This window comes from Silene latifolia, chromosome 7 (assembly GCF_048544455.1).
Source record: "Silene latifolia isolate original U9 population chromosome 7, ASM4854445v1, whole genome shotgun sequence".
Classification (NCBI taxonomy): Eukaryota; Viridiplantae; Streptophyta; class Magnoliopsida; order Caryophyllales; family Caryophyllaceae; genus Silene; species Silene latifolia.
This window is the reverse complement of record NC_133532.1, coordinates 45,426,755-45,495,404: the sequence shown is the minus strand read 5'-3', so window position 1 is coordinate 45,495,404 and position 68,650 is coordinate 45,426,755. Positions and strand designations below refer to the sequence as shown.

General features: G+C 39.0%; 1 long non-coding RNA gene across 6 annotated transcripts; it reads right to left on the bottom strand.

Annotated features, from left to right (window-relative positions):
• Positions 1 to 7,994: 7,994 nt before the first annotated feature.
• On the bottom strand, positions 7,995 to 14,097 carry LOC141592109 (uncharacterized). Of its 6 annotated transcripts, none has more exons than XR_012521052.1 (7): positions 13,766 to 14,097; positions 13,276 to 13,343; positions 12,189 to 12,376; positions 11,479 to 11,614; positions 10,656 to 10,772; positions 10,068 to 10,197; positions 7,995 to 8,309 (listed from the first exon to the last, which is right to left on the bottom strand). It is a non-coding gene; the product is annotated as an uncharacterized LOC141592109 (long non-coding RNA). The 6 variants fall into 6 exon arrangements; XR_012521049.1 differs by having other exon boundaries at positions 12,189 to 12,310; positions 13,276 to 13,374; positions 13,766 to 14,096; XR_012521051.1 differs by having other exon boundaries at positions 10,656 to 10,776; positions 12,189 to 12,310; positions 13,766 to 14,096.
• Positions 14,098 to 68,650: the final 54,553 nt, after the last annotated feature.

Genomic DNA, 68,650 nt, shown 5'->3' with positions numbered 1-68,650 from the left:
TCGGTTTGGTTGATGGACATGGTGGCTCTTTTCGGCTGCGGATTTATTGTTTTATTCTTGGGACAGGGGGCGTGATGTGTGCGTTGACTTGACAGTTCTTCTCCTTTGACTCGGAGGGGGATGACGGATTTTGTGCTGGCCAGGGTTGTCGCTTATCTTTCTCAAGCGAAAGTGTGCTAAGTATGGAGATTTGTGCGTGATGGCAAGTTATGGTTTCCTTCCTTTCTCTTTCTCTTTACTTGGGAGCTGGGTTCGAGGATCTGTTGCCTTGCTCAAGCGGATCCAGAAATTCTCGGTATCTCCGGATGCGGGGGCTCGGGTGGCCGCTTACATTTTTACTAGACTTAGCTTTTCTATTGCTAAGGGTGTGGGAACCCGTTTGTCTCTCGGCTCCCCACCAATTTCATGTAAACTTTTATTTTTCATTTAATGAAAGCTACGCGCATCCTTTTATAATAATAATAATAATAATAATAATAATAATAATAATAATAATAATAATAATAATAATAATAATAATAATAATAATAATAATAATAATAATAATAATAATAATAATAATAATAATAATAATAATAATAATAATAATAATAATAATAATAATAATAATAATAATAATAATAATAATAATAATAATAATAATAATAATAATAATAATAATAATAATAATAATAATAATAATAATAATAATAATAATAATAATAATAATAATAATAATAATAATAATAATAATAATAATAATAATAATAATAATAATAATAATAATAATAATAATAATAATAATAATAATAATAATAATAATAATAATAATAATAATAATAATAATAATAATAATAATAATAATAATAATAATAATAATAATAATAATAATAATAATAATAATAATAATAATAATAATAATAATAATAATAATAATAATAATAATAATAATAATAATAATAATAATAATAATAATAATAATAATAATAATAATAATAATAATAATAATAATAATAATAATAATAATAATAATAATAATAATAATAATAATAATAATAATAATAATAATAATATGTTACTTGGTTGATTTCGAATGCTTTCAACCTTGTTGATCGTCGACCATGCTTGAGGAAGTCCGCCGCGTTGCCTTGTTCTCTCCGTTGGGTGGAGTTTTGTTATTCCACCGCCTCTTTTTTTATGGGGAGCATTGCTTGTGGTCTTGTCGGGAGTCCAAAGAGGGTGATCCTTTGGGACCGTTGCTTTTCGCGTTGGTTTTGCATCCCTTAGTATGCAAAATCCAGGACACTTTTGACCTCTCTATGCAGGCATGGTACTTGGATGATGGCACCATTGTGGGGATACTTTGGAGGTGGGGAAGGTCTTGGATTTGATTATGGCGGATGGCCCCGTTTTGGACTACACCTTAATGTCTCCAAGACGGAGGTCTTTTGGCTGTTGAGGATCCTCGAGTCGGCTCCACAGGGTTTTCCCCCTCTATTGCTCGGCCCGCGAGGGGTGTTACGATTTTGGTGGACTCACAAGATTTTGCCCCGGTTTTAGCAAAGTGAGGTTGTGGCGAGGAGAGTAACTAAGACCATTGAGCTAATGGACTTGGTTGCGAGGATTGAGGACCCGCAATGTGAGTTGCTTCTACTTGAGCTTATCTTGGTATTTCTAAGCTCTATTTCTCCCTTCGTACTTGCTCCCCTAGTGTTTTTGGGTCCGTCCATCTTCCTTTTGATGCTCTTTAGTTCCACTGAACGCATCGTCACCGCGTCTGGCCCGGTTTTGGGATTGCGGTGGCGCCTTGCTACTTTCCCTTTTCATCTTGGGGGTCTTGGTGTCTATGCAGCCGGGAGATGTTTTATTTTATGCTTTTATTGCGTCCGTTTGCGATCTGGCGATTTGCGGGCTAAGCTCCTCGGACCCTCCGGTATTGTAGCCGCCGGCCCCGCTTTTGATGATGCCGCGAGAGGTTTTACTGCGACTACGAGGCTCTCGTATCTTAGGTAACCCTAGTGAAATTGCTGCCCCCAAACTCATGAAGAAATTGCGGACATTTATTTCGCGACGGTTCTTTTCGCCTCGTGTCTGTTTTCTCTTTGACACCTCGCCGCTTTGCTTTGTGGCGATCTCGGCAGGTTCCCACTCCTCCGATTGGTTGCGTGCGGTTCCTATCTCGGGGTTGGGTCAGACTATGAACGGGAGGACTTACCGTAGTGTGCTTGGGTATCGTCCGGGTGTTCCGTTATTCACGGTCTCTAGGCCCTGTTCAGCTTGCTCTCGGGACTTTCTTTGATGATGTTTTTGGGGACCACGCTGTTTCTTATCTTTGTGGGCGTTAAACATCGGCATAACCTCGTCCGTGACACTCTTTTCGACATCCGCTCGGATCCGGTATTTCTGCGAAAGGAGGTTGATGTTGGTTTTGGTTGACGGCATGGAGGTTCTCTTCGTCCTGCGATTTGCTTTGCTTTATTCTTGGGACAGAGGGCGTGATGTGTGCGTTGACTTGACCGGTCCTCTCCTTTGACTCGGTTGGGATGACGAATTTTGTGCCTGGTCGGGTTGTTGCCGATCTTTTGCTCGTGGAAGTGTGCTAAGTATGGGGATTTGTGCGTGGCGGCGGTTATGGTTTCCTTCCTTTCTCTTTCTCATCTCTTGGGGAGTTGGGTTCGGATCTCGTTGCCTTGCTCAAGCGGATCCGAAATTCTCGGTATCTCGGGATCGCGGGGCTCGGGTGGCCGCTTACATTTTTACCAGACTTAGCTTTGCTGTTGCTAAGGGTGTGGGAGCCCAGCTTGTTTCTCGGCTCCCCACCAATTTCATGTAAACTTTTGTTTTTCATTTAATGAAAGCTGCGCGCATCCTTTTATTAAAAAAAAAAAAAGAAAAAAAAAAAAAATAACAAGCACCCCATGGCTGGTGGTGGTGGCCACGGTGGCGGTAGTGGTGACTTGAGTTTGAGTCGGGTTTGGTAGTGTATAAGACGGGTTTGTTTGGTTTATTTCGTCGTACACGTGTTTGTAAAAATATATTAGTATATTTATACGTATTTGTATAAATATATTAGTATATTCATACGTATATGTATATGTATTATAGCAGTATATTTATATGTATTGCAATACGTATTTGTACGATTAGATGAGTATATTTATATGTATTTGTATTATTATCGTATTTTAGGAAATGGGTTTTGTGAGACGGTTTTACGAGACGGACCTAGCTTGTGACACGGATTGCTTATGCGGATTTGCTAAAAGGTAGGTTAATCCTACTCAATTTCAATATGCATTTGAATTGTCATGTGAGTCGTATTTTAATTGTCATTGCATTATAACATGATTTTGGTGAAGACGGTTGGATGAATCGTTAATTGACATATTGTGTGGTATTTTCATTTATTATACTTGTCATGTATATTGGACAATATGCGGTTGTGACTGTTGGTTGTTATTGTTGAGAAGATGGGAGACGGTTGGGAGACCGTCTTCCGCTTGGGTTGCCTCTTGGTTCTTTCCCACTCCAAGAGGGATGTGCACATTAATGAGTTGAGTTTGGAGGGACTCGTGTGGTTGAGACAGGGCAGGGGATCCGGTTGACTTCCGGACCCGGTATGTCTGGGCGTGTCGTGGTACCTGTTTATGGTTGACGGTATGTCTGGGCGTGTCCCGGTACCGTGTGGTTGACGGTATGGATGGGCGTGTCTCGGTACCAGTGTGGTTGTCCGTATATCTAGGCGTGTCCCAGTACCAGTGTGGTTGTCAGAATGTCTAGGCGTGTCCCGGTACCATGGTGGCGGTTGTGTGATATCATGTCATCCATGTCATAGTCATGTTGTATGTTCACACACTCGAGTCATGTTACACTTTATTTGTTTATTGAAACCGATGTTTGTTGTGTCTGTGTATAGTCACCTATCTGTGGGGTGGCCTGTGTCGATCCATATGATATTCATTCGTCACATGGAGAGCAGGTTAAGCACAGGTTGTTTGTATAGTACGCGGGAGACGGGACGAGCTTGATGAGCCGCGAGACGAGTATAGTTTGCTAGAAGAGTATAGTGTCATGAGTTGTACTTTTATTCATTTGTTTACGTTTATGTAATTCATTAAACATTTATATTAATAAAATTTTCTTTGATTGGAGTTTTGAAACACTACCTCAGGAAACTGAGATGGTAAAGCTCCAATTATCTTGGCCAGATAATTGGGGTGTTACAGTTACGACCTCCCAAACGACTTAATTTGAAGTGTATAATACACGGGTTTTCGGGATTCCAATGTCAAGGATAAAAATTCTCCATAAATCACAAATAAAGTTCCTCGGGGCAGATAAAGCGGCCACACAAAATTTGAGTAGAAAGGGATGACATTTGGGGGTGTCGGTATGTGATAAACCAGCATTCGTTGAACCTTGGATAATTGTGAAAAATGGATTAATACTCGTTATTTGACACTGAAATCGAATAAGTTAAACCCTGTAATGACCTCAGACGCCTGATAGAAAAACTAGGAGAAAAAGAAATAGGGTCCGGTACGACCTCCCGAACGGCTCAATTTGAAGTGTACAATACACGGTTTTTTGGGATTCCAGGCTCTTGGAACGAAATTTTTTGTTAAATCACAGAGAAAGTTCCTCGCGTCAGATAAAGCGGCCACACAATGTTTCAGGAGAAACGGTGGATATTTGGGGGTGTCGGTATGCGATAAACCAGCATTCGTGGAGCCTTGGATAATCGTGAAAAAGGGATTCATACTCCTTATTTGAAGCTGAAATCGAACAAGTTATATTCTAAAATGACCTCGGAAACTTGATAGAAAAACCAGGAGAAAAAAAAAAGGTATGGTACGACCTCCTTAACGACTCAATTTGAAGTGTATAATACACAGTTTTTCGGGATTCCAGGATCTCGGAACAAAATTATCCGTAAATCACAGAGAAAGTTTCCCTCTGTCAGATAAAGCAACCACACAAAGTTTGAGGAGAAACTGTGGATATTTGGAGGTGTCAGTGTGCGATAAACCAGCATTCATGGAACTTCGGATAATCGTGAAAAAGGGAGTAATACTCGTTATCCGAGGTCAAATCGAATAAGTTATATTCTTAAATAACCTCGGACACTTGATATAAAAACCACGAGAAAAAGAAAAAGGGTATGGTACGACCTCCTTAACGGCTCAATTTGAAGTGTATAATACACGATTTTTCGAGATTCCGGAGTTTCGAAACGAAATTCTCCGGAAATCACAGATAAAGTTCCTCGCGTCAGGTAAAGTGGCCACATAAAATTTTAGGATAAACAGAGGACATTTGGGAGTGTCGGTATGCGATAAACCAACATTCGTGTAACCTCGGATATTCATGAAAATTTGATTAATTTTCGTTATTTGAGGCTGAAATTAAATAAGTTAAATCCTGAAATGACCTCGGACACCTGATAGAAAACCAAAAGAAAAAGAAACAGGGTCCGGTACGACCTCCAGAATGGCTCAATTTGAAGTGTATATAAGACACGGTTTTTCGGGATTCCAGGGTCTCGAAACGAAATTCTCCGAAAATTTCAAAGAAAGTCTTTCGGGTGAGATAAAGCGGCCACATAGAATTTGCGGATAAACGGAGGACATTTGGGGGTGGCGGTATACGATAAACCAATATTCGTGGAACCTGAGGTAATCGTGAATAATGGATTATTACTCGTTATTTGAGGCTGAAATCGAATAAGTAAAATCCTGAAATGACCTCGGACTCCTGATAGAAAACTAGGAGAAAAAGAAACAGGGTCTGGTACAACCTCCCGAACGGCTCAATCAATTTGAAGGGTATAATGCCCGATTTTTCGGAATTTCAGGGTCTCGAAACGAAATTCTCCGGAAATCACATAGAAAGTTGCTTGGGTCAGATAAAGCGGCAACACCAAATTTTAAGAAAAAACGGAGGACATTTGGGGGTGTCAGTATGGGATAAACCAGCATTTGTAGAACCTCGAATAATTGTGAAAAAGTGATTAATACTCGTTATTTGAGGCTGAAATAGAATAAGTTATATTCTGAAATGACCTTGTACACCTGATAGAAAAACCATGAGAAAAAAAACAGGGTCCGTTACGACCTCCCGAAGGGCTTAACTTGAAGTGTATAATACACGGTTTTTCTGGATTTCAGGGTCTCGGAATGAAATTCTCCATAAATCACAGAGAAAGTTTCTCGGGTCAGATAAAGCGGCCAAACAAAGTTTGAGGAGAAACGGAAGACATTTGGGGGTGTCAGTATGCGATAAACCAGCATTCGTGAAACCACAGGTAGTCAAGAAAAGGGAATTAATGCTCGTTATTTGAGGCTTAAATCGAATAAGTTAAATCCTGAAATGACCTCGGGCACTTGATAGAAAAACCAGGAGAAAAAGAAACAGGGTCCGTTGCGACCTCCCGAATGACTCAATTTGAATTGTATAATACACGGGTTTTGGGATTCCAATGTCGGGAATCAAAATTCTCCATATAACATAACCTAATAGTTGGAGAAGAAGATTAGTCTTAGATGATCATTTTTTGGGACTTTTTCCAATAGTTCATAATACATATACTGATATATCTTGTGTTATTAACTTTACACGAGAGAGAATAAGAGTCAACTCAAGTGGTAAGAGCTCTCTTACCCCCAATTATAAAGTTGGGGGTTTGATTCTCACAACATAATGCACTCATTTCAACTAAAAAAAACTATACCGGAGAGGAATTCCATCATTTTATCATTACTGTTTTTGTTTTGTAGATACTCTTTTCACTCTTTTAATTATACTAGTTGTTTCTCCCCGCGTGTTGCGCGCGGAGATCCAAGACGCGTTTTGTTTTGTTGTCGAAGCTATTCTGTTTACGTCTAATGTTAACTGCGGCCTCCTTAATGTACCATGTTGTTTAGTCTGTTGTAGATTTAGACACACTCTATATATTTCGTCTTGACATATTTGGTAATACAGATACTCACGTGTGTCCCAAAGCAAAGCATCTGCTACACTAAGAAACTACATAACAGAATTATTTTTGTATGATCCATAGCAAAAGCACCGTAATGACCTTTTACAAACAGATGCGTATGTCGTAATTAAATAGTTGTCATATTCGTTGTGAAGTTTTGTAATCATTTTTAGTCGAACGGAACATCTCTTTTTCTCCCGGTTCATTGTTCTATGTTAGTATGTTACTTAAAATCTAAAAATACTGAAGTCTCGTACGGAATTCTCATAATCGAGTGAATGAGTGAGAATTAACATTAATAATACACGGAGATTAACTTTGATGCACTTAACGTCGATCATTGAATAGAGATATGAAATTAAAACAATTGAAAAATTAGTTTTTTCACATTGACCATGGTTCTTCAAAATCTGGAAATTAACACATTGACCATGGTACTATTCGAATTTGGAATTCTCGAACTTTCCAGCAGGTTGATTATCATCTCCATTCTCATATATTGTTATCGCTTTTCCGTTCTCCTCCTTCCTTTTCCCCTAGTCGTTGCCTCACAACCTCCTTATTCTCTTTCCATTGCCACTCCCCACTTCTCATTTTCATCTCTTTCTATCCATCAGGTTGATTATCATCTCCATTCCCATATATTATTATCGGTCTACTAATGATGACTCTGATCTCATCTGGAAAGCCCTAGATGTTTGTAGTATAAGCAGATGTAATAAGCAGTGGTTTAGGCTGAAGCATTTGATGTGACACAAAAGCTCATTGAAGACGGCGATATCCGTCACAAACTTGTGACGGATACCATTTTCTCTCACAAAATATCCATTGAGAGGTGAGTGAGAAGCACATGGGGGGTGCCCCACCTTGTCCCCTCTCCCTTTTTGTGAGAGGTCTTAAGCTTGTGACGGGATTAACCCGTCACAAGCAAGACGCTTTGTTGATCTGATTAGGCTAGCATAAATAAAGCCTTTACTCCGTACCTTAAAGTACTTTCCAATTGCAGATAAAAAAAAAACATTAGATACAAACTTAATAGATTTACACACTGTTGAGCAATATAATTAAGATATCACAAATGTGCAAATATGGGGCGACTTTCCCTACAATATATATAGATAGAAAAAGAGGCTTCTGAAAATAAATGACATCTCGGAGTAACCAGTTCATGTTAAAGGCGGCCATCGTCTAATGCTTTACCTCAACTAACAAAGAAAAAAAACTCTAGCTCTTCATTCCGAATGCGTTTTGTTCCTCTCGATCCTTCATTATTTGCACTCCTGTAGTCTCTAGGTACCCTATAATTATCCTCAGTGAGCCATGTTTGCCAATTGTTCGATGAACCCGATGGCTGTCCTACCATACATACACCAAACCAAAAATGAAGTAGTACTGCATTAATCTAGGAAGGAAAAAAAATCTAAAGAAAAAGTACATCTCACTATAATAAACATTCATATGTTAAAAGTACATAGAATTAGAAACTGTGTAGAGAGATATCAATACATACGTATAATAAACTGGAACAAAAAAAATTTTCCTGGCCAAAGAAGAATTTATTTAAATCCCTTGGAACACAAGTACACAACTGATGATATTTCTTTCCTATAAATGGGAAGTCAACTTGTTTGAACATGACTAATTATATGACCCATCTTAAGCTTAAGAAGGATAGTACCGTCTTAAGAAAGACTTAACTGAAAAACCAACACAAATCTGCCTACACAAAGTAAACGACTACTTCAGCCTAAGACAAGAAAAAATAGGACCTCTAGCCTATTTTCCGACCAAAACTTATCGAAGATTGCTGAATGTTATGTTTTAAGTAGGCATTTAGATCTTTTCTCCGAAGTCAACACTTTGCACTAATCATTTCCATTTAACCAAGTTTTTACTACTCTGTATAAATTTGAGGTCTATTTCCGTCAAAAAAATTAGTATAATCTCGAGATCTGCTATAGTTGGCTCTACTAAAAAATCCAATCAGAGCCACTCGGAGAAAAAACGAAGTTGGATCAAACTGTCAAACTCCTCCAACTACTAATGTGCATGGACAAATAACTTGACCAACACAAAATTAAAACGCACATGGAAACTCCATTTAATCATTAATGTTAATCTTGGCTTCAGTTTGAGGGAGTAGTTTTAAAAGCCAAAGAGAACGACACTCATAGTATAAACTGCCAAGCACAGACGTTTTCATAAAGCTTCAAATCAAATTCAATCAAATTGCTCGTCAATTGAAAATGAAGTAAGCAGTAAAGAAAACAAAAGTATTGGTCCCTAAGAAAAGGAGCATTACATAAACGATCCCTATAGGAAGGTAGAAGTCATAGTCGGCAAAGTGTCAAACACATAAATCTCAGTGAGGTAAAATCAAAATATCATGTACTCCATACTACATTATGTCGTAAAGCCGCACACAACTCGAAGCTAATGTAAGGTAATCTACTTGCCCTTTCAATGTCCTTGACACCACAAATTTGTTCCTCTCCCATAGCTAGCTCAATGCTTAGAATCAGGTATTTCCGATCCGCAACTCGGATCTCCATATCGTGAATTATTCTTCTACTCCCGTCCCAAACAGTAAACACTCACACCAAAAGGGATTAAGTACATCAAAATATGCACAAGTATTCTAGATATACATTCACCATTTAGCACTACTACTTAATTAACTCATTACTCACTCATCTGGGTGGTATCTATTCTTTTTCTGAATTCTAAGCTAATTCTTCTTTAATTCTGCACACCTTTAGCGTTCAACTCAACTGGGTAAAGTATTCCATCTCAGATTTACCATCTATTCACTAAAATGGATCCCGTCTTTTCAAATGAATTCCATACGTTCTCCCAATTTTTATTGAGGTACATCCTATCCTTTTCAAAATCAATTTAGAGTGTTTTGTTTTAATTTTGTTGTAATTTGATTTGATATTGACTAAAATGAATCACATTGTGTGCAACTTAAAAACATGAAAGACCTTCCTACCTTAAAAATGCACGTAACTCTTGGAGGCTAAAGATGTCGACTTTGCCTAATATATTTCACATTATGGCTTTTCATTACATTTTATCGAAACTAAGCACCCAAACTCATTGAAAGTACCTGAAGAACTTTTCATTACTTCTGCAAGCTTCAATTCCGAGTCTTGCTTTTCAGATATAAGAGCAGAAACTCGAGCTTGATGCTGAATGGAATTGACTTATGCTCCTAATGCAGTTGTGTATTCCTCAGCCTATTACAAAACAACAATAAGTCATAAGGCACAAGGCTCAATAAATCAACCAAAAAAACATACACAAGTGAAATTTTGTCGTAAATATTAAGAAGTAAGCAAGGGAGCAAGAAATTATACACTCTCACGATTACAAATAAATAGATTCCTGACCCTCTATGTTATCAGTCGCTCTCTCCAACTTCATCACATATTTTAAAAACGATCAAAGATAACATCAAAACCGAACAATCATCAGTTGGGTGTAGCCCTTCACCTTAGAATTGAAATCCTAAATCAAATAAATTAAAGCCAACGAACAATGACAAAGGAGGGTCTATAAACAAATAATTCACAGATGGTACATAGGTCAAATGAAATTATCCTTTGTCATTGTTCGTTGGCTTTAATCTATTGTTCAACAAACAAATATGTCAACCGTAAAGCAATAGAAAATAAAAAGAGAAAGAAATACTTACTCAGATCATCACCGTCTGTTTATGACTGCTTCCAGCATCGAAGGGCCTTGTTTCCGTCGTCGCTTGCCACTGGTATCCAAATATAAGAAGCATTTGTATCCGGAGGACGCCTGGACTCTATCTTAATCAAACAAATAGGCCGGATTAGTAGGTAACAATCGTAAAAATCAAGTGAAGAATAAAATAAATAACAAAATGAGAAAGATGAATGAACTGGAGATCATTGGAACTGAACCGGAGCGAGTCATTGAGATGACTGTGCATTGAAGGAGAAGGGCTAGTTGCATTTTAAAAGTTTTTGGATCTTAGAATTTTGTGCAAATTTTGATTTGCTTGTCACTGATTTGAAAGCAACAAAAACAGTGTGGTGACTAACGAAGTTATCATCAATATTATTTCTAGTTTGGACAGAAGACCACTTGCGAATATCTGAAAGTGAAGTTTACTTTACCCAAGGAAAAGTGCCATAAATCTATTAACGAAAACAGTTTTATGAACATAAGTGAGAGCACTAAATAGCACAAACAACACCTTACAGCTGTTTAGACTTTAGATCACTATTGAGTACTGCTTTCCTAAAGGAAAGATCGTTATTAATATTCAGAGTAACTCGACAAATGCAAAGATAATATACCATTGTAAAGTGAGCAACAACTTACCATACAACCAACACCAAATACAATATGCAACTTGACCTTTTGAGTTGTCTGATAGTACTTAATTAATTATAAGAATGCAATGACTTTTGCTAATTAAGCGTCAATCTGCAACAACGAAGCAGATCACTAATTGAAATAATTAAAGGGTTGGAGAGGATACTTACCCATACTTTTGACAAAACAGCACACTTATTGGGCAACTCTCGTACAGAACTAAGTGCTGCTTGGATTTGGATGGTTATTTGAGTTGGCAAGTAACATAATGAACTCTAATCAAACTCGCCTCCCGAGGTTCATAACCTGCAATGAAGTTTATAGAAAATGATTTTAGGGTGTATAATATGTAAGAACGGATACCTGGATAATCACAATTCATCAAATTAGCCAAACACGATGAATGAAGTTAAAAGCATTCTACCTATTTCATATCATCATCCTCACAATCAGTATTATTAAATCTTTCCTAAGATTGACTCGAATATTTCATGTCAAAATCTAACAAGTATGAATGTTTGATCAAGTAAGTACTCGCTTTATAAATTAGATAATTCTTTCTTCACTGAAATGAATGTCTTATGAAACCCTTCATCTCATAGTTTTTCAGAGAGTGGGGTGGCTGAACTGAAAGGTGCGGTGGTTCGGATTAGATGTATACAGAGGTAGGTGGAATAAAACTATAAAAAGGAATGGGGTATTCGAACCCTGAGACCTAATGTCCCACGGTACCTCCATTTTAAGCACTGCAATTTTACTGTAAAGATTTGCAGAAAAATAAAACCTAAAGACACGGTTGAGAAGGCCGGAAATAAATTGCGTACAGAACTAATTCAGACATGACGGAGTAATTAGAAGTAGCATAATACAAACTACAAACCTCTAAAGAATCTTGCCTCTGGAAATCAACGAGCTGCGGAATGTGGGCGACGTTCAGTAGCTGCACTGATTTCTGAAGCGACTCCAAAATTTAGGTCATATAGCCAACAAAAGAAGTGCAAACTGCACAGATAATCACTACTGTCTATGAGAAAGGCCAACACTCCACTGCTGGTAGGCTAATCATTTCTTAACATTAACAGAAACGGAATCAGAATCAGGAAACAGATACCGGGAGATAAACCAGGCATAAATGGTATTATAGTTTACAGCAACATTTCCCCGAATTTGAGACTATTTAATCAACCAGATTATCAACAGTTTAAACACTCCAAAAGGAGTCAGAGGATACGATAAAAAGAATATAGTACAGACAAATCCAGAATAAAATGAAATTTACAAGCTGAACAAACAGGTCAGCAGAAATTAGCCGAGCCCCAACTGGGATTTTTGGATCCTTCGAAAAGTGTCTTCAAGTCCTTGATTTTGAGATTTAAAGGATCTGGCACTGGGATCCGAACCCGTATTAGATCCTCATACCCGAGTCCGAGCATCATAGGAAAAGACAAGTCCAACACACAATTCTAAACTGCATTCTAAGGACTGCAAAATAGACATCATAATCATCATATGACTCACATTTCCCATATCGGGAGATATATTATAGATAATAGGGAGCTTTTCTATATGCTTGTCCCAAGAAGGCACCAACTCAATCAGTAGAGGCTAAGAAGCGCCAAAGACTGAATATTGCGTCTCTAGAGACATAAAGGTACAGCTTTACGAGAGATTTAAAGTGAGCACATAGACAACGACCAGAGAGGAAACAATAGAATGCAAAGACTGCAGCAAAATTAATTCTAAAAAAACTATAAATAAAGCAATATTAGATGTACTATGTCAGATCGACTCATTAACCCAACGGTTAAATGAGGAGCACATGTAAAACTGTCTCATTCAAGACTCAAAGTTTAAGTTAAGCATATAAATTTGGAAGCAACTGTTTTACACCTACATCAGAATAAGAGCATTACAAATACACACACAGCTTCAGAAATACATGTATTCAGAAAGAAAGAAAATCTAACCATATAAAATGGGCCAGAAAGGTCATCCGAATGATATGATACAAGAGTTCCAGCTCGACAGTGAGGACCTTCAATCATAGACATCCCTCCACAAGTCAACTAAAAATAATTCACAGATGGTACATAGATCAAATGAAATTATACAGAACTTTAGAAACCCAACTTCATAAAGGAGACATAGAACAAACGAAATTGAGACGACCCTCAGAACATGTAGATCAAGCAATCAATCAATCATCTCTAAAAAAACGCAATACATGAACAATTAACACCATGAAAATCGTACCAATGAAGCAATCGAAATCAACAAATAGACAAAAAAAAGAAATCATCAAATGATATCAATCAGCTATGAAAAACGCAATACATAACAATTCACCCAAATGAAAAACGGAACAATAACCAGACCACTAAATCGAATCACAAGACACAACCCCAATTAATTTCTAACCACAAACGAAATAATATACCAACAAAATTAACCACTAACCTCTGTTAAACCGGTGTGCAAGTGAAACGATTAATCGTATTGTAAAAATTAATTATGGTACGGGGAGGGAATTAAGGAAGAGGCGAGACCGAAATGGAAGGAGAATGAAAGAGGAAGAGGTGAGCAGGAAAGAGAAGGAGAGTGAAAGATTAGGGTAGCAGGAAGAAGAACAAAGAATAAGTAAGAAATGAGGAGAGAAGGAGGTAAAGTTGAGATTGTTGTTCATCATGCGTGAGGCACGGAAGTTACTGGCCTACTGTTCACAAGCAACATTTTCCCAAACTTCATACATTTATAAGGTTCCCAAACTTCATACATTTATAAGGGTTATAGATATTAATCGGAAATGAACTTATAACCTAATATGCACGAGAATTGATAAATAGTCGTTGTAGAAAGTCACTTAATCTTAAACTTAAAAATAGTAGCCAAAAGACAGTATAGTGATACTATACGCGTAACGTCCGGACATGAAATGTATACATATTATAATTGAGAGATAGAATTTGAACTTCTTAAACTTTAGATAGAGTTTGAGTAGCAATCTAAGGGTTCAACAATTTATATTCCAAAGATACTACAAGTCGAAGCTACGAAAGATTAAGGAGTATTTAACAGTTTTTGCTCTTATTAAGTTAAATACAACTCATTTGGTAAATAGTTCACGATAAAATTATCTATATACATTTAGTTTTTAAGATTGTCGATAGTTATTCGAGAGATTGTGTTATTAGATACTCTTAAGTTATAAATACAACTCGTCTCATAAGACTAGCTCAATTATCGAAAACTTTCTTGATGATCATATATTCTAACAATAGGTCTTGGTATAGACGGGTGGGGCATATAGACGGGTAAAGACCTCTAATAAAATGGGTATGGGGGACAAGGTGGGGCACCCCACATGTGCATCCCACTTTATGGCAAATGAGTATTTTGTGAGGAGAAATGGTATCCGTCTATACGTATGTATGAGGATAGTGTCCGTCTATAATGAGAATTTGTGATATTCTAATATGAGTGGTCTTATATATATGTTTAATATGTGGGCCGGTTTCATATGAGACTTTATGGTAGTTTTATGTGTGTGATAATTTGCTCGGGTTAAGTTAATTACAACTTTGATGGCTAATAATTCACGATAAGATATTCTATAAAAAATTAAGATTCGGTAAATTATGTAGCAATTTAAATATTGTGATTCTAAAGACTTTGCATTTCGAATCAACTACTAACATGATACGGGTAATTATACTAATGTTAATATTAAGATATGACCCGGGCATGCCTGGGATTGAAACCTTTGTTATAATTTGAATACTCATATTTATGTTGACAACTTTGAATTTTTAACTCAAAAAAAGCATCTAAATTTTTTAACTCTAGAACCTCTAAATTTAGCTTAAAAACTTTTTGTAATAATGAAGAGACGTTATTTCATTTCTTTTTGTACAATTTTATAATATTGCTTAATTTTTATCATCTAAATTTTGTAGATAATAAACTATTAATTTTAGTTTGAAAACCGTATCTTTTAAACAATAACTTCATGGCTTTGCAGCCGAAGAGGCCACGAGGGTAGTCCGCGTCTGAGGCGGTATCAATAACTGCGATGGACTAGAGCTGATCAAATGGCCCAAGCCCATTGGCCCTACTCGGCCCAACCCGCTTTTTAGAAGGGCTTGGGCCTTTTGTTTTGGCCCAAAAAAGCCCATGGGCTGGCCCGAAAAGGCCCGACATATTTTTGGGCCGGGTTTGGGCCAAGCATTCGGCCCAAATTTTGGCCCGGCCCGGCCCATATTTAATAATAAATGAATATTTTTTTATAAAACCTATTAAACTAGTGTTAAAGTTATAAACAACTTTTTAAAAACTCAAGTATATTTTTTTAGATTTATAAAACAATGTGTATATAACATAAATTATATCACGAATGCATGATTAAGCATTCTAAAGTGGAGGTGCTTGTCTTTATTTTATTTTGGAGAGCATTTCATCATATTTTGTACAATTTTATAAACTACGTATGTTTTTAAAGTAGTAATTGAAGGTCTTATGTTAATTATTTTCTAATGTAAGTCGTAAATTTTAGAGCCCGAAAAGCCCATTTAGGCCCAAAAGCCCAAATTAGCCCATAAGGGCCGGGTTTGGGCTTGTCAAATAAGCCCACACATTTGGCCCGGCCCAGCCCGGCCCATACAAATGGACCATTTTTGTTAGAAAGGCCCGGCCCAAGCCCGCACTGGCCCGGCCCATGATCACCTCTACGATGGAGTAATCAGAGGACAATAAAGGGCAAACACAAACTGAAGAAGTTAGAAGAGTGTAGACGTGGGGAAGGAGTTGGTTTCACAATATTCTCCTTCTTTTTTCCTTTTTTTAATGTATTGGACTTTAATTAATGGGCTTATCTTATGCTACGAGACCGTCTCATACAACAATTTGTGAAATGACAAATCTCTTATAAGACCGTCCTATATCATAGTACGAGCCCATTAGAAGAGAATAGCCCAACAAACGAATTACAAACCCAAACGAAATAAAAGAAATGAAACTGTAGACACCTCGTTTCTGCACCCCTCGCAAACCACCCGGTGATGATTGGGCCGCATGTTTGATACGCGGAACGATTTGTGACAATTCGTAAGATTATCGTCAAGTGATTGCTCAAAAATTAATGTCAACCTCTTAGTTGTCATCTACGTGCCGATACGGTCGTTTTGGACAAGAATTAGAGTACATTCGAGTCCGGTCAAAAACCGTCTCCATTTTCTCGATAATTTAAATCCCGAGTCAGAATGTTCTGGAATGTTCCGGATATTTCTATTCCATATTTCTCAAATTTTATCTTTTGGCAAATAATATCCCGTAATATTCAAAAGATAATCAAATCAATTCCGTCCTACCATAACTTAAACACGGAAATCTTTCTTAAACAGAGGAAACCTCCCGGAATAGACGCAAAGAAGTCTCGCGCCTCTTCCAAGGGACGCAGTGGCTGCTGCGCCTCTTCCCAGGCCCTTCTTTGCATGATTTACGTATCTTTTTCATATCTTTCCGAGATTCACTTCCAAAGAGTCTCCGAAACCCTATTCCTCCGTGTGATTAGTATAAATAGGAGCTTTCGTTCCTCATATTTCTCACGCGAGTGTCCGCCCTTCTCTTCTCCCTTTGCATTCTAGACTTTGTTCTTACTAATTGGCGCCTACGTGCTTGAACCTTCGACCACGTAAGCTCGGATCCTTCCGGGTACCAGCCTCTCCGTTGCATGACCGACCAATTTGACCACTACACTCAATCAATCTAATTAATCAATTTGTTAAATCGTTTTCCTCTTTCGAGGGCACTCTTTCCTTGCATTCGCGTCGAGCATCACTAATCGATCTTCTTAGTTCTTCTCGTTTCGTCAACATGTAAGTCTGAGGGTGTATTTAATTCCTTTTATTTATTGTATTTTTATTATTGCATAACAATTGTAAGATTTATGTCGAATACACCATTAAAACCGATTTCTAAAACCGTCTTTAAAACCTTTTTTGCGGATTTCCGGAGATGACGGAGAGAAAAGACGCAAAGAATCGCCGCGCCTCTTGAAGGAGCGCAGGCACTGCTGCGCCTCTTCGTGAGGGCCGCCGCAGCTTCCTCGCTTCTTTTCTTCTTCTTCGTCCCTCCGTGATTCGTCTTTCGTGTTTTTTATTTGCTTTCAATTGTTTTCTGTTAATTCGTTCACATGATCATTAATAATTCATATGTATATTATCATTCATCATTAACATGCTTAATTCATCATTGTTCCGACTTAAATCCTAAATAATCCATATTTGCGGGTTTTCGTCATTAATATTCAAACCCGGATTTTAGAAGTTCAATCTGTTCATATTGGGTTTCTGAGATTCGTTATTGATATAGTTTTTCCATATTCGTCGTCATTCACCGTGTCTAGTCTAATTAAATTGTTTAGTTTGTTTCACCGATGTCATTAATTAATCATTCGTTAACCTCGACCCTTCACATAATTAATCCGTCTAATTTCCGTCTCATTCATATTTTGCTGTTTTATGACTTTAATCATATGTAAATAATACGCTAAATCACTTTCATCCGAATAATTATTATCAATCAATCCATTAAATTACCAATTAACGTTAACAATCTGCGCTTAAAACTTCACGCCGAGAACTCACCCACTTGGAATGACGCGAAGAATCGCCGCGCTTCTTCCAAAGGGCGCAGCTCGCTGCGCTGTTCGTGGTGATTTCGCCTCGAACTCCGTTTCTGCCTTGACCTAGTTTAATTAGTTTACGTATTGATCAACTAATAATCGTATTATCACCTTCTGATCTGTCGTGTTTTATTCTTATTTCTTTTTCTCAAATTATCCGTTTTAAAGGTATTTTCGACATAAATCGCCTATCCAATGTAATTATTGTAATTTTCATTATTGTAATTTATAGTTATTCTATTTATCCTATTTCTTGTATGTTTTCACATGTAAATCAACATTAAATCCAACTTCGACATCAATTGTATGCTAATTACGTGTCAACCGACTTAGTCTAATTCTCACATGCTAGGATTAATCAATGGATGTTGCATTGCATGCATATAGCCGACGATATATCAAGTACGAATAAACTCCCTAATCATTAGTAGAGGCCGCTATCGAGGCGGGCGGGATTAGGTGTTCGATCAAAAGAGCTTCCTAATACGTACCCTCACCCCTTACTCCAGATCTCCGTGAGCACCCGTGTTCATTGGCATCCACGAGAGTCATTCTAGACATAGAATGCTAAGGGTAACGACTGCTTAGTGTTCATGTCACTACTTTGTGTCTTGACATGACACGAGGTATTCGAACGGTTCCAATTTCCCATAAAAATTGGTGGCGACTCCTTACAAAATGCAAACGCTTGTCCCCGTTTCTCACCAAGCGCCCCGTGGCGCGGCCCGCTGTCCACGCTTTGGCGACTCCGGCGGAACGTACACTTACGTGTAGCTAGGGTGAAACTTGAACAAGGTTAGGGAATAAGTTTGTACAAGACAATTGTCGGTTTTCATAACTCGGTCTTCCTAGACCGTTTTACTCGGCCTTCCTAGGCCCAACCCAACCCATTCGACCAATCGTCCCGTCTAAACGGTCCTAATTCTTATTTGGGCCTAAGGATGGATAGCGATTGACGTCATCCATACCATGATGCTTACTCTTGTTTGTATCAAGGACTTTCACTACTTGAGGAAATGGACTAGGAATCGGCCTTACTCTTGTTTGGCACGAGCCTCTCCACAGACTTCGGGTTTGATGGTTCGGTATGGCAACCCACCCTTTAAACCAAAACCCTTCTAAATGCACTCAGCATCCCGTTATAATGCTCGTATAAATATGCAAAACCTTATGTGACCACCATTTCAAAACAAATCATGACGAATTTTCGAAAAAAAAATCAAAACCCGTTTTCAATCAAAAATTTCGAAAATAGGGCCTTTAATTAGTACAAAGTCCGGTCAAAACTCTGTCCGTCTGTCAAGTCAAAATTCGGGCCACAAGCCCATTTCCAAACCTCACTTCGAGTCCACTCCTACAACTACACTACAGTTGGCTAGGACACACATTTTCAAAGACCTTGTCTTTCTTCAAAAACTCACTCAACACAAGTGGCACACACCCACTTCACAAGTCAAAACTTTTCCTCTTTTAGCAAATGTGATAGAATGGTCGATCGTGTTTTGATTCGTCGCTGCCTCTTATCCAGTTTCCAAGATGCCTGGGTCAAGTGATGATACGAACCTCCAAAGAAATTCAAGAGAGTAATGATCGAATCCTGGCCGCGATAACCCAAATGCAACTCACTCAAGAACAAACCTATGACCGCCTTGAGCTCATCGAAGGCCGCATCTTTGATGTAGAGGGAAAGCTACCTCCCATTAAAAGTGAAGTACTAGGTTTTTCCGATGACGAGTCCAAAGATGAGAATCCTCTCATGGGGACAACCGCAATTGAGAGAAAAGACTCCAATACCTAGAAGAGCAATTGATGTACCTTAAGGGGGATGACATTTACAGGGAGAACAATCGTAAGTATGAAGCCGTCAATTCCAAATTACCCACTAACTTTAGCATGACGGATATCCCTAAGTTTAAAGGACATGAGAATCCTTTGAACCACATCCGCGCCTTCAAGGACTATATGTCTATCAAAGGCATCAAACCCGAGATGTTCTTAAGGATCTTTCCTTCATCTCTTGACACTATCCCAAAGCAATGGTTCTACACTTTAGATCACAAAAAGGTCGCTACTTGGGAGGACGCCGCCATTGAATTCTCGAAACAATACGCGGATAATGCCGAGATCCAAGTCAATATGCGTACTCTAGAGGTTCTTACCCAAAATGACAAAGAAGGATTCACCGACTTCCTAAGTAGGTGGAGGAAGACTAGTACTCAACTAGTAGAGCGTCCAGATGAGGCCACTCTTGTGGAGAAATTCGTGGACAATCTCAAACCCATATATGCCAACCATTTGAGATATCAAAACATCAAGACTTTCAAAGATTTAACCGTGTTAGGGACACGAATTGAAGATGACATCCGCAAAGGACTCTTGTCCAAAACGGTGGGTCGAGGATATCAAGGGTCCACAAGTCGTTCATACGGCTCTACTAGCAAGACCGACGAAGTTAACCTTCTCGAGCCATCCAAGAAAACTAGCCCACCCAGGAAGTTCACAAACCTTGGGGATACGTACTCCAATGCTCTAAAAAGGCTAATGAAGCAAGGCAAACTCCAACCCATTGGACCTACTCCCGAACCCGAAAGGAAGTCCAAGTTTTGGGATGAAAACTCTTACTGTGAATACCATAGGGGCAAGGGGCACGACACAGAAAAATGCTACAAATTGAAACACGTGCTTCAGGATATGATCGAAGATGGTCGGCTTCCAATTCCACCAGGAGGTAAGCCCAACAACACTCAGAATCCTCTTGGAGTTCTAGTGATTACAAGTGACGAATCTACCTTAGATTGCTCACATCTCATTTCTCCCACCGAAATTCATGCAATTGAGAAAGAAAGACTCTACTCTACCATCTCCCCTACCATTTCCGACTTCATCACATGGGCAAGGAGTGTAGACAGACAAGTGTGGGAACTAGAAAACATGGTAATAATCTTACGCGATCCCAAGGCAACGCCTAAAGAACGCATACCATTGACCTTCTCTCAAAATGCCACTATGCAAGAAGTAGTCGCCGTGGTCGATAAGCTAGTCGACCAAATCATACAACTAGAAAGTGACATCATGAGGATGAAGGAACTAGCTGCAATTAATGGGGTTTGGGCCGATGACGATGAAGACGAATATCTCATCGAAAACTCCTTAGTAAAAGAGATAGTCCAAAATGGCGAAGACCAAGATGTGGATCACCTAACTCGCTCGGGCCGTCCATACCAAAGTACTACTCAAAGCTGAGTCAACCAATGTCATCACACCAAATGACAACGAAGACGATCCCACCGACCATTTGCTCAAGCAATTACAAAGAACCAAGGCCGATCTTTCGATCCGGCAACTAGTGGCAAGCTCATTTCCACACCGCCAAGCTTTACTGCAAGCTTTGGCCAAATTGAATGTGGCACATAACTCTACTCCCGAAGATGTAGTCAACTTGGTCTTCCAAGAATCACCGAAGTTAAGTAATCCCATTACTTTCTCAGACGAAGATTTGCCACCTTTTGGCGCTAGTCACAACCTTGCTCTATACATCATCATTATCCTGTCTAAAGAAAAATATGCCAATGACCTTGGTAGATGATGGCTCACAGCTGTCAACGTCATACCCCTCAAAACGGCATATAAACTGGGCATGAAAGAGTCGGATTGGACCCCTACAAGTCAAGGCGTACGCGCATATGACGGTACGCGACGAAAAGTGGTTGGACTTGCTAGCCTAACCATAGCTACGGGACCGATCGAGCGAAAGGTCAACTTCCAAATAGTGGACATCGAAGCTTCATTCAACATACTTCTGGGAAGGCCTTGGATTCATGCTTCCAAAGCAGTAACATCCACCCTTCACCAAAAGATCAAGATCCCACTCAATGGCAAAGTTGTGACAATCACTTCGTCGCCTATCAAGGCAATAATCGAAAAACAATCAAGCAATCAAGTCCTTGCGGATCCCATATACGAACTTGGGGGCTTCCAAAGTGTAAGTGTCATAGAAAGCGAGTTGGCACCCTTGTACTATAATCCCTACTCTAACCTAGTGGTCAATCACATACTCAAAAATCAGGATACTTCCTGGAATGCCTTTGAACCCAATTCGGAAGAACACCTTCGCGCCATACAAGAAAGGCAACTCATCAAGAATACCACTTGGACTGGGGTACAAACCCACAGCAGAAGAAGTTCTCGAAATGCTTGCTCAAGTCCAAAATCGCAAGTATGTAGGAGTCCAAATGAAGCCATATCTCCCCACCTTAAATGGATACTTCGTTCGGAAGGAAGTTCGGAACTCTATCACGGATTTCCCGAACCTTGGCATTACCTTGAGAGGAAGTTAGCCGGAATCGAGATCTTTCACGATTGCTACTTTATCCCTCCAGAAACGGTTCCTACCGTAAAAAACCCGTCAAGCACCTTGCTTAGACGAACAAGCTGTTAGCCTCCCCGTTTGGGGAGGACCGATTTGTTAGGGCCGCGCAGATGAGATCATTACTACGATACTTCAGGACGATCGCTTCAACCCCACCGCTTTAATCACAGAAATCGACACCAAGCAGCAGAAAGGATGGAGAAAATCAATCAAATGGACCAACAATCAAGGAAGACTCTTCAAGCTCACCACTGGAGAAGGAGAGATGTTCAAGGAAGAGCCAGGAGACGACGAGTTCGAATCAGAGTCGGAGTCGGAGTCAGAGTCAGAGTCTAGAGAAGTCATTAGAGAGTCTACTCCTGTCGTCACCCCCACTCCTTTCGTTTCTCCTAGCTTACTTTCAAGTAGTCACAGTAGTTCGGGAAATGCCCCAACTATCGTTCCTTTACCGCCACCGACCATGGATCGTTGGCTTCTTTGTTTCAACTTTACTCAAATCTTAATATGAATGAATCAGGTTCTGCTTACTCTTTGCGTTATCTTGAGTGCAATTCTGTTTATGATGATACTGATGATGACCAAAACCCAGACTTGACCGAAATACCTCCCTACGTAGCCAAAGAAATACTACAGGAAAGGGAAGGGGGACCAGTAATTGAGGACACCGAACCCATCAATGTAGGAACTGAACTAGAACCCCAAGAACTTAGGATAGGGACTACCTTGAGCTCTACCGAACGGGCCGACTTCATAGACCTCCTAAATGAATTCAAAGACGTTTTCGCTTGGTCCTACAAAGACATGCCAGGGATCGACAGGGACATTGCCGAACATAGAATTCGATTAAGCCGGGTTTCAAGCCTCAAAATGTGTTTCGACGGATGAGAACAGAATGGGCCCTAAAGATCAAGGAAGAAGTGGATAAGCAATTCAAAGCCGGGTTCATCAAAGTTTCCGAGTATTCTGACTGGGTGGCTAACATAGTGCCCGTACCCAAAAAGGATGGGAGAATTCGAGTTTGTGTTGACTTTAGAGATTTGAACAAAGCAAGTCCGAAAGACGACTTTCCTCTACCCCACATCGACATATTAGTGGACAATCTGCGCACCACGCATTACTATCCTTCATGGACGGATATGCGGGTTATAACCAAATCAAAATGGCCATGGAAGACATGCACAAGACCGCGTTCGTCACCCAATGGGGAACCTATTGCTTTATACTGATAAATGCCGTTCGGATTGATCAACGCCGGAGCTACATACCAACGCACCGCAACTACACTCTTACATGACATGATGCACAAAGAAGTTGAGGTATATGTAGATGACATGATCGTCAAATCCAAAGAGAGAGAGGGACATATTGCGAACCTTCGCAAGTTCTTCGCAAGGCTACGGAAATACAACATGAGACTCAATCCTCAAAAATGCACATTTGGGGTAACGTCTGGCAAACTCCTAGGATACGTCGTTAGCCAACGAGGTATAGAAATAGATCCTCGAAAATCAAAGCTCGATTGAAATGCCACAACCTCAAACAGAAAAGGAAGTCGAGGATTCCCTGGAAAAGTCCAATACATAAGCCGATTCATATCGAAACTTACGATGATTTGCGAGCCTATCTTCAAGAAACTCAAGAAAACAGACCACACCATGTGGGATGATGATTGTCAAAAGGCGTTTGACCGAATCAAGGAGATTTTAGCTAAACCACCAGTGCTCATGCCACCACAACAAGATCAACCTCTTGGTTTGTATCTCACGGTAACTGAAACCGCCATGGGTGCTATGCTGGCTCAAACCGTAGGAAGTGAAGAAAGAGCTATTTACTATCTAAGTAAGAAGTTCTTGGAATACGAGTGCAAATACTCGCAAGTCGAAAAGACATGCCTCGCTCTTGTGTGGGCAACAAAGAAGCTACGCCACTACATGCTTAGCTACTCCGTCAAAATATTCTCCAAAATGGATCCAGTCAAATACCTCTTCGAGAAACCTGTCCTCAATGGACGCCTAGCAAGATGGACCATGATGCTCTCAGAATTTGACCTCAAATATGTGCCACTAAAAGTAATAAAGGGTCGCGCCGTTGCCGAATTCTTCGCAGAAAATCCCATCAACGACGCACAAGCCATAGATACTTGGTCATTTCCCGACGAGGATATACTTCAAACAGGATGTAGACTCACTCGGGACCTATACTTTGATGGAGCATCAAACCTAAGAGGATTTGGGATAGGAGTGTTGCTCATTTCTCCCGAAGGTGAGCATACACCGATCATTTGTCAAACTCGACTTCGAGGTGACAAACAACGCCGCAGAGTATGAGGCTTGTTTAATTGGACTACAAGCGGCAGTAAGCTTAGGCATCAAAAACCTCCGAGTGCATGGAGATTCGTCACTAATCATCAACCAAGTTACAGGATCCTGGAAAATCCGAAGCGAAAGCCTAGCACCCTATCAAGCTAGGATTGACCAAGTCGCTCAATTCTTTGATCACGTAACCTACTTGCACTTACCTCGGGAGGAAAATCAATTTGCGACGCTCTTTGCGAAACTTGCATCTTTGATAAACATGCCAGATTACATGATGGAAATGCCTTTGTGTATCGAACGACGGTCAGAGCCGGCTTATGTCCATCAAATTACCAATGAAGAAGAAATCGCACCGGAACCCTGGTTCCAAGCAATCCTGGACTTCAAGCTCAATGGTACCTATCCGCCGGATATGGATAAGAGGGGACAACGAGCTATACGCCTACTAGCCTCACAATACGTCCTCATGCAAGGAGAATTATACAAAATAACACCTCTTGGTGTAGTCCTACGTTGCCTTGATCATTCACAGGCACGAAAAGTGATGGAAGAAGTCCACGATGGAGAGTGCGGTCCTCATATGAGTGGACCTATGATGGCAAAGAAAATCACACGTCTAGGGTACTATTGGACCACAATGGAATCCGATTGCATCAAATATGTGAGGCATTGCCACAACTGTCAAATCTTCGGGAATGTACAGCATGTCCCTCCTTCGTTGCTCTATACGATGACATCTCCTTGGCCATTCTCCGCGTGGGGAATCGACATAATTGGGAAAATAACCCCAAAGCGAACAGGAGGTCACTGTTTCATCCTGGTAGCAATTGACTACTTCACCAAATGGGTAGAAGCGGCTTCCTACACCGCTCTTTACGGACAAAAATGTAGCCAAGTTCATACAAAATAACATCATCTGCCGATATGGTTGCCCACATGAGATCATCAGTGATAACGGGTCCCACTTCCAAGCCGAAACCGAACAATTGCTAGCCAAATACAAGATCAAGCATCACCACTCATCGCCCTATAGACCACAGACTAACGGCGCGGTAGAAGCGGCTAACAAGAATGTCGTCACAATCCTCAAGAAAATGACTGACAATTACAGAGATTGGCCAAGCAAAATACCCTTCGCTTTGTGGGGATATCGAACATCCGTCGGGACGCCCACCGGGGCTACTCCTTTCTATTTGACCTACAGCATGGAAGCCGTACAACCATTCGAGCTAGAAATACCATCCTTACGTATTCTACTCGAAAGTCAAATCCCTGAAGCCGATTGGAAGAGGGATAGGTATGAAGAACTCATCCTCCTGGATGAACGTAGGCTTCGTGCCTTACATAATGTCCAAACATATCAAGCACGTATCAAACAAGCTTTCAACAAAAGGGTTAGGCCAAGAAACATCAAAGAAGGAGATTTAGTTCTCAAATCGGTCGAGCTCTTTTACTGTCGACCCAAGGGGAAAATTCAAACCTAATTGGGCCGGACCATATCTAGTCAAATCAATACTCCCAGGGGGTGCGGTTAGAATCACAGACCTAGATGGGAATGAATTTTCAAACCCCACAAATCTCGACCAACTGAAACGGTACTATGCCTAGGATAGGACAAAAACGCGCCTCGCGTAAACCTACGTGTCGCTCTTGTGGCACTAAATAAACGGCCCCGCCCATCCAATGTCACTTTGTGCTCTTGCATCTTGGCAAACTTGTCATCCTCATATCATCAAACAAACTAAATTCGCACCTCCCGAGTAAGCAAAAGCTCATGCTTATTTTCTATGTTCATTACAAGCTCTTGCTTCGAACAATTATTCTTTTACATTTACTCGAACTACGCGCAAGGGTTTGATTTCGCTTTTTTAAGTGAATACGTAGGCAATCCTTCACGGGATTCAACCCACCATTTTATTTAAAATGTAAATAGAAGGACATCTGCATTGCATTTGAAATTCGACAAGAATAATTAAAAGAAAATAACAACGGTTTCGTAACCACTTAACCTTTTTTTATTTCATTCAATTTCTAATAATAATAATACGACAAATAATAAAAATAGATTAGGCTAGGATTCTAAAAATCCCTCCTTTTATTACAACAATAATAATAATAATCAAATAATAAATAAGACTTGGGCTATTCTTCCATCTTTCCCTTGCCCTTGTCGTTCTTGTCATATTTTCTGGTCACGACCTCGAGCCGGCGCTCCCGCACCACTTGGACCTAATCACCAACGGTCTTTCTCGAGGCCCGACTCTTCCGTTCTTGCCAACCACCACCTCTGCGACAGAGTAGCCTTCGATTTCTTCAAAGGATGAATGACTTGAAAGCCGGCTTCTTCTTCTCCTTCATCGGATGCTTCTCCTTCTCTTTCTCTCCTTCGCGCACCTTGTAGTCAACGGGCTCACGCTTCCTCAGTCTTTCACGCTCTTCCGAAGTTGCGGCCTTCCTCCATCTCAGATAAGAATCCGACACCCACAAGGCATTGGAGGAGAAACTCAAGAACCACATATTCCTTTGGGCCCACTTCATAGCCCACTCTCTTCGGCTCTCGGTAGTCAATGCCATGGCAGTCTGCGGGACGGTGTCAAGCCTAGGAATCATCTGCTTCAACCCGACTTGCCTCATCAACCTCTCAGGAAAGAGGCATACCATAAACTCCAATCCAGGGATGCGCACGGACCTAGTAGGATCCAAAGAAGACACTCCAGTGACAGACTTGAGATGCCACCACGGTACAATCCACCTGATCAAGGGGCCATCGTCGTTCTTCAGCTTGTTCTTCCAATAGTCACAGACCCGGGTGAAGTCCACCATGTACAGCCGTGTCCTCATCGAAATCATGCGAGCATGATAGGAAAGTGCATGAACTGGGGGCTCGAGCAATCGGAGACGTTCCATAAGCCAAACCTACCAAAACAGGTATTAGACACCCACAAGAAAAAAAAAAAAAAAAAAAAAAAAAAAAAAAAAGAGAAAAAACGAAAAAAAGAAAAACGAAAAAAGAAAAAAAGAAAAGGGAAGGGTGTCTTTTACCTGTAAGATGACGGGACTCCCCAAGAATGGAAGATCGCGGTTGGATTTCCTGTTATCCAAGCCCAAGATAATCTCCCCTAAACACAAGCAAGCTGGGCTCCTGCGCAACTCCATTTGCTCAACGAGGCCCAATAGACGGGGATCACCTCGCAAATCTTCATCAACATGTCCCTGAAAGACATAAACGTGAAGCAAACAGAAGCCGAATGCTCTCCTTCTAGCAACATAAGAGACAGTAGGGTCGGCCCTGTTGATGAATCGATCTATGAAATCCAACATCCGCACGCCTTTCGAAGTAACAAGACGATCTACCTCGAGTCCGGTCACCAAGCAAATCTCTAAACTTGCTCTTATACCCCGAGCGAGAAGGGATGGCAGGTAGATGTTCAGGGTCCCACCCGCCAATAGCAGCAATTTCCTCCGAAAAAGGACAAATATCACCTCCTGGGAACGCGAAAACATGATAATTTGAATCCCAATAATCAAGACAAGCATCCAAGAACGGCTTTACTACCTTAATGAGTTTCAAACTCAACAAAGATCCAAGGTTGTAAGCACCCATGTCATGTTTCTCAATATTCGAAAACTCGTTAGTCCATTCCTTCAAGCGAATTTCTAGGGTATTCATGATGATAATTTTCTCTTGAAAATTTATGGGGAGTTTTATAGGTGAATCGACGAAGAAAAGACGGAAGAATTATATGATTTAAAGCTTCATCGACGATTCTATTTATACTAATTGCTGTTTCCAAAAATCTGTCAGAACCGACCTGCTTGGGAACAGGCGCGGCACCTGCTGCGCCTCTTCAAAGGGACGCAGCTCTTGCTGCGCCTCTTCCCTAGCATCACTTCTGTGATTTCCGTGTTTGGATCTTTCCTAATTCTATAACAAATAATTTCCTATTCCTACGGGATTTTATTTTGGTAAATCCGCGAAATTTACCATGCTTCAGGTTTCCTTGATCTAGGAACGCGCATTTCGAGGCGACGTCAACATTTTCGGCCATTTTTTATGTTTAGTTTTCATTCTAATTCCTTTTTTTAATTCTTTCTTTTTCATTTTCACTTTTATTTAGTCAGTTCATTTCTATTTTCTTCATTTTTCTAACTTATATATTTCTTTTTTTCTTTTTTTGCGGGGGTAACCCTCCCTACCGTCCGGTCATTTCCGACAAAATTTTTGCATTTTCGCGTTCTTTTCGAGTCTCATTTTTCTTTTAAAGGCCTTATGTGTATATAAAAATGTAAATGAATGTGTTTTTTTATGTGAACTTCGGTAGCATGACGGTGCAAACCACTGTCTACCAAATTTGTCCAAAAGCTAACCTGCAGGTACAAACAACACAACCCAGCATCAAAAGGCACTCAGGCCGTCGTATATACAACAAAAAGCAAATATACAAGCAAACTGGGGGGCTTCGCCCCAAACAAATCCAGATGTGCAGCTGGGGGCTTCGCCCCAAACAAATCCAAGTCTAAATAAACTGTGGGGGCTTCGCCCCAAAACAGGTCCAAAATGTTCAAAATCAAGACTACAAAGACCACGCAGACTACTGCTAGGCACCCTCCAGCTCGGCAACCCTCGCCATAAGAGCGGCAATCTCGGCATCCCGAAACTCGAGCTCCCTCGACAAACGGGCCGTCTCCTCCCGGGACTGGGCTAACTCTCGCTCCAACTCACGATCGGCCTGAGAACAGCAGCAAATTGGCTCATGTCAATCGATTCAAACAAAATAAAAAAGAATAAAACAAAAAAAAAATCAATCAAAAGAGATCAAATAAGGTTCATACCTGACGACCTCGACCACCGACGAGTGCCTCGATAGCGGTAGCCCGTAGCCGGTTGGCCACCCTCCATAGTGCCACGAACCGAGATGGCGCGACCTGCATTTTCAAGAAAAAAATCCTCAGCAAATTAAACAAGTTTAATCGAATGTGTTCTTACACGAAAGGAATATAAGCTGGAGGCTCACCCTCCGAATCAGATGCTGCCAGTCGTCGAGGCCAGCATCCGTCACAGCCACGTCAAAATCACGCAACTCGGAGATCGTCGTCCTCCCGGTCGCGTCGGTGTACTCGAGAGTCTCGGGATACACTGGGGGCTCGATGCCCGCCGCCTCAACCTCCTGCAAAGACGAACGGCCTTCATTAATCGGTGATCTTTCATCGAAATTCCCGAAGCCAATCAAAGAGAAATAAAAGGATACTCACCACTACTACGCCGACGCCAACCTCCCGTAAAGGAACGCCGAGTAGTCCTCGCCGACGAAGAAGGTCGTCCCCATCGGCACCGCCAAGTCCGCCTCTCTCTCGCCTCGGAAGGCTCCACGAACATCGTCCTAGGAGGATCAACGGAACCGTCAATGCACCCCGAGAGCACCGACGAGCCAAACGCTCGCCTAAGTACCACACAGACCCATCGACGTCCACGGCAGAATAAATGACTCGGGCTCCTAGGTCGAAGGACCTCGGAACAAAAGGAGGCGCCTCGGCGTACTCCGCCCAAGTCTGGGCACCCACCGCAACAAGATAAAGACAGGGGATCATTCCTATGATCGGATGAAGGGAAAGAAGTATAAATGCATACAAGTAGGATACTCACGCTGCTCAGCTGAAGAGCGTTCACATCCCGCCGGTAGACATTGTGAGAAGAACGCTTGCTCTTCGTCCGGCACATGACCCAATCCCTCACCACGGGATAGGCCCTCTCCAACGGCTCCGTCCTCTTGGGCGCGAGGCCCGGGAAGTAAGAGTACACCCACGCCTGTAAAACGGAATAGTCAATGACGATCTTTCGATCTTTGATAAAAGAAAGGAATTCATTTTGGTCTAAAGGAAGGTTCATACCTCCAACAAAAGCCCAGGTCCGACAGCACCAGGAGAAGTCCCCTTCTCCATCAACTCCGGACGAACCATGGCCCTCATGAAGCGGATGAGGACCGCAAAACCAAGAAAGGTGACCCAATCCCAACGCCTAGGGAGCTCGAGGTCGACAAGAAAGGGAAGAAGCTTCGTCGACAACCTCTCACCCTTGTCTCCGAGGTAAATCGAAGACAAGAACCACCAAAGCCACGAGACGAGCCCTCCGCTCACCCACTGTACAAGGAGGAGGAACCGTCTCCCTCCCGTCGATCACCACCGATGCCGGGGTCTTCCCCGCAAGTAATCTCGAACATAGGTACTGGGTACCAAACCCGCAGACCGCAACAGCCTTCGGCGACGACAGTTCCACCGACGGCCTCCTCGCCTCGGCCGAATCCGCTCTCATGCCAGCCTCCGGCCACACCATCTCCTCAGTCCCGCACGGCAGACCAGAAATCATGCCGTAATCCTCCAAGGTGACTCCCACCTCACCAAAAGGCAGGTGAAACGTGGAAGTCGTATCCCAAAATCGATCCAAGAAAGCGCGGACCAGGCTAAGGTTGGCCCGCAACTTCCTCTTCACGATATCCCTCCGGACTGAACCGAGGGACCGAACGCTCCACGCTCGATCATGGCCCTCTCCTCCTCCGACAGCCGCTCGTAGTGCTCCATCGCCGTCGTGTACCCCGAGAATGACCGGATATTCCCGGCCTCCTATTATAATTCGAAATAAAGCTATCTTTAGTTTTGAAGTAAATTTGAAGGAAATTTGAACAAAAAACAGAAAGAGGATGAGTAATGAGTTAGGGAATTCCTATTTACCAAGCTCTTCACCGTCCTGTAGGACAAGTGACCCTCTGCAGCCCACACAGGTGCCTACTCTCCCAAGTCTCGGCCACGCGGGAGCTCCTCTCAGCTGACGACCCCCTCGTCCGAGATGGGCCCGTCGCGGAATCTCCTCCTCAGCCTCCTCCTCAGGAACCTCGTCTGCAGCAGCCATCACCGCGTCGGTGAAAGCCTGCTCCAAAGCCTCCTCAACCGCACTGGCGTCTACCTCCATGGGAGTCCTCCCGGAAGTGGAAGCGTCATCACCTACAACATTAAAACAAGTTCAGGCCGCGTCACGTGACGGCGAGCCTTTGATTAAGAAGTTTTCAAGCCTCCGGAGCCCTGGAAACTATCCTTTCTGGCCATCCTTGGCCATGTTCTCACCAATTCAATCACTCATGTGACAAATTGGGTCAAGTCAAGTCAAAATCAAAGCCTGGTTCCGGGTTCGAGTCGAAAATTCGGCAGCATTTCGCTATAATGGCGATTATGCCCTAAAAGGTGCCCTGCAAAAGTTGTCACCAACCAAAATTCCGAGATGACAGGAAGTTTACCCATCACCCAAGGGTCCCAAATATCAAATGGGCAATTCTAAGGCCGTTTTCGAAGCAATTTTCGATCTAGCTGTGAAACCGTCTCAAAATTCGCTCAAGGGCTCAAAACTCGATGAAAATTCAAAGTGAATACATGGTTATGTTCCTAACATTGCCTACTATCCATTTCTAGCCTCAATTTGGCAAGACAAATCCATTTGGGGGAAAAGCCCCAAATTTTCGAATAAATGGGTCGAAAACCCTAATTATTACAGCTCAAAATTCAACAAATACGGATGATTAATGCAAGATTAAAACACATACCTCGATTAGTCATATTTCAAGCAAACTTTTGAATCTAACCTTGACGGAAATGGTGAAGATTTGAGAGAGAAATTGAAGGTTTTGTGTTTCAAATAATGAATTAAAACCCTTCCTCGTTTCGCGTTTTTACGCAAGAATTGCCGAATTGGGAAAGGACGCAGCAGCGCTGCGCTCTTCCAAGAGACGCAGCTCTTGCTGCGCCTCTTCCTTTTGTTCCCTCCTTACGAATTTTCGAAAATTCGTTATGAGTTCGTTATTTGTGGGCCCATCTTTGGTGCGCCTCTTCCTCGATGACATTTGTATCATTTTGGTCCGTTTCGACGATTTCTTCGTTCCCGCCCACATTTTTATCTAAGCGCGACAATATTTTGCGAAGATCGTCCAAACCCATTTTATCCCTCGCAGCAGATTTTGCGGTATTGCTCATTTTATTTCAAATAAAGTATTTTGCAAGATCTTGCTCACTTGAAGTTTCTCCCATGACGATCAAGATGTTCCTAATCGTCATTTCTCTCCAAATAGCAGATTTTTTGCGATATTGCTCACCCAACGAGAGTTTGCTTGAGGACGAGACAGCGATTCCCCAAAGTCATCGTTTTATCACCCAAAGTGAGAGTTTGCTTGAGGACAGAGACAGCGATTCCCCAAAATCATCATTTCATTCCCCGGTGAGAGAGTTTGCTTGAGGACGAGACAGCGATTCCCCCCGAGTTAGGTTCCCTTTCAATCCTTTAGAGAGAAGTATCCTTCAGCCTTCCCTTTAGAGTGAATTATCCTTCATCCTTCCTCCAGTGAGAGGTAGCCTTCAGAGTTTAGCCTTCAGAAGTGTTAAGAAGTTTCTTCAAAGTTCCCTGTGACCTCCTAATGCCTTCAGACACCAAGTTATCTTCAGACCAAAGAATTTTGCCGAAGCGTCTTGATCCGCTTCACCCGGGGTATCTCGGTATGGTTTCTTCTTATGGTGGCGTAGCTTCCTTACGTAGTCTAATGGACTTTAAACGACCCTCCCGATAGTCGACGGACTCTAAAATGTTCCCGACGACGGTCCTTGGCCCCGGACCCCTTGAGCGCCTCGCGTCGCCATAGTCGTCGGGTTGTAATCTTCGATTGACCTGATGGCTATACTTTGACTTTCGCCTTGTCCAAGCCTCGGTCAAAGTGGGGGCTCAGAGACACCTCGTTTCCGCACCCCTCGCAAACCACCCGGTGATGATTGGGCCGCATGTTTGATACGCGGAACGATTTGTGACAATTCGTAAGATTATCGTCAAGTGATTGCTCAAAAATTAATGTCAACCTCTTAGTTGTCATCTACGTGCCGATACGGTCGTTTTGACAATAATTAGAGTACATTCGAGTCCGGGTCAAAAACCGTCTCCATTTTCTCGATAGTCGTTAAATCCCAGTCGAATGTTCGGAATGTTCCTGATATTTCTATTCCATATTTCTCAAATTTTATCTTTTGGCAAATAATATCCCGTAATATTCAAAAGATAATCAAATCAATTCCGTCCTACCATAACTTAAACACGGAAATCTTTCTTAAACAGAGGAAACCTCCGGGAATAGACGCAACAGGCCCAGTCTTTGCGCCTCTTCCAAGAGACGCGGTGGGTCTTTGCGCCTCTTCCCAAGCCCTTCTTTGCATGATTTACGTATCTTTTTCATATCTTTCCGAGATTCACTTCCAAAGAGTCTCCGAAACCCTATTCCTCCGTGTGATTAGTATAAATAGGAGCTTTCGTTCCTCATATTTCTCACGCGAGTGTCCGCCCTTCTCTTCTCCCTTTGCATTCTAGACTTTGTTCTTACTAATTGGCGCCTACGTGCTTGAACCTTCGACCACGTAAGCTCGGATCCTTCCGGGTACCAGCCTCTCCGTTGCATGACCGACCAATTTGACCACTACACTCAATCAATCTAATTAATCAATTTGTTAAATCGTTTTCCTCTTTCGAGGGCACTCTTTCCTTGCATTCGCGTCGAGCATCACTAATCGATCTTCTTAGTTCTTCTCGTTTCGTCAACATGTAAGTCTGAGGGTGTATTTAATTCCTTTTATTTATTGTATTTTTATTATTGCATAACAATTGTAAGATTTATGTCGAATACACCATTAAAACCGATTTCTAAAACCGTCTTTAAAACCTTTTTTGCGGATTTCCAGTAGACAGACGGAGAGAAAAGACGCAGCAACTGTTGCGCCTCTTCGAAGGAGCGCAGCACCTGCTGCGCCTCTTCGTGAGGCTGCCGCAGTTCCTGCTTCTTTTCTTCTTCTTCGTCCTCTGTGATTCGTCTTTCGTGTTTTTTATTTGCTTTCAATTGTTTTCTGTTAATTCGTTCACATGATCATTAATAATTCATATGTATATTATCATTCATCATTAACATGCTTAATTCATCATTGTTCCGACTTAAATCCTAAATAATCCATATTTGCGGGTTTTCGTCATTAATATTCAAACCCGGATTTTAGAAGTTCAATCTGTTCATATTGGGTTTCTGAGATTCGTTATTGATATAGTTTTTCCATATTCGTCGTCATTCACCGTGTCTAGTCTAATTAAATTGTTTAGTTTGTTTCACCGATGTCATTAATTAATCATTCGTTAACCTCGACCCTTCACATAATTAATCCGTCTAATTTCCGTCTCATTCATATTTTGCTGTTTTATGACTTTAATCATATGTAAATAATACGCTAAATCACTTTCATCCGAATAATTATTATCAATCAATCCATTAAATTACCAATTAACGTTAACAATCATAGCGATTCAAAACTTCACAGCCCGAACTCACCCTTGAATGACGCGAAAGAATCGCTGCGCCTCTTCCAAAGGGCGCAGTGCCTGCTGCGCCTGTTCCAGGGTGATTTCTGCCTCTGAACTCCGTTTCTGCCTTGACCTAGTTTAATTAGTTTACGTATTGATCAACTAATAATCGTATTATCACCTTCTGATCTGTCGTGTTTTATTCTTATTTCTTTTTCTCAAATTATCCGTTTTAAAGGTATTTTCGACATAAATCGCCTATCCAATGTAATTATTGTAATTTTCATTATTGTAATTTATAGTTATTCTATTTATCCTATTTCTTGTATGTTTTCACATGTAAATCAACATTAAATCCAACTTCGACATCAATTGTATGCTAATTACGTGTCAACCGACTTAGTCTAATTCTCACATGCTAGGATTAATCAATGGATGTTGCATTGCATGCATATAGCCGACGATATATCAAGTACGAATAAACTCCCTAATCATTAGTAGAGGCCGCTATCGAGGCGGGCGGGATTAGGTGTTCGATCAAAAGAGCTTCCTAATACGTACCCTCACCCCTTACTCCAGATCTCCGTGAGCACCCGTGTTCATTGGCATCCACGAGAGTCATTCTAGACATAGAATGCTAAGGGTAACGACTGCTTAGTGTTCATGTCACTACTTTGTGTCTTGACATGACACGAGGTATTCGAACGGTTCCAATTTCCCATAAAAATTGGTGGCGACTCCTTACAAAATGCAAACGCTTGTCCCCGTTTCTCACCAAGCGCCCCCGTGGGCGGCCCGCTGTCCACAGAAACCCTTATCCCTCACCGCCCACGTCATCCATTTGCAACTTATATCCTCAACACATCAGCACACCAGTCACTACCTTCTCCACCGTCTCTGCAACGCACGCCCGCACCAATCACCAGTCACCACCTTCTATACCGTCTCTGCTATTGGCGTCCTCATGACGAATATTTGGCCCTTTATCTCCTTCCCCTCCCCCAATCACTAAAACCTTAAAGGTAAGATCCCGATAAACATTGTGACGGCTGCTAAATCGCCAACCACCAAGGCACAAACAACTGAATTTTGTAATTGATTTTCAAAATGTTATAGGCTAAATATGTATTGGTGAGTTAACTATTTGAGTGGAGGCGTATGGTGGATTGCACGTCGTTGCCATCTGCGGCCGGAGTGGCCGTGACATCAGTGATGGCCCCTGGCGATCTGGCTTTCTATTTTGGAAGATAAATGTTAACAAGTTAGTATTGACATAACGACATGGGTTCGTATTTTATTTCCTTTTGAAATACTAATTGAGTTTTTGGGGCTTTTAGTTAATGAGCTGATCTTATTATAAGTGACCGCCTTATAGAAAAATTTGTGTTTGTAAAATTTTTTAAATTTCTCTTATTTAATCAATGTGAGTTGAGGGCCAAATTTCGTGCCCTAAGCATGGCCGAAAACCGAATGGACATGTTAGTGCTACAGATTCAACCGAGTTTTGGACGAAACCAAATTAGACCTAACGAAAACCGAACCTGGTATAAACCGACATGTCTTAACCCTATCCAAGTGACCCGATCACCAACCCTAAAAGTGATCCACATCCTATCAATCAACTAATATAAACCCAAAACCTGCCTGCTAAAGATCCTCGACAATTTACTAATTATCGTCGACAATTTTAATGAACTTCCAAAACTACCCCTCCCTCACACTTCCCCTTATATTTTTCATATACTTCAAAAATTAATCTTTCACACTTCCAAATTTTTTTTAAAAAAACCTGACTCACATAACAACAAAAAACCGTTTCAACCACATCATTTCCGTCATCAAATTCAAACATTCAACAAGGTATTTGTTTGTTATTAATTTTTTTTTTTGAGTATTTTCTTAGTTTGTAAATTTGTGACGGAATTAGGATAGATGCCTTTATTGTAAACGGAATTAGGATATATGCCTTGATTTGAATCGGATTTACTCGTGTTTTGCAAAAAAAAAAACAATCGACAAATTCAAAAAAAAAAACGAAAAAAAAAAAAAAACATACAGTGGGGACGAAGAACATTTTCGTCCGATCCGAACCCTGATTTAAAATGTTCTTCGTCCAGTGTGGGTCTTGGACGAAAAACATTTTCGTCTGGGCCTGGACCTCGACGAAAATGTTCTTCGTCCAAGCCCATTTTCGTGTTTTTTTTTCGTTTTTTTTTTGAATTTCTCGATTGCTTTTTTTTTTTTAAATAAACTTATTTTTCCGTCTCGTTTTGTTTTCGTAAAAATAATAATTAATTATTACTAATAAACCCCGTTCGGTGATATTTCGTTTTATTTTAATTTTTTAATTTACTTAAACTTATTTTTATAATTTCTTTTGTTTTATTAATTTAAGTTATCAATGCGTTTTTGTTATTTTTTGAATAGATGGCCGGTGGAGGAAAAGACCGTCACGTTCGAGCTCGAAAGGGGCTCCAGTTTGAGTCTGAGGCTGGAGATGGTAGTACCCAGTCGTGGACTGCGGAGCAGTTGGAGAGGTGGTTCGGTCTGGTGATGAGATAGGTGAGGAAGAGGAGCGAGTGAGTAGGGTGCCCCGTAGACGGGATGAGGAGGGGCGTTTTCAGTGGATGTCGGATGGTAGTTCTAGTAGTGTCGTGGCTCCGAAGATGAAGAAGTCGGGTAAGGATGTCTCTTGGTTGATTTCCGATCCTGTTCCGGGTTGTCCTCAGTTTCCCCATGTGATTCCCAGCTTTGGGGGCCACATTGCCAATACCTTATGGCCGACTCCTAATGAGGTCGGTCGACCAGTTTTGACGGGTTACCACCGGTTTGGTAAGACGAGGTTGTTGAGTTGCTGGCGACTACCTTCGGCCGTTCAGACTATTTATGACGGTAGTGGTCTTTCCCACCTATTAGATTCCATGGCCGAGCATTTTAACATGCCCCTTTATTTCTGCTTTCGTTGAGAGATGGCAACCCGACACCAACAGTTTTCACATGCCTTTTGGGAAGATGTCCATACTCATTCACGATGTTGCGCAGATCTTAGGTGTTCGGGTAGATGGTAACTGTTGTAAGGTGGAGAGTACGGACGGGACGTTGGCGGATCCCCTTATGTTTGTTTGTGGCTTCTTTAATTTGCGAAGTGAGCAAACGAGTTGAGGTTGCCGTTAAACCCTACTAAGAAGGCCTCTATTTACAAGAGTGGGGGTATATTGGTAGATGCAGTTTGTGACATGGCGGTAGCTAGTTGTGATGTTGTTTTTGCCCAGGGGTTCTTGGCTGCGGTGTTGGGGTCGACACTTTTTGTCGACAAATCAGGTGATAGGTTACGTCCTCAGTTGTTTCCCTTAGTGACTAATACTGATTGTGTACACCAATACGCTTGGGGAGCCGGTGTACTAGCCTTCATGTACCGACAGTTGGGTGTGGCTTCTGATAGTAGGGATTTGCCGTCACTTCCCAATCAAAAACAATTTATAAAACCCAATTAAAATGTAGTATTTAATCGGGGTCGAACACAAAGATGGCGGGGGTTAGATACTTAGTTTGTTTTAGTCTTTAGTTTAGTCAAATAAAAAAAAAGAGGTTGATTAATTATAAACTAAGATGCAAATAAGATGTAAAATTAAACTAAATGAAATTTCTTCTAATCAAATGAATGGAAGCTAAGGTCTTTGGGTTCACTTTGGGTAAGTCGGGGAAGAGAGGATTGTTAACAAGAAATGGGTAATGATAAAGGTCTATGATTGATCCTAATTTCTTAGTCAATTAGAGCTAACCAACAAGCAATTACTGAAAGAAAATGTAGATCTTTATACATACTAACATACTCATATATGTCTTAATTAATTTGTCATAAAATTAAATATGGATTTTATGCATGCAAACAATATGATAAAATAGAGGAGAAATCATGTTCTTACATTGGTGATTTCGGTTTTATTGGGCACAAAAGAAATCTCCTTTTCTTTTGTTCTTGAGCTTTCCTAAGATGGAAGAACAAGATCCAAGTGTAGGATCTCTCCTTAGGATTAATACCCAAAGCTTTCTCTTAATTCAAATTAATATTATAAGTACTAGTATAATATTAATCTAGTAGAAAATTGACCCAAAATTATTATGAACACTTAATAATTTCGGTATTATGGAGAAGAATAAGAGAGCTTTTTATCTCTCTAGAAATCTTAATTTTTGGATAATGGTTGAATGAATAATACACTAACTAAATCAAAGTAGTGTATATTGAAAAATATAAGACAAAACCCTTGCCTTTCTTTCTTGGAAAACCGGGTGGGAGGAGGTGTTTAGGGGAGCCAATGCATGCCCACATTTGTCTTCACAAGGTTTAATAGGGTTGCATGGCTACTCTTGCTTTTAATCATTATGTTTACCACTTATAATATAAACACAATATTAAGCCTAATACTCCTCCATTTTCGGCACTTTAGTTAATATGGATTCCATATTATTTTTGTCAATTGTCAATATGTCACATGTCACATGTCACATAAATTTGTTATGTAATTTTTAACATATTAAAACAACGTATTAATAAAAATACGTTACATACAAAAATCGACTTAGTAATTTCATAATTACTTGTGCCAAAAATTTTACGAATTTATAAATCACAACAGATTGTATTTATAATAATTCATTCAAATTTAATTGTTACATTAAACAATTATTTCATCCGAGTAATGATACGATTCAATTACTCGGACAGTATCTCATATAATCACATTTTAATTTGATACGTAAATTTTACTTCCAAAATCGTCCGTCAATTTTCAAATAATTTAATTAACTCGTAACGTTATACGATTAATTAAATAATCAATTAAGAGTGTTGCCCTATAGGTATGACCTAGGGGTCAATCGATCACCACCGTCGCACGACGAATAAGAATGTCAAACTCTAGTCACCAATCATTACCGATATATGTTGACCAAATTGATAAGAATAATATTACTTCCCAATTGTATTCTTTATAATGAGATTTAAACATGTGATCATCATGATCAACAGTCGTGATCGCATTATTGTCGGAGGACACATATTCCAACAATCTCCCACTTGTCCTCGACAAGTGTGCGTCACCAATTCTCTTGTCCTATTACTATCTCCCACTCAATGCAAGGTGTCTTTCAGGTCGTATTTGCAAGTGATCATATCGAGTGGATTCCTCGATCCGGAGAATAACGATTGATGGATTTATCCACTCTAGATACCTTCCGAGCGTGGCCACGCATTTCCAATTCATTACTCCTCGAGTGGCCCCGAGATATTGTTATAACCCTGACTAGGGGTGGACAATTCCTATCGCACTCATTCCCTTCGACTAGCCACGACCATCATAACCCAAAATATGCCCATTTGACCCCATTTATGAAGGTCGTAGTAACACAAATCAAAGTTAATCAAATCTGTGCTATCTTAGGTGAATAGTCTTTAGTCAAAAGAATCGACTCATTCGAATACTATAGTAGCTCTCGCCACGACCAGGCTATATAAATTTGCCAGAACTCTATAAGCGGTCATTAGGCCCGACAAAATGTTCCTAACAGTCTGCCTATGTGATCGACTAGTCATCTCACATGACTCTATGGCACTTGAACTTGCCATCAATCGCATCACACTCTAGTCACTTCGAGACGTCACCTCATACAAGTAACTATGGGCAAATACAATGTTAATCCATGTTCACTTTAACGGGGTTCAATTGTCTCTACAACCCGTTTGGATATAACAATGTGCAAGGTGAGTTAATAATAACTCAAACGACAAATGTCGACATCACACTCGGGTAGTCAATATCATATTACAACCTTGTGATGTATATCATAAGTGTAAACACTTATTGATTGCAATAGAAGTTTAACATCCCATGTGTCCATGTGTTCAAACTTCTTACACTTGCAATTTCCTTTACATTCATGTTCTCTCTCATAGCATGAATCTTACCAAGTACACATCAAGGTTCCCGACCTTGGTTTCGGTTCTTTAACTTGAAAGAACTTTCTTATCGACTATCACATAATCTGAACAATTTGTGATGAATGAAATAACTTGTACTGATCAAGTATTCCATCCACTCACAATGCACTAGGTATATGTTTTGTAGAATCTTGTAACAATTGACAAGATTATTTAGCTTAGCACTTCTCACAAGTCCTAGCTTTACTAGGAAAGATTAGTTTTTGAATAACTTCTTATTCAACCAAGCATCTTTCCAAAACTTCTCATTTCTCTTTCTAGGCTTGAAAGAATTGGGATTCTCATAAATCCTCATATGTGCTCGGATTTTCTATAATATGTGCAACCTCTTGACACACAATAGAGCATTCCGTCAAACACTGAAATCGCTCATCGGATTCTACTTGAGAATTAATGACGTTTCTATTATGGCTCACCAATCAATCATCATGCTCTTATGCATATGATTCATAATTGGACATGTACATGATTATTCTAATGGCGGAAACATTAGTTACTAATAATTATGAGATCAACCGTTCATAGGTTCAATGAACGACCATGACTGCTAATGGCAATTCCATTTTCATCTACATGAATAACCTATGTGAATGTTGATACGATGTGTATCTCTTAATACTAATCCAACATCCCTTGATGTAATTGGATTCATCATAGTCCATTTTCATCCAGAATTGAAAACTCAAAAGCTTCTTTATGAAAGAAGGTATTAGCTCGTCATTCTTTAATGAGTGATGAGTTGTAAACATTCAAAGGATGATAGCTCCCACTAAATTCCATGTCTTCACATGAGAATTTCCTAACTCCCACTCAATTCTACATATTTCGAAATTGACTTCTCAATCGAAACTTTTATTAAGAATTGAAATATAAATTGCATTGCCAAGTTATTAGGATAAAACCATATATGTTCCCATCATATCCTTTCAAAATACCTATTTTGAAGTGGTCTCATCTTAACCTTACGGAAAGAGATTTTAAATCTCCAACACACTCATGTCATAATGATGTGTAGTAATGTCATTATTCAAACATAAACAATATCTAGAATACGTCCTTCGCAAATACCCTTTTGGAAGGAGGTTTAACCATTTCATAGTGAGGTTAAGCAATGACATTTGCGTGGTTAAAACTTTGGCCATTGAAGATATCGGTATATCAATCTTTGCAACTCGATCATAACTAGTATGTTACTATGATTCATTTAGGCTCTTAAGTAAATCTGAAGGTTGAAACTATTGGTCAAATATTTCATAAACTTAGTCAAAAACTTGTTAAGACTTTACATTAGTCATTTTTCTTCCAAAACTTTCTTTTGGTCTCCTCGTGTAGTTGTCTTGAGAATATACTCTTATGATTACTTTACTTGGTCTCTTTAGTCATATAGAACTAACTTGAGACCATAGATCTCATCTATTCGGCATACTATGTAAATAGATATACCTTCATTCAAATCATTCTCTCTTGCGTAGATCTTCATTTACACAATTACACAATTTTATTTCGTCTTGTGTGTTGTGTCCTCATTTTTCTCCCACTCTATCTTTAGAATAAATACACTATAGATTCAAAGATAGCACATGAGACACAAATTAATGATGTTGAAGTATAAGGAGAACTATCTCATAGATAGACTAATGGTTATTGATTTCATATGTGTACTTGGTGATTGACATACCTTTAAGAGAGTTCATAGACTCAAAATTACTTTATAAATGATCATACACAAGCCTTAAGCATGTGGACATATAATGAAACCCGTCATTATATTTGTCTATTAGATCACTTTAAACGAAAGATCTTATGTTTCTAAGAGCAAGCATTTAAAGATGAATTTTAGAACATAAAAGGATAAATGATAAAACTTGTGACTTGGGTTGCAAACCAAGTCACCATCATCCAAAATACAAACCATTATCCAAAATACCTTTCCATGTCGAACACGGAAACTTAAGGTTCTAAAGATTCAAAACATAAATTAAAGTAAGACAATGAAAAGCAAAGCTCCATAAAAGCTATCCCTAGCTTTTTGATGGTTTCTTATGCTTGCTTTTCCTTTCCCTTGTCTTTGCTTGGTGGAGGCCCTATTTACAATAAAAAGGGAGATACATTATCACAACTTTGCATCATAATACCATAGTTGAATTAGAAACATAAAAGAAGGATAGTCATTTACCTACTGGAGTGATCTTTCCAGCTTTGATATCACCAAGGTATTTGGAACAATTTCTTTTCCAATGTCCCATGCCATTACAATAATGGCATTTATCAAGAGGACCCTTCTTTACTTTTGAGGTGCTAGCTTCATTAGGCTTAGCTTTGGTGAATGTGGGAGCTAGCTTCTTGCCCTTTCTCCCATTCTTCTTGAACTTCCCCTTACTTTTAGTGCTTATGTTAAGCACATCCTTGGGAGGGTTCACATTTAACCCCATGTCCCTCTCGGCTTGCACAAGTAACTTGTGCAACTCCTCAAGAGACACATCCTTGTCTTGCATGTTGAAATTCACCCGGAATTGCACATATGCCTTGACTTTGGACAAGGAGTGTAGAATCCTATCTACGACGAGTTCTTTGGGGATTTCAACCTTTTGAATTTTCAAGGTCTCGACAAGCTCCAATAGTTTGAGCACATGAGGGCTAACCTTTTGGCCCTCTTTGAAGTCGAGATCAAAGAATGCCGCGGCCGCCTCATATTGGACGATCCGCGGAGTTTGTGAAAACATGGTCACAAGTTTGGAGTAAATCTCATTAGCATTGCCCATTTTAAAGGCTCTCCTTTGGAGGTCCACCTCCATCGCAAATATTAAGACATTTTTCATTGCGACGGACTCCTTTTGGTAAGCCTCATATGCTTCTCTAGTGGCCGCGGTGGACCGAGTGGAGGGTTCGGGTGGAGAGGCCTCGGTAAGGTAACGAAGCTTGTCGTCACCTTCGGCGGCTAATTTGAGTTGGGCATCCCAATCGGAGAAATTTGACCCATTCTTTTCAAGTTTACATCGATCCATAAAGGATCGGAGCCATGACGAACTAGCGAGAGGTGTAGCATTAGGAGTTGGTGTTGGTGTTGCCATTTGTTATGAAAAAGAAGTGGTCTACAAAACAAAATATAAGGAGTAAAACAAATGTTGTTTTAATAATAATACTCGTAAAAATATATGATTTAAACAAGTTTTATGCATTTTTCTAGTGACCTCTACCCAACTAGATAAATGATTCCAAGACCCAAATTCATATCGACTTAGGCACGGTATGGCCGATGAAACCTTTATCAATATAACTCGGTGGATTAACGTTTTAATCGATTCTACTTTTAGAACTCTTGGTCGATAAAATTACTCTAATAATTATCTATAGCCCGGAACACATGCAACTACGGTCGCGAATACTTCCGTTGAGCTCAATCCAAATTTCGAATAAATGTGTCCATGATCCAAATCCACATCAACTTGGGCACGGTATGGCCGATGAAACCCTCATTAACATGAACTCGGTGGATTAACACTCATCACCCACTTCCCCTACGTAACAAGGTTTGTACCCCGGTAGGGCCGAGTGCACTCCCTCGCGAAATAGGTTTTCATGGTTTCTACTATTTGGTAAGGCTATGTCTCAATTGTTTGTTTTAGCGAGAGGTCATGTCAATTTATTATCTATCACGTTTTAAGTGAACTAAAGCGGTGAACTACGATAATTCGAATTGACACGGTCGATAAACTCGATAAAATAAGGATGCATGTTTTAGTTATGGCGATTTAGCGATGCATGTGACACAAAAAAAAAATGCAAGCATAAAGATAAATAAATCCTAGTATGGCCTTTCCTAAAATAGAAAAACTATTTAACTATTACATATTCGGAAACCAACTCCATTGGTCCTTTGAACTTCGGTTGTGGCACGCATCTCGAGGTAACACCGTCTTTATGTATCGCCATTCTTGAAGAAATCCGTCTTTGGGAACTCCGGAATGAATAAAATTACATAATAAATTACATAATTTCCTATTATACATTTGTAACTAAAATAAAATAAATCTATTAAATTACAAAACGGTGATACGAGATCACAATAAAATTACAACCGAATCGATATTCCCATACATTTCGGGAAATACCAATTAAAATCTAAGGCCATACTAAGTAAAATTACATAATTCAAAATTACATAAATTAAAATTATGACAATCATAAAGGAAAAAATAGCATTATAATATGTATGAACATGCCCAATTTTATGCTAAATCGCCTTTAATTAGCCAATATCGTATATTACTCGGTTTTTACGGATTTGCGTTATTTCAACATTTTATAATCACAAAAATACATAAACTCATATTTATGCATAAGTTAATTACCCTAACCTCTTAGGACTCAAAATTTAGTCTTCACTAATAATTTGACCATAATTAACCCATATTTTATAAAATTGTTCATGAATGGACCAAAAATTACAAAAATAAGCTATAAACTTCAAATAAATCACACAATTTCAAATAAATTCAAAATTTGAAATTTAAACTCATGAACATTCTGGAAAAAATACCATGACACTCATAATGTTCAAAATCTTAGGTTAAAAATTTCGAAATTTTTCCGGAAAAACAATGTTGCGGTTTATCGATTTTTAATAAAATAATCATAAAAACATGGAAAAATTATTTTCATTAACTTTTCAATTTTATATCTGAAAAATATAATAAAATGCAACATTAGACGTTTTTCCTAAGTCATAGATTATGTTTTATTAATTTTCCACTAATAATGTCACTATTTATGCTATTTTTCTTCAAAAATCCATAAATCATGCAAAAAGACTTCTTTATAGCCAATTATTTTACACACATCTTGTAAAATTGCATGTGACAACATATTAATTTTCTATGACCAGATTCGAAATTTAACTCATATTAACCTATTTTTCACCTAAATCCGAATTTAATAATGAAAAATTCATTTTTCGAGCATAACAAGTCCAAAAATTATGAAATTTACAGGTTATCTCAAAATAATATATGTGACAACATATCCAAAAATAAACTGAAAATTCGAAGTATAGCTAATTTTAGACAAAAAATGACATTTTTACTCATAAAATCATATTTAAATGCCATTATTGTATAATATGAACAATAAAAATCCGTAAAATTAACCAAAATATCCTAAAACATTTTAGGACCAGAAATATTAACATGCATGGATTAATTTCGTGATATCTCATAATAACACAAATTTTACAAGTTTTATATGTTATTCTTATAACTCGGAAAAACTTTTAACCGATTTGCATGCAAACAACCGTGGCTCTCTGATACCGATTGAAAGAAAATGTAGATCTTTATACATACTAACATACTCATATATGTCTTAATTAATTTGTCATAAAATTAAATATGGATTTTATGCATGCAAACAATATGATAAAATAGAGGAGAAATCATGTTCTTACATTGGTGATTTCGGTTTTATTGGGCACAAAAGAAATCTCCTTTTCTTTTGTTCTTGAGCTTTCCTAAGATGGAAGAAAAAGATCCAAGTGTAGGATCTCTCCTTAGGATTAATACCCAAAGCTTTCTCTTAATTCAAATTAATATTATAAGTACTAGTATAATATTAATCTAGTAGAAAATTGACCCAAAATTATTATGAACACTTAATAATTTCGGTATTATGGAGAAGAATAAGAGAGCTTTTTATCTCTCTAGAAATCTTAATTTTTGGATAATGGTTGAATGAATAATACACTAACTAAATCAAAGTAGTGTATATTGAAAAATATAAGACAAAACCCTTGCCTTTCTTTCTTGGAAAACCGGGTGGGAGGAGGTGTTTAGGGGAGCCAATGCATGCCCACATTTGTCTTCACAAGGTTTAATAGGGTTGCATGGCTACTCTTGCTTTTAATCATTATGTTTACCACTTTTAATATAAACACAATATTAAGCCTAATACTCCTCCATTTTCGGCACTTTAGTTAATATGGATTCCATATTATTTTTGTCAATTGTCAATATGTCACATGTCACATGTCACATGTCACATAAATTTGTTATGTAATTTTTAACATATTAAAACAACGTATTAATAAAAATACGTTACATACAAAAATCGACTTAGTAATTTCATAATTACTTGTGCCAAAAATTTTACGAATTTATAAATCACAACAGATTGTATTTATAATAATTCATTCAAATTTAATTGTTACATTAAACAATTATTTCATCCGAGTAATGATACGATTCAATTACTCAGACCGTATCTCATATAATCACATTTTAATTTGATACGTAAATTTTACTTCCAAAATCGTCCGTCAATTTTCAAATAATTTAATTAACTCGTAACGTTATACGCTTAATTAAATAATCAATTAAGAGTGTTGCCCTATAGGTATGACCTAGGGGTCAATCGATCACCACCGTGCCGTCACGACGAAATGTCAAACTCTAGTCAGCCAATCATTACCGATATATGTTGACCAGTTGACAGTAACAATATTACTTCCCAATTGTATTCTTTATAATGAGATTTAAACATGTGATCATCATGATCAACAGTCATGATCGCATTATTGTCGGAGGACACATATTCCAACAATTACTTAGTATGAAAAACGCGTCTCGGCCATGCCATATAAGCCTTCCATTGTCTTTCGACCTAGGATAGACTAAACATGATTATTAAAGACTTAAACTTTCATTTAAGCAATCCATCAAACATTTCATAGGCATGGGAGTAAGGGTTTACAAACAAGCTTTCACTTAGTTGAGACAAACTCATCACAATCATGCATAAAGACTATCTAATAGCATAGGCACCAAGATGGATCAAATATGTCTAAGAAAGGCTACAACTTTTATTTAAGTATCTCATTAAACACTTCTAAAACCATCCAATAGCATAATGCACCAAAATAAGTTAAACATGCTAATAAAATACTCAAACTTTCGTTCAAACATTTCATCGAGCACTTCATATGCACAAGAGTAAGACCAATTAATTACCCAATTTCAAATGTTAATAACCCAATTTTACCCCTTTAATCACCCAAGATCTCCCATGACCTTAGATAAGACTACTCACACATGTTCATGGGTGAGAAATTACCAACAATTTCGAACAAAATACAAACAAGCATGGTAAACATGATAAAGATTGTAACTTTGAGTAAATAACAATTAACCAATATAAAAGATGTAAACTAATGAAATAAATGTAAGCAAAGGATGAGAATTATACCAACTAAAAGGAAATGAACAAGCTTGGATAATAATGGAAGAATGAATTTCTTCAAATCTTCAAAATACAACCCAAATAACTACGAATGAATTTCTTCAAATCTTCAAATCTTCAAAATACAACCCAATTTCTTCAAGTCTTACAAGTCAACACGCTTGCCAACATGGTTACAAATTCGCTTGGTACCCTACGAATCACAAATCGTTAAAAGTGAATTCTATCAAGTTGATTACTGAAAATACATGTAACACATTTTCCATAAGCGAATCGCGAATCGGTAAGGCGTATTCATAGCGAATATGGTAACCGTGCTTGCCAAACCATCATTTGAGGTACACATAAAACCTATAAATATCTCATTATTCACCAATCAATGGTAAAAACTTCTCACCAACAACTTCCTCTCTCTAGAAGTAAGACTACTTAAGCTACTACAAGAGGGCACAGAGACCTTAGCTTCAAGCAAGGTCCCGACTATCCACCATTACCGTAAGACATCAGAGAAGGACCTTTTGCATACCCTCTGAGGCATTTGTTACACGTGAAAGATCCATCCAAAGAGAGCAAACATAGGCTCGAGATGCCATATGAGAGTAGGGCGTTGACTCGACCTGAATTTGAGCAACGCTTACTTGAGTGTTTTTATTCTAAACAATTATTTTACTAATATCATTATTAATATGACCTTATTATTTATTATTGTTATTAAAAATATTATTAGTAGAAAAATACTATTTTTTCATTATTATAATTTAGGGATATTCTACCGTGTACCCTTGAGTTTTTCGATTTTCTATGTTGTACCCCTCATTTTTTTTAAATCTACATTGTACCCCTAAACTTCTTAGTTTTTCTCCATCATAACCTCGTTTAACTCTTCATTAACTTTATTATTATCAAACGACGATACTTTGACCTTTATTCTAACTTATTAATGTTGTATCACCGTTGTATATGAGAAACATCATAAATCACTTTTAATAATCACCAACTACTATTAAAAACATATGTTATGAGTCACGACATGATAATGAAGATTTTTTGAACTTTTAGTTAGTTTCGTATACTATTTCGTGGGCTAATGAGTAATTCAACGAACTAATAAGTAAATGAGTGGGTTACCGAGTAATTGGAATGATAAATTGACGATTTAATATGTCATTTAAGAAACTAAGTTAGCAAAGACAATAAATAAGGTCATGATATAGACTAATGTATAGAGTTTAGGGGTACACCATAGAATATAAAAAAAAGGAGGGGTACAATGTAGAAAACCAAAAACCACAAGGGTACACCGTAGAATATCCCTATAATTTATGATTATTCATATATAATATTATAATTTTTTTCTTATAAATATTAATTTTAGTATTACTATTATACTATGAATATTAATATATTATAATTGATAATAAAAATAATATTGAATACTATTATTATTATTAATATGATTATTTCAGTTCAATTCAGCTCAATTCAGCTTTATTCATTCGATTTAGTTCGATCACTCTATTCGATTCGTTTAGTTCGATTCGATTCACTCCATTCGATTCGATTCATTGATTCAGCTCCATTCGATTCAGATTCAGCTCGATTCGATTCATTTCAGCTCCATTCGATTCGATTCGATTCGATTCACTTTCTAAAAGCCGAAAGAACAGGGCCTAATTCTCTTCTAGTCTAATTCTAATCTAGGCTTAGGTAGTGGCGTGTTTTCTAAGGTGAAGTGTGTCTTTTATACTAGTTCTACTAATTTCTACTAATAATAATAAGAGTAAATTATAAATTACTCCCTTTTAAGTTGCACTTTTCTAAAATTACTCCCTTATAAGTTTCTTTTTTAAAATTACTCTCTTAAGTTGACCTCAGGCCAAAAGTTGCTACCATTTTTCAACTCTGGTGAGTATTTTCGTCTCCTTTTGAATTTTCCCTCCATTTCTCTAAATTTATGATGAAAATGCCCCTGAAATTCCTTCACTATGTTAAAATCACCCATCTTCCTCCTTATCTCGCTCAACTGCCCCACCAGCCACCGCCCCCTCCTTCCTCTCCAACACCCAGCTCCCGCTTTTCTCCTTCCTCATGAAAACTCCACCATCAGCGCTTATCTCCCCGTTCTCGCTCGACCCATTTGCGTTTTTTTTGTCGATAACAGCCACATCCGGTGAGCGACGTCGCCGACGACTCAGCCACGGAGTCAATGCAACCAGTTTTGGGCTTTAATTTTGCCGATGTAGTCGGAGATATTAGCTTTTTGAAATTGTGCGTCGTTTTTTTTGTAGATCTAACTTTTTGAATTTATGCCGACGTATGATGGGGCTGGTGGTTGGGTTAGTCGTCGGTGTGTTAGGTGGGGAAGGGAGCAAGGTGCTGCTTATTGTCGGCAAATTGAAATGAGGATGGTGGCGCGTGCGATGGGGGCATTATCGTACATCAGGTAGTGGGAGGGAGGTTGTTGGGGTTACGGTGGTGGAGCTTGTGCGGTGATGTGGTGGTCGATGGTAGCAAGGTGGATATAGGAATGAGGAAGAAGATGAAGGGTAATTTTTTCGAAGGGCAATTTTGTCCATTTACTTATTTTTTTCACCTGAGAACTAGTTTGTTAGCAATTTTTGGTCGGAGGGCAACTTAAGGGAGTAATTTTAAAAAAAACTTATAAGGGAGTAAGTTTAGAAAAGTGGAACTTAAAAGGGAGTAATTTATAATTTACTCTAATAATAATAATAATAATAATAATAATAATAATAATAATAATAATAATAATAATAATAATAATAATAATAATAATAATAATAATAATAATAATAATAATAATAATAATAATAATAATAATAATAATAATAATAATAATAACAATAATAATAATAACAATAATAATAATAACAATAATAATAATAACAATAATAATAATAATAATAATAATAATAATAATAATAATAATAATAATAATAATAATAATAATAATAATAATAATAATAATAATAATAATAATAATAATAATAATAATAATAATAACCTAATCAATCTACACCTGGTACGCAAAACAAAGGCATCGTGCAATTGACAAAGCCAAAACTAAGCAGGGGGGACTTGGCTTGCTGGTTGGCGGGGCGGCATGGTCACCGCAATGAGGCCTTTGAGAAAGAGTAGAAATCAAGTGGGGTGTGTGTTCGCTGGTCACTGATCATTGCCGGGCACCGTAGAGAGGACAAAATTGATGCAAGATTGTTGATTGCGAGTCGTATCTGGTAGGGCGGGGCCGCATTTCTTATTCTTTATGCTTGTAGCGAGACTTTCACAAAAAAAGAGGGGAAATTGATGTTGTGCCTACCTGGTATAGGGTGTCGATCGCTAGGGCACCGCATGGAGCAAGATCGACTTCAAATCGACCCTTGTTTCGATTTTGACTTTAGTTGAATCATGGAGACAATGGTGATCTGTGATCGATGGTGGTGTCCGAGGATGGAATTAGGGGTCGCTCCGGTGGTTGAATCGGTTTGAATTACAGGTGTCCGTGATGACGATGGAGGAGCTCATTTGCTCATGATCATGGTCAGGGTTGTCGATTAATGGAGGTGATGATTTAAGGAGGAGGAGTGAAAATGGTGGTGAAGGTGGTTAATGGGTACGGTGGTTGCGAGAGAGGAGTTGCACCGCTGGCTTTGCTTTTTGCATTCGAGGCGAGATGCAGGGGAGGTGAGCTGCTGGTGTTCAGAGATGAATGGTGGTAATGGCGGGTTTGGTCGTGAATGGTGATGAATGGTGGTGTGTACGAAATGGGTTTGAATGGTTGATTTATGCTGGTATGATGGAGGTAGGTGCGTTGGTGACTGGAGGTGCGCAGATGTCGAGTTGAAAATGGAGGAGCAGATGGTTTTGATGATGACGACATGGAGATGATGATGAATGTCGGGTTACTGATAATGGTGAATTGAATTATGATGGTGTGGTGAATGGAAATGAAGGAGCAGCGGGTTTTGATGATGATGAAATGGAGATGATGATGGCTGGTGAAGGAGGTGAAGACAGGGGACGAAAATGGATTGTGGATAGTCTGAACTGCAGGACGGAGATGATGAAAGTCAATTGTTTGACTTTCAGTTTTTGTTGTTTTTCTTTAGTCCCTACAAGACCCAAATTGTATTGCAATTGTCTTTCTAAGTTTACCATTTCTCTTCTTTTCTTAACCCAATTTTTCCATCGGACTCCGCCTTGACCCGCTTTACTTTATTTTCCGCCTTGTTTTCCATCTCACCTATGTATCACATTAATAAAATAATAATTTTATTATTAATATACAAAAACCGACTTAATTATTAAACTTAACTAATACGACGAATTATTATAAACTAGTAATTAAAATGAGCTATTTAAACAATTAAGCACGCAAAATTGAGTCGAAATAATGTATAAATGAGGGGTAAAATGCTACAAATTACTACTCATCAGCTTCACGTGCTGGTGTGAAGACTATTGGTGGTTGCTTGACTTTGCTGCAATCGTGGATCTATGAGTATTTTCCTATGTTCATGAAGGAAATGTAGATTCATATACATATTAACATACTCATATATGTCAAAAATTTGTCATAAAATTAAACGGATTTTATGCATGCAAACATCAATATAAATAGAAGAGAAATAATGTCCTTACATATTGAATTTCGGTTATTTGGGCACAAAAGAGATCACCTTTCTCTTTTGTTCTTGAGCTTATTCCAATGGAAGAACAAAGATCTAAGAGCAAGATCTCTCCCTAAGCTTAATACCCAAGGCTATCACTTAATCTAATTAATATTACAATACTAGTATAATATTAATCTTAGTAGAAAATTGAACCAAAATAATATATATAACACTTGAATTATTTCGGTTTTTAAGAGAGATAAAGAGAGGATTTTATTTCTCTAGAACTTGTCTTTTTGGATGAGTGAAAATTGAATAGAAAATAATACACTAGCTATAGTATATTATTTGGTAAAATTATAGAGAAAAACAATGACAATTGTCTTCCCCAAAACCGTGTAAGAGGAGCATAATAGGTGAGCCAATGCATGGAGAAATTGTTCTTTACAAGGAACAATAGGCTTGCATGGCTATGAACCTTTTTCATCATTATGTTTATCCACTAATTACAAACCACTTATAATTAGTTCAAACCCTTCTAATTTTCGGCCTATTCAATAATATGGATTCCATATTATTTTTGTCAATTGTCTATATGTCACATGTTACATGTCACATATATTTGTTATGTATTTTTAACATATTAAAAATCAACGTATTAATAAAAATACGTCACATACAAATATTGACTTAGCAATTTCATAATTACTTGTGCCAAAATATTTTACCAATTTATAAATCATATTTACAATAATTTATTCAATTTCGATTGTTTCCTTAAACAATAATTTCATCCGAGTAATGATACAATTCGATTACTCAGACCGTATCTCATTTAATCACATTTCAATTTGATACGTAAATTTTACTTCCAAAATCGTCCGTCAATTTTCAAGTAATTCAATTAACTCGCAACGTTATACGATTAATTAAATAATCAATTAAGTGTATTGCCCTTTAGGTATGACCTAGGGGGTCAACTGATCACCACCGTCTCACGACAGAATGTCAAACTCTAGTCGACCAATCATTACCGATATATGTTGACCGGTTGATGAAACAATATTACTTCCCAATTGTATTCTTTGAAATGAGATTTAATAATGATATTTAAATCACGTGATCGCACTATTGTTGAGGACACATTTCCCAACAATCTCCCACTTGTCCTCGACAAGTGTGCGTCACCAATTCTCTTGTCCTATTACTATCTCCCACTCAATGCAAGGTGTCTTTCAGGTCGTACTTGCAAGTGATCATATCGAGAGTGGTTTCCTCGATCTGGAGAATAACTGATTGACCGGATTTATCCACACTGGATACCCTCCGAGCGTGGCCACGCATTTCCAGTTCATTACTCCTCGAGTGGCCCTGAGATATTGTTATAACCCTGACAAGGGGTGGACAATTCCTATCGCACTCATTCCCTTCGACTAGCCACAGCCATCATAACCCAAAATATGCCCATTTGACCCCATTTACGAAGGTCGTAGTAACACAAATCAAAGTTAATCTGAAACTGTGCCATCTTAGGCGAATAGTCTCTAGTCAAAAGAATCGACTCATTAGAACACTATAGTAGCTCTCGCCACGACCAGGCTATATAAGTTTGCCAGAACTCTATAAGCGGTCATTCGGCCCGACAAAATGTTCCTAACAATCTGCCTATGTGATCGACTAGTCATCTCTCATGACTGTATGGCACTTGAACTTGCCATCAATCGCCTCACACTCTAGTCACTTCGAGACGTCACCTCATACAAGTAACTATGGGCAAAACAATGTTAATCCATGCTCACTTTAACGGGGTTCAATTGTCTCTACAACCCGTTTGGATATAACAATGTATAAATTAAAGATAAAAGACAAATGCGATTATGAACATGAACAAAAACAACACTTTTATTTCATTTCAAAATCTAACAAAAATTTGGTACACGTTTAAGTCCCATGGACGCAACATGCCCATCATGCTTAGCTGCGATAAAGGCTTGGTGAGCGGATCGGCTATGTTGTCATCCGTCCCAACCTTACAAATCGCAATTTCCTTTCTTTCAATGAAATCTCGTATTACATGATACTTTCTAAGTACATGTCTAGATCTATTACTAGACTTCGGCTCCTTAGCTTGGAAGATCGTCCCACTATTATCACAATAGAGAGTGATGGGATCATCGGCGGTATGTACTACTTTTAGACCTTCCGTGAATTGCTTGATCCACATAGCTTCCTTGGCGCCTCCGATCTTTGCTATGTACTCGGCCTCCGTTGTTGAATCCGCGATTCTGACTTCCTTGAAGCTTCTCCAGCTTACGGCACCACCATTGAGCATGAAAACAAAACCAGCTTGTGATTTCATGTCATCCCTATCCGTTTGAAAACTTGAGTCCGTGTATCCCGTAACACGCAACTCATTGTCTCCTCCAAACACGAGGATAGAATCCTTAGTTCTTCTCAAGTACTTAAGGATGTTCTTGACAAAGAATCCAGTGACTCTCACCCGGATTTGCTTGATATCTACTCGTCATGCTCAAGGCATACGAGACATCAGGACGTGTGCATATCATGGCATACATGATTGATCCAACAGCGGAAGCGTAAGGGATCAACTTCATGCGTTCAACATCATGGGGTTCGGAGGGACATTGAGTCCGCTCAATATTGTTCCGGTTACCATTGGTACCAAACCCCTTTTGGATTTGTCCATGCTGAATCGTCGAAGAATCTTATCAACATAAGACTCTTGACTTAGTGCCAATATCCTCTTGGGTCTATCTCTATAGATCCTGATACCTAATATGCGTTGTGCCTCTCCTAAATCCTTCATTTGGAAGTGGTTACCTAACCACTTCTTAACAAAAGACAACATTGGAATATCATTTCCAATGAGTAGTATGTCATCGACATACAAGATTAGGAACACAACATTGCTCCCACTGAATTTCATGTATAAACATGGTTCCTCAACATTTCGAGTGAAACCATTTTCTTTTATAACATGATTGAATCGATGATTCCAACTTCTAGATGCTTGCTTAAGACCATAAATGGATCTCTTAAGCTTGCACACTTTGTTAGGATTTTTAGAATCAACAAAACCTTCGGGTTGTATCATGTACACCTCCTCTTCTAAATGCCCATTTAGAAAAGCGGTTTTGACATCCATTTGCCAAATTTCATAATCATGAAATGCGGCGATCGCTAACAAAATCCGTATGGATCTTAGCATGGCTACGGGGGCGAATGTCTCATCATAATGGAGACCTTGGACTTGGGTAAATCCTTTTGCCACTAGCCTAGCTTTGTAGACATCGTCATGTCCTTCTATGCCATTCTTGACTTTGAATATCCATTTGCATTGAAGGGGTCTTGCCCCTTTAGGCAAATCTACCAAGTCCCAAACTTGGTTTTCAAGCATAGAATCCATTTCGGATTTCATGGCTTCAAGCCATAAGGTGGAATTAGGACTAGAGATTGCGGCCTTGTAGGTGGCGGGCTCGTCACTTTCCATAAGTAACACATCGAGTGTTCCATCTTCTTCGATAAGTCCCACATATCGATCGGGATGGCGAATAACTCGGCCCGTCCTTCTTAGTGGAGGAGGTACAACCGCGTTAGACGACGAAGGAACATCTTCTTGCGTCTCTATCTCGGTTTGTGGCTCTTGAACTTCATCAAGTTCAAAATTTCTCCCAGTCTGTCTTTTAGAAATAAATTCTCTTTCTAAGAAGACAGCCTCGCAAGACACAAACACTTTATGATCTTGAGGTTTGTAGAAGTAATACCCTCGAGAGGTCGAGGGATAACCTACAAATATGCATTTTTCGGATCTTGGGGCTAGCTTGTTGTCGTTCTTAGTTTTGACGTAAGCATCACATCCCCAAATCTTCATATAGGATATATTTGGGATCTTACCCGTCCACATCTCACATGGAGTCTTTTCGGTGGACTTTGTGGGACTATTATTCAAAGATCGAATTGCGGTTTGCATCGCAAATCCCCAAAACGAGTTTGGTAACTCGGTTTGACTCATCATGGATCGAACCATATCTAGTAAGGTTCGATTCCTCCTTCGGCAACACCATTGAGTTGTGGTGTTCCGGGTGGAGAAAGTTGTGATATAATGCCACAACCTTTCAAGTGTGAATCAAATTCAAGACTAAGGTATTCACCACCACGATCGGATCGTAGTGCCTTAATCCTTTTGTTCAATTGGTTCTCTACTTCGTTTTGGAATTCCTTGAATTTCTCAAAAGCTTCACTCTTGTGTTTCATTAAATAGATATACCCATATCTACTTAAGTCATCGGTGAAGGTTATAAAGTAGTCATAATTACCACGAGCGGTGATGCTCATTGGTCCGCATACATCGGTGTGTATGAGTCCTAATAGCTCACTAGCTCGTGTCCCTTTACCACTAAAAGGATTACGAGTCATTTTGCCAAGTAGGCAATATTCGCATGTACCAAATGATTGATAATCAAATGGTGCAATCACATTAGTAGAAATTAATCTTTTGATGCGATTCTCGTTTATGTGACCTAATCGACAATGCCAAATGAACGCTTCACTTGGGTCACTTGTTTTGAGTTTCTTTGATTGTATGTTATAAATATCATTTGTTGGATTTGAGGTCTCTAAAATGTAAATGCCATTAATGGAAGAAGCTTGGCCAATAACCAAATCATTCCTAGAAATAGAGCAACGATTGTTCTTAATGACAAAACAAAAACCGTCCATGTCTAGCATGGCGATTGAGATAATGTTTTTAGAGAGCGTAGGAACATAAAAACAATTATGCAAATACAACTCAAAACCGTTTGGCAAAGCTAGAACATAAGTTCCTTTGGATTCGGCCACTACCCGAGCTCCATTTCCAAGTCGAAGATCCACATCTCCTTGCTAAGCTTCTCCACATCTCTTAAACCACCTTAAATGATTACAAAGGTGAGAACCACAACCGGTATCTAGTACCCATGTCGTAGTGGAAGTATAATTTATATCAATAACATAAATTTCTTTAGGAATTGTACCTTTTGGAGTAATGAGTCCTTCCCTTATATTTCGCAAATACATAGGGCAATTCCTAAGCCAATGTCCCATGCCATAGCAATAATGGCACTCATCATTAACTTGCTTGAAGTTTTTGACTTTCTTTGCTTTCTTCTTGAACCTCTTGCCCTTTGAAGCAAGAACTTGATTGCTAGAGCTCCCACTAGCTTTGGCATCTTTATCTTCCAGAGACAAAGATCCTATAGATCGTATGAGGTAATCTTCCTGAGACGGACTCACACGAGGTCTAGTAGTAGTGGGTGGTTTAGAAGAAGTGATGAAATTTAGGTTTCCATCCGAACCTATCCCGAAATGAAGTTCTCTAGTTGTATCGAAATTATTGTTGGAGCATACGTCGTCAAGAACATGGTGATATGACTCAATAGTAATTGGTGCGGTAGCATTTGTTGGATTCATTGTAATGCACTACAAATATGGAGGAAAGGAAATATTAACATTTGTCTTTTAAATCATACTTGCAAATATAACAAGATATGAACATTTATATAGTGACCTCTACCCAACTATAATAAATGATTCCAAGACCCAAATTCATATCGACTTAGGCACGGTGGGGCCGATACATCCTTTATCAATATAACTCGGTGGATTAACGTTTAATCGATTCTACTTTTAGAACTCTTGGTCGATAATATTACATTAACTATTATCTATAGCCCAAAACACATCGACAAGGGCACGGTGGGGCCGATACATCCCTTATCAAATACTTTTGTTGAGTTCAATCCAAATTTCGAATAAATGTGTCCATGATCCAAACCCACATTAACTTGGGCACGGTGGGGCCGATACATCCCTCATCAACATGAATTCGGTGGATTAACATTCATCACCCACTTCCCCTACGTAACAAGGTTTGTACCCCGGTGGGGCCGAGCGCACTCCCTCGCGAAATAGGTTTTCATGGTTTCTACTATTTGGTAAGGCTATGTCTCAATTGATAGTTTTAGTGAGAGGTCATGTCAATTTATTATCTATCACGTTTTAAGTGAACTAAAGCGGTGAACTACGATAATTCGAATTGACACGGTCGATAAACTCGATAAAAGAAGATGCATGTTTTAGTTATGGCGATTTAGCGATGCATGTGACATAAAATAAAATGCAAGCATAAAGGAAAAATAAATCCTAGTATGGCCTTTCCTAAAATAGAAAAACTATTAATCTATTACATATTCGGAAACCAACTCCATTGGTCCCTTGAACTTCGGTTGTGGCATGCATCTCGAGGTAACACCGTCTTTATGTATCGCCATTCTTGAAGAAATCCGTCTTTAGGAACTCCGGAATGAATAAAATTACATAATAAATTACATAATTTCCTATTATACATTTGTAACTAAAATAAAATAAATCTATTAAATTACAAAACGGTGATACGAGATCACAATAAAAATTACAACCGAATCGATATTCCCATACATTTCGGGAAATACCAATTAAAATCTAAGGCCATACTAAGTAAAATTACATAATTCAAAATTACATAAATTAAAATTATGACAATCATAAATAAAAATGCAGCATTATAATATGTATGAACATGCTCAATTTTTATGCTAAATCGCCTTTTAATTAGCCAATATCGTATATTACTCGGTTTTTACGGATTTGCGTGATTTCAACATTTTATAATCACAAAAATACATAAACTCATATTTATGCATAAGTTAATTACCCTAACCTCTTAGGACTCAAAATATAGTCTTCACTAATAATTTGACCATAATTAACTTTTATTTACAAAATTGTTCATAAAGGGGCCAAAAATACAAAATTAAGCTATTAAACTTCAAATAAATCCAAAAATTCCAAATAAATTCAAAATTTGAAATTTAAATTCATGAACATTCTGGAAAAATTCCATGACACTCATAATGTTCAAAATCTTAGGTTAAAAAATTTCAAGATTTTCCTAAAAAACAATGTTGCGGTTTATCGATATTTAATAAAATAATCATAAAAACATGGAAAAATTATTTTCATTAACTTTTCAATTTTAGATCTGGAAAAATACAATAAAATGCAATATTAGACGTTTCTCCTAAGTCATAGAATATATTTTATTAATTTTCATTAATAATGTCACTATTTATGTCATTTTTCTTCAAAAATTCATAAATCATGCTAAAAGACTTCTTTATAGCCAATTATTTTACACACATCTTGTAAAATTGCATGTGACAACATATAAATTTTCTATGACCAGATTCGAAATTTAACTCTTATTAACCTATTTTTCTCTTAAATCCTTATTTAATAATGAAAAATTCATTTTTCGAGCATAACAAGTGCAAAAATTATAAAAAAAAAATACAGGTTATCTCAAAATAATATGTGTGAAAACATATCCAAAGATCAACTTAAAATTCGAAGTATAGCTAATTTTCGACCAAAAATGACATTTTTACTCATAAAATCACATTTAAATGCCATTATAGTTAATTATGAACAATAAAAATCCGGAAAAATAACCCAAAAATCCTAAAACACTTTAGGACCAGAAATATTAACATGCATGTAATTATTTCGTGATATATCATAATAACACAAATTTTACAAGTTTTATTTTGTTATTCATATAACTCGGAAAAACTTTTAACCAATTTGCATGCAAACAACCGTGGCTCATGATACCGATTGAAGGAAATGTAGATTCATATACATATTAACATACTCATATATGTCAAAAATTTGTCATAAAATTAAACGGATTTTATGCATGCAAACATCAATATAAATAGAAGAGAAATAATGTCCTTACATATTGAATTTCGGTTATTTGGGCACAAAAGAGATCACCTTTCTCTTTTGTTCTTGAGCTTATTCCAATGGAAGAACAAAGATCTAAGAGCAAGATCTCTCCCTAAGCTTAATACCCAAGGCTATCACTTAATCTAATTAATATTACAATACTAGTATAATATTAATCTTAGTAGAAAATTGAACCAAAATAATATATATAACACTTGAATTATTTCGGTTTTTAAGAGAGATAAAGAGAGGATTTTATTTCTCTAGAACTTGTCTTTTTGGATGAGTGAAAATTGAATAGAAAATAATACACTAGCTATAGTATATTATTTGGTAAAATTATAGAGAAAAACAATGACAATTGTCTTCCCCAAAACCGTGTAAGAGGAGCATAATAGGTGAGCCAATGCATGGAGAAATTGTTCTTTACAAGGAACAATAGGCTTGCATGGCTATGAACCTTTTTCATCATTATGTTTATCCACTAATTACAAACCACTTATAATTAGTTCAAACCCTTCTAATTTTCGGCCTATTCAATAATATGGATTCCATATTATTTTTGTCAATTGTCTATATGTCACATGTTACATGTCACATATATTTGTTATGTATTTTTAACATATTAAAAATCAACGTATTAATAAAAATACGTCACATACAAATATTGACTTAGCAATTTCATAATTACTTGTGCCAAAATATTTTACCAATTTATAAATCATATTTACAATAATTTATTCAATTTCGATTGTTTCCTTAAACAATAATTTCATCCGAGTAATGATACAATTCGATTACTCAGACCGTATCTCATTTAATCACATTTCAATTTGATACGTAAATTTTACTTCCAAAATCGTCCGTCAATTTTCAAGTAATTCAATTAACTCGCAACGTTATACGATTAATTAAATAATCAATTAAGTGTATTGCCCTTTAGGTATGACCTAGGGGGTCAACTGATCACCACCGTCTCACGACGATAATGTCAAACTCTAGTCGGCCAATCATTACCGATATATGTTGACCATTGACAAGAAACAATATTACTTCCCAATTGTATTCTTTGAAATGAGATTTAATAATGATATTTAAATCACGTGATCGCACTATTGTTGAGGACACATTTCCCAACAGTTCAGACCCGGTCCACCTTCGGTAATTGACCCTACTCAGCCTCGGTCGTGTTCTTGGAGATCCGTTGGTCCCTTCGCTCAAAATGCGGAGAAATTGTTGGAGTATCGGAGGTTGTTAGATGGGCTTACTTATGCTTCCATTAGGTGGGATCTGTACGGGCCGCGTCAGGAGGAGTATCATCCTCGTACTCGTATGCCAGTTGTGTTTGTTTCATGGACATAGCCGAGCCGTACCAGCCCGAACGGTGTTTACGTCTGATACGTCTATCGTGTACCTATCAAAAATAAACTAACTAAACTAACTATATAGCTAGGGAAGTCAGGCCGATCTCCACAGGGAGGCAAGATATCTGTAGAAGTCCGTCTATTTGGTCACAAATTGGGGGGGGGGGGGGGTTGTTTGAATTGGTTTTCTAAACTACGAAGTTTAAGGGAACAGAAGTAGAGACAAGAGCAGTAAAGCAGAGAAATAGGATTAAACTATCAGATAGAGAGGGAACATGTCGGGAATTCGGTTCACTACGGTAGTCCAGTGACTCAGCTGTAAACAACTCAGACGAATTAAGGCGAGACGGATACGGAAAGATCCTTTCGGTCCACTTTCTATCCTAAAATACCACTAACTTAACTTTCATTCTCGTCAGGGTAGTCTACTGTTCATAGCAGGCCTATTTGGTCCAATCTTTCGATCTAGGATTAATTTTAGCCAGATTAAAGAAATAACTCAGAAGCGTGCACTCAACTAAGTCGATGAATACAATTAAATTGCTATGGTGACAGAATCTCACAATTAATTCATCTATTTCATTTACTACATCATCACATTCCTACCGCAGATTCCCTAATCCCAACATGCAATAAATTTAGCTACTCATATCGCTAACTAAACTATCAAAACTAACAGCAGATAAATTACCAGCATTCAACATATTAAAACTATAATTAAATCGCATAAAGAGTAAATTAGGGCAAAGGAATACACGAAGTAAAACAAATGATTAAAGCAAACAACGATTAATTAATATTAAGAGAAGATAAAAGGATTACAATCGTGCGAATCCGGCGTAAAGAACAATCGAATCCAAGCAAAATAAATCCCAAAGTAAGGTTACAGTGAGGAGGGAAAAAAGAGTACGCAGTAAAGTTTGATAAAAGCTAAGTAGTGAATAAAATCTCTTCCTAATGACCTAACTAATGCGTGCTTAAATAGGAAAATAATTAAGTTTTACGAAATAAAACAACTCACGGGCTAATTAAAGCCCATAACAGTAGAAACCACTCGATCGAGTAAACCTCAGCATAATCTACTCGATCGAGTAGAATAGTTACTCGATCGAGTAACTCTATTTTCATCAACTTCTGGATCGAGTAGAGAACTACTCGATCGACCAACTAGGGACGTAAAAACCACTCGATCGAGTGGTAAAACTGCTCGATCGAGTCTTCTATCTTCAAATCAGCTCAAGTCCACGCCCGACTGCCTCGTAATCCGTGCCTTCACGCAGTCCAATGCAGTATCTCACTCTGGAAAATCCCGTCTCCTCTAAATGCATGCAAAAAGACAGAAAAGGGTACGATTCCACTACTTTCGCGTTCATTTCTACAAAACGATGAAAGCAAACCAAAGTAGCCAATTCGGGGCAAAATGCTATAAAAACAATATAAAAATGCATAGAAATACGCGCTGAAATAGGCTAAAAAGACTATACAAAATGCACGTATCAAATCTTCCGAAACCGAACCTTTACTCGTCCTCGAGTAAACTAAAATGCAACTAATGGAACGGAAATGATAACTAAGAGCTATCTTAACTTGTCTACTTGAGCCAATTTAATGCAACAAAAACTAACAGTTAAAGCTAGGCAGTCAATAAGCAAACGAGTTATAAGCTGTTCAGAAATATTGCCAACCTATCGACCTTGCAAGACTAACAAAATCGGACTCTCTCGTGGTCACTCTTCTCTCATGAAGCAAAGGGTGAATGTTATATGTACAAGAGAGAAGAAAAGACAGTCACTCACTTAACTGCGACCTACATAGCATGCATGCAACAAAAATGAAAGACAATTCAAGTACTAATGCACAAACTCCAACCAATAATGTCCGTCACAGCCGAGGGCTTACAAATAATATGGGAATAGTGAGGTTCAGGTGAGAAAAGGCAAAACAAGTTATGGTATTGTGGAGGTGAAAGCGTCAAGCTAGTTCCTAACAGGACCATAATAAACCATCCGAATCTCAACTGACTGAAAAACTAAGTACAAGTGCCCTTCATTTGGCACACAGCTCACTAAACGCAAACACAATCTCCTCAAAAATATAGAATAAGAATGGAGGAGTCAGACGGTCACAAACTTCCCTTTTTTAACACCGTCTAAATGAACCGAATCAAACAAATCAAACTTTTTCAAACTTTTCTTTTTTTTCTCTTTTCCTCACGTGATCAGCTTTCTTTTTTTCATTTTTCATTTTTTTTTTCTTTTTTTCTTTTCTCACGTTTATTTTCCTCTTTTTTCTCTTTTTCCTCCTTCCTCTATTTACACCAGCTCCATACAATGAGATACGAGCCAAACTGCAGACGGAAAATCATACCACAAAAGAACATACTAAACTAGCTTAACTAGACAGGCTTAATTTGGGATGTAACTAATGGGTCAAAAAGGCAAGTTTTGGCTTATGTGGAGCTAAATGGGTGAAAAATATAAGGAAAGGGAAAATTTGCAAGCACCTCCCTGCATGTGACACCAACCACAAACCCGAATATGTGCATTTGACAAGAAATTGAATGTCATAAAAGTGCAAAAATGATGAACATGCTATGCAAGGAGTACTACTCTCAATTCCTAATGAACTGGTCATGAATGTCACCAGTTAAAGGCTCTAAAACTCAGAATTTATAGAGTAGGTTGCCAATTTATAGGTCAAGTCTAAACAGTCATCTATATTTGAACAGAAACTCGTAGACTATACGTATGGCAAATCTAATAACTATCAAAGGAAGTGCAAGGCTCAAGTAAAAATGACAAGTTATAGTGCATTTTCATCACGGAAATCTACCGTTCCGACTCAACCTATATGCAAAAATAAACGTGAAATTTCTGGATTTTTTGAAATTTTCTAATTTTTTATGAGATTTTTGATTTTTAATGAAATAAATAAACAATGCAAAGCTGAAAAATAAACGTGAATGCAAAATAAATGCAAATGCAGACTTAAAAGGATGTAATACCCTCCCCAAACCAAAACGGACGCCCTCGTTGTCCTCCAGCATACACCAGCAAATATATACAGGGGAACGGGAATATACAACCAAAAGAAAATAAAAACAATAAATAAAAAGGAGACAAAATAAAAGAGTAAGAAATACATACAAAATGCGAACTTCCCCAAACCAGCCAGAAAACTGGGGAAGTGAGTAGACCAGTAGCTACTCATCAGCGTCGTCATCGTTGTCGCGAACGTCCTCCACTCTGAACTCAGAATCTCTTTCCTCCTTTCTCCTCCTCCGCTCCTCAGCTCGAGCTCTCTCCACTGCCACCTCGGGGTCCTTGTCCTCGTCCTCCTCCCCAGCAGACTCCGGGTACCCCTCAGCTGGGTACCGGAAGAAGGAAGGGTGTGGCCAACCCTATGGAATCGGACGATGTCGCCTCAAGTGGTACTCGTACAAAGGGTGTAAGGTAAGAGCTAAGTCTCTCTCCATACGAGCCTGTCGCTCTGCAATCTCAAGCAACAAACTATCATGGCGCCCTTGGTCCATGACCGCAGACGCCACAAAGGGTGGAGGTGGTACGAAAGTGGTCGGTAGGACCGGTTGTGCCTGGGTCTGGTCGGTGGGAGTGGGAGTAGGAGTGGTAGTAGTAGTGGGAGTAGGAGTCGGGATGGGAGTAGCCGTGGAAGGCTGGGTACTCTCTGAAGGTGTGGACCCCTCTCCAGTCTCAACTCGACGCCGCTTCTTGGCGGCGGGTACAGTGGGAGGTGGTCGGAGTGGAAGGTGAAGGTCAGGCAGTGGTGGAAGTCGGGCGCCCCTAGCAACAGTAGGCAAAGGGGCTAGACGGGGGAGAGTGTCACAAGGTAAGTCTACAGACAGAAAGTCGTCTATCTTCCATGTCTGGTAGACTGGGGTCAGCCAATGCTGAGAAAGCATGGCATCCAGACTCAGTAGCCTCTCTCCCTTGAGGTACTACAAGTCACGAGGCCAAACGGGGAAGAAGGAACGGGCAAGAATGGTGGCTATACCACCGTAGGCAATAGATCCCGTCTCCTTCAGGCCCCTGGGCCTGAAAGTACTGGGCGGTCAAGTAAGCTATGTTGAGAGTAAAAGGACCCTCACAGTCAACGTTCAGGTAACTGCCCAGGATGGAGAGCTCGGTGTTTGTGATGTTGTTCGGCTCCTTTCGCCCGAAGATGGTGCTCGCCATCAACCTAAGAAAACAACGGACAAGGGAGAGGTGGACCTGGGTGAGCTTTCGCTCGGTAAAAGTGGTATGGGCCAGGGTCAGCCAGAGCTGACGAAAGACCCTCCTAGGGGGTGTAGTCTCGCTCGTAGAGGATAGGCCAAGTCTCCTACCAAAATCCTCCAAAGTCATCGGAAAAGTCCGGTTAAACAACACGAAAGACACTGAAGAACTAGTGGGGTCAGCATCGTGTGCCCCGGAGGAGAAGGTGAAGGAACTGAGAAACTCAAGGCTCAGCTCCAGAAAGGTACGGCCGCTCATAGTGATGAGTCCGGCCATCCCCGTGCCCCGTAGTAAATCACAAACCGACTCGTAAATGCCGAGTCTCTCAAGTGCCGATTTATCTAAAAATCGAGAAGGTACAAACTCGCAGCCTAGCAGGTGATAAAACTTCTTACGATGTTAAGCGTTAACAAAAATTACTGCGGATAGTCGGGTGAGAGTCGAGGAGGTGTCCCCTCGGACCGCGACCGTGCTGTAGAAGTAGAAGGAGCGAACAGGTGAAGGAGCAGCAGAAGTGGAAGTAGCGGGAGCTGACGTAGAACGGTAACGCCCACGACCTCGGCCCCGGCCTCTGGTACCCAAAGTAGAAGCCCGTGCAGTGACGGTGTGAGGAACCAGGGCTGCTCTAAAGGCAGCTGCAGCTGCAGGCGAGTCCGCCACAAGTGTGAAAACAGTGGATGGAGTAGAAGTAGAGGCTGCTGTGGCCACCACTGACGAAGAAAGGCTAGCAATGGTGGTGGCCGTAATGGAAGTTGCAGCCGAAACTGAGCTAGCAGCAGAGCTAGTTGGAGTAAAGACCGTACCGGCAGCTGAAACTAGGAAAACAGGGGCTGCGGTACTAACTAAAGCGGAGGCAGTGGCAACAGCAGGGGCCACCGTCTCAGACAAGGATGGGCTAGAAGACGAGCTGGTGGAAGGTAGTGAGCTAGACTCCATCCTGTAAACAAGGGGTAGAGGATATGATAAGAAAAACAGCGGCTAACAGTGGCTAAACAGCATGATAAAAGCATGACCTGAAAACTCCTCTACCAGTCGAAAAATTTCGACCTACAGCACAAAATTCCCAACAATTCCTCAAAATTTTTGAATAACAACAAGCAAAGGGCGATAGGGGCGGGATCTCAGGTTACAACAGCAGCATTTAAGCAACAATGAAGTTACTAGGCAAATTACAGCAACAAGAACCATAATGACAGTCAAAAATTTCTACTGTCCCGAACCCATATCGCAAATTTTTTGCGTAAAATTCGAATTGAAGCATGTTAAAGCAATGAGGAAGCGGGAATGATCATCAAGCAAAACAAGTAAAGGCCAATAATGACAGTTAAAGTCGAAAAATCGACTGCACAGTGAATTTCGAACCCTAATTTCGAATTACCTCATAAAACTGCAAAAATAATTAAATTGAAATGCAATGAGGTGAAGAAATTACTTGCTTGATGATAGAAATCCTACAAATTGCAATTAATCTTCAATTAATCAAGCAAAAGAGGCGATTTTTCGATCTAAAAATCGCGAACCCTAAACCCGCTTTAAAACCGTGAAAACGAGCACAAATCAAGGGGAAAATAGAGGGCTTTGAAAGATTAATTAGCAAGCAAGAGAATGTAGGTGACGGATTTGGTATTTGAGCAATTAAAATGGGGGTTTGGGGGAGTTTTGATCGCAATTAGGGGAAGAGATACGAAAATTAGGTGATAAATGAAATTAGAATCAAAACAAAAGAGTTTAAGGAAGAAACTCCTGCGTCTTCTCAAATTCACTCGATCGAGTTGTTTAAAACTACTCGATCGAGGACTTTGATGCTTCACCTACTCGATCGAGTAGAATTCTACTCGGTCGAGAACTCCCCTTATGTGCTTTACTCGATCGAATGAAAAATAAGCACTCGATCAGCCACAATTCACTCGGATCGAGTTCTTTTCTCGTGTAAGCTCTTTGATTCGTCATTTCTTCCTTTGAAATGCGTAAAAATTCCCCAAACCTGCATAAAAACACGTGTAAAAATATCCCAAAATACCAAATACTTATAAGAACAGTCTATAGTCTTAAATCTATGCTAAAAACTGTCTAAAAATCTAATTGTCCTAATTAAAAGAAATAAAAGAAATTCAACGGAAATTTAAAAATTGTTTTTACAAGGTGTTACACGGGGCATTTCCCCGCTCACTTCCCAATGCAATCCAGTAGCCCCTTGAAGGGCTCCTGACTGGAGGACGTCATCTCAGCAACATTGATTGTCCTCTTCAACTTCCATGAGCTTGAATTTGAATCGTTTAATTCTCTAGGAGGGGAATAGTTCACATCCACATATGCACGAACTTTCCTCAT